General features: G+C 38.2%; 5 protein-coding genes and 1 long non-coding RNA gene across 9 annotated transcripts in view; 1 reads left to right on the forward strand and 5 right to left on the reverse strand.

Annotated features, from left to right (window-relative positions):
• Positions 1-4,422: 4,422 nt before the first annotated feature.
• On the reverse strand, positions 4,423-7,480 carry LOC125066154 (putative uncharacterized protein DDB_G0282133). Its single transcript, XM_047674096.1, has 2 exons — positions 7,165-7,480; positions 4,423-6,964 (listed from the first exon to the last, which is right to left on the reverse strand). The coding sequence occupies exon 2, from the start codon at positions 6,958-6,960 to the stop codon at positions 5,077-5,079; it is 1,884 nt and encodes a 627-aa protein (XP_047530052.1). The 5' UTR covers positions 6,961-6,964; positions 7,165-7,480; the 3' UTR covers positions 4,423-5,076.
• Positions 7,481-7,735: 255 nt separating this feature from the next.
• LOC125066153 (protein lethal(2)denticleless) lies at positions 7,736-11,803 on the forward strand. Its single transcript, XM_047674095.1, has 4 exons — positions 7,736-7,864; positions 7,957-8,153; positions 8,749-8,860; positions 9,079-11,803. Exons 1-4 carry the CDS (start codon positions 7,822-7,824, stop codon positions 10,689-10,691), a joined length of 1,965 nt encoding a protein of 654 aa, XP_047530051.1. The 5' UTR covers positions 7,736-7,821; the 3' UTR covers positions 10,692-11,803.
• Positions 11,804-11,847: 44 nt separating this feature from the next.
• LOC125066155 lies at positions 11,848-59,433 on the reverse strand. 3 transcript variants are annotated; one of them, XM_047674098.1, is made up of 8 exons: positions 58,862-59,432; positions 58,501-58,558; positions 40,763-40,813; positions 30,194-30,300; positions 22,710-22,886; positions 22,235-22,432; positions 13,950-14,061; positions 11,848-13,701 (listed from the first exon to the last, which is right to left on the reverse strand). In XM_047674098.1, the coding sequence occupies exons 1-7, from the start codon at positions 58,925-58,927 to the stop codon at positions 13,978-13,980; spliced, it is 741 nt and encodes a 246-aa protein (XP_047530054.1). In that variant the 5' UTR covers positions 58,928-59,432; the 3' UTR covers positions 11,848-13,701; positions 13,950-13,977. The 3 variants fall into 3 exon arrangements, with proteins under 3 accessions (XP_047530054.1, XP_047530053.1, XP_047530055.1); XM_047674097.1 differs by having other exon boundaries at positions 11,848-13,747; XM_047674099.1 differs by lacking the exon at positions 11,848-13,701 and having other exon boundaries at positions 14,043-14,087; positions 58,862-59,433.
• A 4,185-nt stretch (positions 59,434-63,618) lies between these two features.
• LOC125066156 lies at positions 63,619-65,221 on the reverse strand. The gene is made up of 2 exons (XR_007119661.1): positions 65,098-65,221; positions 63,619-65,010 (listed from the first exon to the last, which is right to left on the reverse strand). It is a non-coding gene; the product is annotated as an uncharacterized LOC125066156 (long non-coding RNA).
• Position 65,222: 1 nt separating this feature from the next.
• LOC125066454 lies at positions 65,223-69,239 on the reverse strand (the record flags this gene model as incomplete). Its single annotated transcript, XM_047674526.1, has 4 exons — positions 68,543-69,239; positions 67,827-68,005; positions 67,447-67,528; positions 65,223-65,936 (listed from the first exon to the last, which is right to left on the reverse strand). Coding segments are annotated over exons 1-4 (1,281 nt in total), but the record flags the coding sequence as incomplete, so codon positions are not given.
• A 1,908-nt stretch (positions 69,240-71,147) lies between these two features.
• LOC125066291 (transmembrane protein 147) overlaps positions 71,148-72,089 on the reverse strand; it is a 1,754-nt gene continuing 812 nt past the window's right edge. The window contains exons 4-5 of one of the 2 annotated variants that reach the window (XR_007119665.1): positions 71,462-71,871; positions 71,148-71,377 (exon numbers count right to left, since the gene is read on the reverse strand). Coding sequence is in view for 1 of the 2 variants with exons in the window: in XM_047674323.1 (XP_047530279.1) it covers positions 71,524-71,871 (348 nt within the window). In the remaining variant the exon portion in view is untranslated. Of the gene's footprint in view, positions 71,872-72,089 lie in introns of both variants that reach the window. The other variant, XM_047674323.1, reaches the window with a different exon arrangement.

The following is a 72,089-nucleotide window of genomic DNA, read 5'->3' on the forward strand; positions in this document are numbered from 1 at the left end:
AGCGAAACTTTAAATTATTCATAATTTAATTAATTAAAAAGATGAACTCGTTAATATCGTGTCAGTTATTATGTGTGTGCGTGTATGTTTTCGATGTCGGTTATTTTTAATGAAGGAAATTTAGAAAATTATCGCACAGTGAAATGCTAATACATATCTTTTTATTATTTCAAATTCGTACGCAAATGGAAAATAGACCACCTGATGGCAAGTAAGATGGTATATTCTCTGAGCCTGTAGTTACACTGGGTCACTCACCCTTTTTACCGGACCAATACTATTATAAAACTAAATAGAAATACGACGTTTTTAGTAGGTATAGACTATATAAATCTTTAATTTAGCCTTAGAATATAGAGAGCAGTATTAGAGAGCAGTACCCAGACGGGCTTGCACAAAGCCCGATTGGAAAATTTAATTTTCTATCTCCGTGTAAATGGAGCGAAATTAACATATTATCATTAAACAATTTATATACTAAATTTAAATTGTCAATGTTATAAGCTAAATATAACCGACAACATAAATATTTCCAAAACATTTAAAACAACATCTCGGTTTACGCGTCACTGACACACGTATCAATTCTGCTTTTTTACGCTAACGAGAATCAAACCCATAACAGTTGTACAAATAGGCATATCGCGTTACATCGACCACGTACCGTACGGACTTAAATGAAACATTTCGAGAGATTTAAAAACATGTAACAAGGAGCGCGATATTTACATTTAGGTATATCACCTATAAAACTTTAAACCATGCAACACTATTAATAGCCTGGTATGAACATTAAGAAAAAATTGAAATCATACTTTCTAAGTCAGTTATAACTAATTTATAAAGTATTAATTATAAATTATGTATGTATTATTTATTTAAAAGTATTAAAAATGTTTAATTAATGTTAATGTTCTGTAGATAGATTTTATTAGAGTTTATTACAAACCTAAATTTAGGTTTTCTAACGCTAGTAAATATATAATAATTTTATAATGAATTTCATTTCGTTTGTAATTTTAATTAAAAAAATAAATGTGCTGTAAGCTTCACACTTCGGTGTAAGTTTTACATTTGTATCAAAATCAAAATATACTTTATTCGAGTAAGCTTTTACAAGCTCTTTTGTATCGTCATTTAACAGACTATATTAAGTGAAGCTACCACCGAGTCGGATAAAATTATATGTGTATGTATGTATGTTCATTTTGTAAGTAGAAGTTATCTACTCTGCTTTCATTTATCACATTATTACGCCATAACATACAACAAACAATTATATGTTATCTGAACATTATGCTTTACATTACGTTAAGAGATTGTTAGTTTTCGTACTCGTTTGCAATATATTAGAAAACATAAAAACTAGTTTATACAGTTTTCGTTACATTTACGTCACGTGACGTGAACAGTTCAAATGTTTCTTTTCGTTTTTGAAAAAAAACGAAGACAAAACACAGTACGTACAGATTAGTGCGATGTAGAGCCGTATAAAGTTACGCTGTCGAGACGGCGCGGCGGTCTACTGAGAGATATCCGTAATGGAAATTACAGCTTACATTATGTTTTAACTTATACGAAAACTGCCCAAACTTTTATATGTTATCTTGTAGCTTTACAAACCACTTCTATAATATTGCCTATTTTGACAAAACTTAGTGGTAGCACAATTATAAATTTGAGTGTCATGACATTGTTGTCACCAAAAGTGGAAGAAGATTTACCCACGTTCTAAATTTAAATTTAAAAAAAAACATGTTCTCTTATATTAAAATGTCAAGTTTTAGCAATATATGTGTAGTGCTTTCCGGTGTTTGCAATTCTGTAATCTTTTTCACAAGTATTTGCCTGCCATTTATATTCTAAATTAGCGAGTTTTGTAATTTAACGCTTGTAAAATTCAAACGTTAAATTTTACTATAATTTAAATAAATTATTCTTTCTGTCTCGACTAACGAAAAATTTTCTACTCAATCGACTACTGAACGATATAAATTATTGTCGTTTTAGTGAAAAATTATTCGTATAACTTAGAGTTTCGAAACGGTATTTTTCCAAATTTCTAATACAAAAAACAGCCACTTGACAGTTCGACGGGTTCCCACGACCCAGGGATTGATTTGCAGAACCACCTTGGAGGTGTCCATGCGGAATGATCGGATCGACTCGATGACATCTTATTGTGAACATTTCAAAGCACAGCTATAGGTGTGCAAATGGACGTGAGGTGCTAATTTTATTGTTGTAGTTCGAATGGATTTTTGTACAGAGACCACTTCACATTTCTTTTGAATAGCTACAAGTTATTTAAATATGATTATTATTTCAAGTGTTTATCCCAAGGTTGACTTTTATTACAGATTTGGTGGGAAGAGCTTAGTTTTTTTTATGTTACAGATAGGCGGACGGGTAAATGGGCCACCTGATGGTAAGTGCCACTGCCCATAGACATCGGTGCCGTAAGAAATATTCATCATTCCTTACATCGCCAATGAGCCATCAAACTTGGGAACTTAAGATGGTATGTCCCTTGTAACTTTTGTTGTACATAGTTACACTGGCTCACTCACCTTTCAAACCGGAACACAGCAATATAAAGCATTATTCTTTGACGGTATATCTGATGAGTGGTTCTGCCTACCAAGACTGACTTGCATAAAGCCCAACCACCAAGTAAATACCTAGTGAGTAGTGACCACCAACATAGAACATATTCTATCGCAAAACAGTAATAGTTACTATATGTGTTCTAGTTTTAAAGGGAAGTGAACCAAAACAATTCCAGGCACAGGGGGCGTAATTTCTGTGTTCTAAGGTTATTGACGATGTAAAGAATGGTTATTATTTTTTAGTGCAAAAGTCTATGGGTCTTATTATGTAGCCCTACCTATTATAAATAAAAATAAAAAAGACTAAAAATTGCAATCGAGATTAATATGATAAGTATAAGAAACATACCTAAATAAAATATTGAATATTTAATGTTAAGTTAAATATATTATTTATAGTTTATATATATAATATTTTTTTACCTACTGAACATATCCGAATGAGACTATGATCAAACAACATGGTCCATAGTTTCGAGAATTCCATTGATCCCTCCATTTTTTTTTGTATTGGCAATACAACGACGCTGGGTAACAGATAGTATTCATTTTAAAAGAAATGAAATTAAACTAATGTCACTAAAAAAATATTACTCAAATATTAATTGAAACATTATAAAAAAAAATTAACGACATCTATTGTCTGATAGATTAGTACGTTATTGTCACCGCGACGCCATCTTACGTTGAATAGGACAACATTTCAGAATACAACGTTTCTTTGTTAGTTTCATACTTTTCACCTAGATGTCACTTTTACACAAATTACACTTACAAATTATTAAACATTTTGTTTCGACAAAAATAGATATCTTTTTAAATATATATTCATATTATAAAAATGAAAATGACACTGTTTGTCTGTTACTCTTTCATGAATGTGATTTTAATGAAATTTGGTATGAAGTAAACTTTAACACCAACGGAGGATATTAGCTACTTTTTTACATCAAACACCTGACAACGAACCCTTACAACGCGCGAGAAACCGGGGACGACAACTTAATATTAATTTAATATATTATACGTGATGATCCAGTAGACGGGACACGTGGGTAAAATGCGAACTTTATTCGATCAGTCACAGAACTGTATCCGAGTGCTTCATTTATATGTATAATTCAACCAACCTATTGCTTTGACGTAATCTAGCTACAATCAGAAACGTTTTACTTTAAAGCATACCCTGTGATATCCAGGCCCTATTGACTACCTCAAACCTCTCTTCCGCTTTTTATTCCTGACTCGTGAAAGCTCGAACTTACTACCGCACTGGCTAGTTCATTTTTATTTTCAAGACAATGTTGAAGCAGCAACTCAAAAATAAATAATGTAGAATGTATAGGAATTTTGTAAACATGTAATTAAATATATCGTTTTAGACATCAGATTTTTTAGTTTTTCAATATAATAATTAAACTTTATTTTGTATCGTGTTCTATTCATATTAACTGATCAAACATCTGATCACCTCATTATCCTCAATGGCTCAATGGCTCATCAGCCTTCCTGCGAAGAATAACACTTAGTTATCTTAGTTTAAATTTAGACATGTATAAAAAATTTATTAAATATATTTTATTAATAACTATTAACAACGATGGAAGAAATCATTAAGGTTCCATTTTAATTACGAAACCTGGGTAACACGTTAACACTGTCAATATGTTAATTAAATTAATTGTATCAGAAAACATCTAAATATCGTCAGTCGCTTGCATTCAAGGAAAATAAAATAATTCATTTATTGTATATTTCGTAGAGGAATGAACATGTACACATAAAGTACAATCTTAAAAAACAGTAAATGTATTTATTACACAAAAATTTAATACAAAGTAAACAATAGAGTGCAGTATAGTTACTCTAAATTAAAATCTTAACTAACACATAACAAAGTCATAGTCATGGAAAACAAAGAGACATCCCATTAAATTATATTTCATAAATGGCACTTTATAATACAAATTTGATACACAAATTTTATTCGTGTCACATTCAGCATGTAGTATACATTCATATCGTCCTCTAAATACAATAAATTAACAGAGCGGCTAGTACCTAGTAACACATTTCTGCCACCGAGTCCATGTAGCACTCGTCAATTGCCAGACACCAGACGGAGCACCTTGCAATCTCAAGCAAGCTTACTTTAATTTAAATACAATATTAACATCTCTTGTCTGTGTTATTACATATGCCACTGCAAATATTTTATTTATTTGACAAATGCAGTACTCACAAATATTGCAAATATGCAAATTTATTATCTATCTCTAATAAAAAAAATTATCATTATCTATGTAAAATGTGCATTAATGGGGGCACTTTGAGGGCATCTCAACTGCCAAGGGATCAAATATTTAATAAGACGAGTGGCACACGCCAAAAACAGCTACTAGATGAAAATTCCAATATTGATATACTTGCTCAAAGCTATTAAGTTATTTATTATGTTGGTTAAATGCTAACAGAAGAATTTCCGTTGTTTTAAAGGCTCACTGTCACTGTCACTGTCTGAGAAACAAGCCGCGAAACCACTTCTATCTCTTAAGGAGTCCCTCCGCAATGATAAGCTAGTTTTGTCCGTTAATTTTTTTACACGCCCAATACGTCTCGGTGTTGATGACTGTAAAGCGGAACCATGTGCATTGTCTTCATTTTTTTTATCACTTTTGTCACTGACCGAGTTTTTACACAATTCTTGTCCACTTTTGTCCCTACACCTCCTGTTGCGGAGACATCTCACCGAGGAATTGTTCACATTCTTACTCCTTTTAGTGGGAGTAGCCATGTTTATCGCGACACTTGAACTAACTGGTTCACTTGAATTGTTTAACTGTAGCATAGAGCAGCCAGACTCTTCAAGACCCAATGGTCTTCCTATTTTTCTTCCACTCCTTGTCCTAGACGTAATTCTATCCTGAGAATTTTCTTTCTTATTAGAATTATGTAATCTATTACTTCTACGACCGTTATGCCTTGTTCCTAGAGAGTTTAGTGTGGTGCTGTTTATCTGAGTGCAGTTTTGTTCCGAGTCTCCTGGCAAATTATTCCTCTTTCGCCGAGGGTACCTAGATGTGCCACTACTTTTAGACTGAAACGAGACATTAAGGTTATTCTTACCCCCTTGCTTATCAATTTTGTTGTTAGATGCACTTCCCTTAGTGTCCATGAACTTTAAGAGTGAAGTACTCTTATTTACTCTGCTAGATTTGTCATTATTTTTCACAGATACAAGATTTATCACATTCTGTGATGAATCTGTGCTACAATTCTGAACTGTTGTGTCAGGGAGCTGTGTGTTCATAGATTTATTTACACAGACCAACATCTTCTCACTCTCAGAAGTTACATTTGGTTTTGCATCCTTTATAAGGTTTCTACTATTTCTGCTTCTTAGCTTCCTTGGTGTTTTCGAGGAGTGAATCTTAGTAGATCTAATATAATTAGCAGTAAACCCAGACACATCACTCAAATCTTCAAACTGGCCATTAAGTCCAGCTGCACTTTTGTCTTTATCTGTTGTTAGTTTGCCTTTATTATCTGTTTGTTCAACACAATGTGATACCTGCAATTCTCCTTTCTCACTTTGTTCCTGTTTTTCTTCTTTTACACCATTATTAGCATTTGAATTGAAAATTTCAAATGAATTGTTATGATTCTGTTGAGCCTTTCTGAGGCTTCTTCTCAAGTTAGTGGCTTTAGGTGTCGAAGTTATGAGTTTGTTTTTCTTTTGTGACGTAGTTTGACAATTTCTTTGCAATTTAATTCTTTTAGTTGTGTTCTGTTGCGGTGAATTTTTAATATTAAAATCAATATTTGAAGCAATTGCCTCTGATTTACAACTGCTTGGTGCAGTCTTTTGTTTTTCACCTTTAGGTGTTTCAAAGTACACATGTTGCTGCTTTTCTGTGGACACTGAATCATCATCCAGTAATTTTAATTTTCTTTTCTTTGTTTTCGGTGAAGGCACCTCCTCACAAGCACTCTGAACACTTGCAGGTTTTGTTTTGGAACAGTGAGGTTGATCAATTTGTTTCTTGACAACATTATCATAGTTATATAGGCAAGGAGCTCGTTTTGTGTAGACCCAATAAGATATCTCATCCATATTGTTCATAAAGGGATGGTCTGCTGGCTGAACGTTGGCGGTGGAAAGGGGTTGCTCTGGCGGGCAATACGGCACCAGATTGACGCGCATTGAGTGTGAATGATTCGCGTCAGACAGTGAAGGGGCGATCGCCAGCTGCAAGATATTCTCTTGATCAATTCGGCACTTTCGCTTGACTCCACGGCCGCAAGTCGCTGCCGGTAATGTACGCTGTCGCCCATTTTCATCACATTCCATGCACCTGAAGATGTAAACATTCACTTTTAATAAAAAAACAGCTTTTATTTCATATATTTTTGGTTCATTATTATTGTTAGGTAATTATTTACGCAAATAATGGTTTAGTGAAATGTAACTTTAAAATCTGTCAACCTAATGCAACATTATGACGCCGTATCGATGCGAAATGGAAACGATATCAAATTTAATATGTTTACTTACTGTTAATACAACTGGCCGACAAAATATATATTTTATCCCTTTCTCACGTCACCACAAAGTAGGAAAATTATATTTTGAGTAAGTCAACGTACGTTTTTTAAACGATTCAACTAAAAGTAAATGGGTCAGGTAGAAGTCTCTATAAGTATCTATTTACTTGAAACCTTTTAATGAAAAACATTCACGTCAATCTAAAACACCAAACTCTTTAAAAAAACCTTTTACTCATTAGAAATTATCTAATATTTCACAAGTAATAAAAATAAAAAAAGAAACATTATTACAGCATTAATTCGCAGCAAAGCAAGATTCACAATTTCACAGATTACCACTTACTTTTGTAAAAATGTTTTGTTCCTACAGATAAAAACATAACAAAAAAAAAAACAGTTGTTTTAATCATTGATATGACTAACTATTATATCTTTTAATTGTGTGAAATATTTTTTGATACATTATATTTATTTGAACTTTGTTTTTAAAAACATTCGATTTATAATTTTAATGTAACAACATGCAAATATAGTAAAATTTAGATTTTATCTGTTTTATTTTAAGTCTGTATCATGCAATGTCACTGTCACTTAAACGAAATTTGCGGGTAAAAATTCGTTTAAGATCCAATTTCATATTGTGATGTTACTTTAGTTAAGAAAAATGAACGACGTTCAAAATATTATTGACCGTCAACTTGGGATTTGTAAGTTCTGCATGTAATTAATGTTTACACTATTCATTTTTTGTAACTTTTTTATTGACTTTCTAAATAACGAGTGCGCGCGTTTTTTCTAGATTCTCGCTTCAACTATGATAATGTTTTAAAGAGGCTATCGGTACAAAACGAGGAATCATTTTACGGACTACAAACCGCCAGTTCGGCAGCTAACTTTGACCAAGATCCTCCGATTTTTGCATGTCGTTTTTCTGAAGCTCCAGGCTACGAACACATCCTTGCACTCGCTAACGAGGATGGCCGCGTTGCTATTCAGGTAAATATTGTCATTGTAGTCCTGTGTTGTGTTGCCCAAAGCCTTATTACTTACAGATAATGGATTGGAATAACCAATTAATCATTCAAAAGCCATTTGTAAGATACTTACTGTCTCATATAGAAGGTCTTACTCTGAGTAAAGTATTTTAGTAATATACTTTTAGCTAAGAACATTACACTTAATTGAAAACTAATTGAAACATTGAAGATGTGAAATTTGTTGGAAATGTTGGGCACAGACTAACAAAGAAAAATCCTTTTAACATCCATAATAATAGTTAGGACATGACATTTACTTGTGGGAAAATGACTTTACAATATGAATGAATAGGTGGTATTAGGTTAATGTTGAACTTATAAGTCTGTGCAGGTCTCTCTCACCAATTATTTCCTCATCAGTTATATTGCTGAGTTTCTATGTAAAAGTTGTGTGTGTAAAAGACACAGGGTACATAACTATGTAGTACCCTGTGTCTTGGATTGCAGATGCTCAAAATTACATCACATACATTTAGAGATACAGGGTCTCCTTGCGTATTGTAAACCCAAAATATATTAATATTATTAAACAATGCTTAAATTACCCTTTCTAGGACACCAGAACACAGAAAACTGCAAGCACATTGGAAGGCTTCCAGTGCCACAACAATGCCGTCTTTGACCTGGCATGGATGCCACAGAACATGAAGTTTGTCACCGTGTCAGGTGAGTCATGTTGTGGCGAGCGATCCACATAGATCTGTTTAAAATTGGAATGCTGTTTTGTTTAAACTCAATGTGTAAGAGGTATCACTCAGGATAAATCAATAAATTGCAAACTTCAATACTCATATAATTTTTATATAGATAAATCGCATTGAATATAGAACAACAAAAACATAAACACAAAACGTGACCGAAATAAAAGCGGGCCACCCCGGCAGGCGACCACACGGCGTGCCTGTGGGACGTGGCGGAGGCGGCGCCGCGGCGCGTGCTGGTGTTCTCCAACCACACGCGCTCCGTGAAGACGGCGGCCTTCCGGCCCACGGAGCCCAGCGTGTTCGCCACGGGCGCGCGCGACGGCCGCGTGCTGGTGTGGGACGCGCGCGCCGCCGCGCCCGCGCTCGTGCTGCGCCCCGACGTGTGCCTGGCGGGCTGCCACGCCTTCGCGCCGCGCGCCTCGCCCCGCGCGCGCCGCCCCCGCGCCGACCCGCGCCGCGCGCTCAGCATCACGGGCCTGGCCTTCCGCGACGACCTCACGCTCGTGTCGTGCGGCGAGTGCGACGGCAACATCAAGGTGTGGGACATGCGCAAGAACTACGGCGTCTACAAGCGCGAGCCGCTGCCGAAGCACTCGATCCCCTACTGCGGCAGCTCCGCGAGGAACGGCTACACGAACCTGATCATCGACGACGCCCGCGTGCGCCTCTACGCGAGCTGCATGGACGACGTCATCTACTGCTTCAACGTGTCGACGTTCGGCTCGCTGCCCGAGCAGCGGTACGTCGGCCACGAGAACAGCACGTTCTACATCAAGACCGGCCTCAGCCCCGACGGCGCGTACCTCGTCAGCGGCAGCAGCGACAAGAACGCGTACGTGTGGAACGTCAAGTACTCGCAGCCGGTGGTGCGGCTGAGCGGGCACCGCGCCGAGGTGACGTGCGCGGCGTGGTGCCAGCGCGGCGACACCAAGATCGTGACGTGCAGCGACGACGCGCGCCACAAGATCTGGCGCGTGGGGCCCGAGGCGCCCGCCGACGAGGCGGCCGGCCGCGCCGAGCTCACCCCGCGCGCCGACGGCGGCCCGCAGTGGGGCGCGCGCGACCGCACGCCGCACGCGCTGCGCCGCCGCGGAGCCTCGCCCGCCTCGCCCGCGCCGCCCGCGCCGCCCGCCAAGCGCGCGCGCGCCGGGCCCAAGCGCTGCCTGGCCGAGCTGCTGGGCGCGCGCGACGCCGACGCGGCCGACGCCAAGCGCCCGCGCATCGAAGCCGCGCCCGACGGGGACGCGCGCAAGCGGCCGGCCGCGCCGGAGCCGGAGCCGGAGCCGGAGCCGGTCAAGCGGCGCCGCTCGGAGCCGGAGCGCGACGCCGACGACTGGCCGTACTTCGCGGCGAAGGCGGGCACGTCGTTCGTGACGCCGCCCCGGAGCTACGAGAGGAAGGGCGGCAAGGTGCTGTCCCCGCGGAGCCCCCCCTCGCCGCGCCCGCCGGCCCGCTCGCCCGACGGGGACTCCCGCGGGGCGGTCAAGATCATCACCTTCACGACGCCGACCAAGAATTTGCCCAATTTCGTTTTGAACGGGGAGGCGCCCCACCTGAGGCTGATGTCGCCGGTTAAGAAGAAACCGGAGACGACCGACTGGCTCACGCTCATGGTCCGCGAGAGGAGAGGCAAGACGTCGGAACCCAACGAGAGGCTGAACGTCGCGGCTCCGTCCAGTCCGAAGGAGAATGTCCCCGCGCGTAGGAACTCGGTCACAGACAGAATTACGAAATCCAATAATAAAAATAGAACTTTACTCAAATATTTCAGTGTCGCCAAAAAAGAAAAATAATAACCAGTGCGAGTGGGTTCTCGACACATTGCCGCGGTCCGTCGTGTCGCTCCTATAAATGTTATAATTATGGAAAACTAGCTCTTAGATATGACACATCACTGTGACACTACACTGATATTTGTCATTTTTTTTATTTTTTGCGACTGACCCAGAGATCACACGAAGACTTGAGATCGTCATCCTCGTCTTGAGCATAACTAGCGCTCGGGTGAAGCATCTTTTATTAAATATAAATGAGACGGTCCCGTCGGCCGCCGCGTCGAGTCGGGCCGCCCTTTGAGTTCTTAGATTGTCTGTGATTTTGCAAATTTGTTTTAAAAAAGTCACCTAGCAATCGAATCTTAGCTATTAGGTTCATCTAGTATTCGGGTCTCGGGGCGAAATGAAACAATGTACAAGTGGTGTAAACAAAATAATTATAATCGATCGCCTCATGGGTCTCGTGCGCCTCTCGGCCTGCAGATATCGAAGGCCTCGGCATCGAGCTTCGGTCGGACAGATGTTATTTGGTTTTTTCTGTCGAGTGAAGTTCAGTAGCAGCCCATAGTTGCCAGTGTGCCCACTCCCGTGCAGCCGTTGCTCCTTCGCCTGGACTGCGGTCGTGTCTGGTCACTGGCACTGGGGTGAGCGAGTGTTTTCACGAACACTTGCACCTACATACCTATTAGTTGAACCTCAGGAGGGCATAGTACTACATAAAAATTAATGCTTTTATTTCTTTTATATGCTTTAAACTTTTATGTTTTTTTATGTATGTAAGAATGAACTCGTTTATTTTTTAAAACCTTGTCAAATGTCACTGTAATGTCATCTCAATACATATGACGGTTCCAAATGTAATAATAGTTAGATCTTTTAGGTATACTATAATAATAATTATATGTAAGTTTTAAAGTATGATTCCTCAAGTGCTACATGCATAGACTGATATATTATTTTAAATTGTATGACTTGTAAAAACATTGAATGTGTAATGTTTTATCTCGCAACGATCGTCGTAACAGTAAGTTGATTAGTCATTTAATTACTTTCTCTATGTCATGAGATCGTGTTTATTGTTAGCGTATTGTGATACTACGACCTTTTTAAGTAAAGGAACATGAAATTTTTGAAATCTTTTATTTCCATCGAACACAGGGTAATAAAACAACGATTAAGATGTGCCATTGCTCACTCTTTATTACGCTTGTTAATTCAGTATATAAAAACATAATATAAATTATCTTGTAAATATCACCACTGATTGTTGCAACAGACAGACTGCGAGCGAGCGCTCCGCGGAACACGTCCGGAGGACACATTTGAATTTCTCGAAATCTAGTTCCAATTTACAAGCGAAACTCCGTAAAAATCGTTTAATTTCTCCTCTTCAAAAAATATTTGAGAAAGTTATTATTCGCAAAAATAAACTCGACGCCTCCGCGACGTGTTCGGGCGCGGAGCGGCGCGCCCGACGAATACGAGGACGCGCCGCCCGGCGCCGGCCGGCGAGCCGTGCCGGCTGCCGGCTGCCGGGCGGCGCAGTTCACGGGTCGGGGAACGACATGGACGAGTCAGTAACGAAACTTTAGCAGAAATTAAAATAACACAGTAAGAATTGTTAACAGAAGAGCGGGCGCCGGGCGCCTCCGCCATACAATTTGTTATACCTACTACATCTAGGACTGCACTTAAACCCTACGTAACTTAACACTATGTACATACGATCTTTATCCAAGCGATTTTTAAAAAAAGTCTTAGTACTTTTATCGTATTAATTTGAAAATTTGTTAAATGTCTTTATCGTTAAATTCACTGTATCCACTCGCACCACATTTTTATAATATTTTTTTTTCATTTTCGTTTATAACACAACAAGAGTAACAGAATTAGCCCAGCTAAATAAACTACTAACATAAGTTACAACTAGGTACAACCGATGTATCGTACGAGCCGAGCGCGCCGAGCGCCGAGGCGGTGACGTCACGTCCGCCGGCCGACGTATCGCACGCAAGGCGGCGCTTCGAGTTCGTATCAATTGACATTTTTAAAATGATAAAAATATTTTGATAATCTATTAAGGAATCACGTGCGGCTCGACCGATAGTCGGGTGGAGTGATTCTCTCGGACTGGGTCGAGCCGCTCAGTCGTAATTCGAGATCAAAAGCCGAGGCGATTCTAATGATACGTCACCTCTTATAATCCGTTTCACGCGATGCGGGTCTCGCCTGCCACGATTATACGTAGTGACATTCCACGCGCACAGAATTACGAAGTAAAGTCTAAGTAACGTACACGTTAAATATTTGAATTTATACGCGTATCTAACGCCGCGCGTCTACACTAGAAACATTTTATATTCTCACGAGTAATATTATCGACCGGCCGGTAGAAAACGATTCCCATCGAAGAAACCCGCACCTCGTGAAAGCCTAAAACTTTGTCACAAATACGGCAACATCGGACCGTCACGGCGACAGTTTAAATGATAATCCGTGTGTAACTAACGATGGCCTCGATTTAATACAATTGGACTCGCGTGCGCCGCGATCCCGTCGCACGAGGCCGCACGAGGTCGCACGGGGTCGCACGAGGTCGCACAAGAGGTCTCTAAACGTAGCGTCCGACTACTGATACAAACATCCGAAACCGATCAAGAGTGGCAATAATTTAAACACAGTATTCAAAACGAGTAAATATTTCCAAAAACTACATTGGGTCGGCAACGCGGGGCGGCCGCGCTTCGATACAATAGTATTAGTAAGTTTGTACTTTGATCATTATTTGAGTGCAACGTAAGGAACTCCAACACCGGAGCGTCGTTGCGCTCGGCCGACTCCGATCCGGATCCGGCGAGTCCGACGTCCGTCCGGCCCCGCAGCTCGGGGGCGGGCCGCGACGGAGATGGGTATCGGAATCGTTTTCTTATTGCGCTAAGTGGGTAGTGGTAGTGTAGAGTAAATACGGTCAGCGATGCTCGGCTTCAGCGGACGCGTCGCGCGGGGCGGGGGCGGGGCCACTCTCCTCCTGCGCAGCACACACACACACATTACGTCAACCCGGAGCACTGGACCTGCGTTGTGAATTAATCAATCAGTTTCATGTACCATGGCGACTTATCGTCAGGCGTCCCATTTGTTCGCCTTACTTCATGTCAGTTATCATTAATTAATGACAAAAAAAAAAACTAAACCAGTCATGGCTCCGTTTTGGTGCCACAAAAAATATGTTTTTGATCGAAGGTAATCATATCAACAAACGGTATGCACTCTTACCCGCGGCTCGTGTTCAGGGCGGCCGCCATCACCAGCAGAACACGGACAGCTCCCCGCCGTGCGCGCCGCCCACCGCGCGCCACGACCGCACGCCTCCGCCGCCCACCTTCAGCTGCAAAGCCAAGCGGGACGTCTGTACTATAGGGACCGCGGATACATGTATTCTAAATAATAAATCTCTCGAAATGTCACTGTCATCTGTCACATCCAGCATCAACAAAAAAATGGACTACACTCGGTTACACTGTTGTTGTTTCCGAATCTCGATATGTAGCAGATGGATTATTAAATATTAAATAATTTAAAGTTATCGAGGGAGTAGCGATGCGGCGAGGACTAGTTTCTATTACCATAGTGAGCCACGGAGCTCGGCGCGATTAGTGTTCCTAATTATATCAATCATACGATCGTGAATATAATTAATTATATTGGCACCGAGCACGATCGACGGGTCGTTTAGAGGATACAAAAAATTAATCAATAAAATAAAACAATAACGTAGACACGATAGTGAGGTGCCAATTAAAGAGTACGATTATGGCGAAAGACGTAATGTGCTGTACGTGTGTGTAGTTGTGGCACAACACGCTGAGAATATTAAGTAGCGTCGGATACGCACACATCGCAGGTCAATACTGAACGTGTTGGATGCAATTAGCGGTGGCGATGGGGATGGCGATGATGCAACACTCGTTCACTGCAGCGACCATGATTCCTTTTATGTCAGCAACCGATATCTGACATGAATAAAGTGTATCGAATAGTATCTGAGCATAACTACAGCTTCACATGCTCGTGCTACACTTACGCTACCGTTGCGTATCGAACACACCGTAGAACGATCTAGATGTACTTCCACAAACGAGTCACCGTAAACTCGCTGGAAATCTTACGATCGGCATTTTCCGCAAGTCAATTACCGTATAAAAACTTGGACCGTATGCGGGTAGAAAAACAGATTCAATATCAATAATGCATCGAAAACGCTCATGTCCATACCGGGCGAGATAAAAAGTGCGTTTTCATTCCACGTCGGGCTATGTAGGGGGAAGCGGTCTGCGCGCGCAAGGCCCGCCGCCATTGACGAGCGCTCAATGGCGCGGCGCGTCGCCCCATTGAGACTCACTCCAGGGCTGACCCGAGGACGTGACTATTAATAGTGTATTTTGTGTATACTTGGGAGAGTTCAGGACTCTCAGTCTATAAAGTTGAATGGATTCTTACCGTTTATTTACTTGTAAGAATGTTAAATTTGTTCGGCTATTAATATACTTTAGCAGACTTCAAAAAGGAGGAGGTTCACAATTCGCCTGTATGTTTTTTTCAAAAAAAATCGCCGTTCTATTGTACTCTGGTTTACGTATGTGATTCAGATTAATAAAACAATTTCTTACTATTTACGCTCATTCAAGCTAAAATAACTTATCAAGCCAGAGTTAAATAATCGAGTAGCTCGCGCGAAATAAATGATAACCGTATATCATCAGTAATATGCGGAATCGGGATTGGTGGTGATTACAACACTTGTTGAATGGAACCGCTGCGCCGCAACTGATACGAATTTCGTTAATCGATGACAAATATTCATGACTATCATCACTTTTGTTTAATTCTCAACTAAATGAATCCAGGCCGAATCGATGTCAGGCGTCTGTACTGTGTCTAATCTTCCGACCGTATGCAGTGAAGCTTGCGAAAGTAGACGCAAGTTAGTGTACAAGTGTTGAATGTAGTTATTCCGAGTAGCCCTGTAGCAATTTATCAATTTTCTGCGTGACCATGGAGGTACGACTATCGCATACTTCGTGTCTACTTTATTTTTTAATATCAGTATTCGCGATTTCTGTTAACACAGTGTTTGAATATGTATGAGAGTCTGATACCGAGTTAAAATACTGGCAATGTTTATTAATTATATTAAAATAATAAAATTGTATATTATACGAGCTTCGCTTTTGCCAATGCATTGCATTTTAAATAAAGTTATTATGTTCTTTGCGCCGTAACTACGCTGACTTACTCGTTATAAAATTTGAAACAAAGCGTTTTAACTTCGGGGCAAGTAGTGGTTAGTGGAGGCTGGTAAATACCCAGCCGTACACTTAGACCTGACCGCAGTTAGTGTACTACCCACCACTAATTATACTTCCGCCAGCCAGACTATATTCAAATTTCTTGTATATTACGTAGCGAGGAGGCTGGGAATACTTTATAATCGAATAATCTCTACGTGTTAATCAGTTAATTATTTCAGAGTAAAACGAGCAATCATTAAAAATTTATTTTTGAATATCAGAATGTTATCAATTAAAGTACTCATACGTGAACTTTTAATTCGGTGTTTTAAAAGATAAATTAAATATAAAGCCGGTCCGGAACGTACCGACATAGATTCCCTGGAGAAGTGCTGCCAATAAACTAATAAAATTAGTAATAATAATTAGTGTCAATCGTTCTTTTTTTCTTTTTAGTAACATTAGTCCCACTTCAGCTAATATTAAGCCTTCCATTGCATACAACTCGCTGGCCACGCAAATGCTCCTGCACTATTTACATGAGATAATGAGATTGAGATGTTTTTGAGTGAACCCGCCCGAGGCCACAGCTCGCCGCGGTCAGAGACCCCGAGATAAGAGCCGATAGCGACGTGAAACCTCCACGGCTGCGCTTTTTGATTTGGATAATAAAAATATATAATAGATATAACTATGTTCCTGAATACATTCCTATCTTACTCACTACGAATACCAATAATAACGACCTGTACTCAAGTCCAGTACTAGTCTCGACTTAATACGATTAAAATTATTGGTTAATATCACAACGGGACAGTTTTTTAAAAATGCGATTTTTCAAATATTATGTGAGACAGGATTTATTTTTCGCCCAGATTATATCGGAATTGAGATTCAACGGTGAAATGCTGCCAGCGTTCTCGCCACCATTCCACGTGATTTTTATGTGTTTAGTATTTATTTTGAATTTACAACTTTATATATAATTAAATAAATATAATATAAATAAATATTGAACAACATCACACACATTACTCTGATCCTAATGTAAGTAGCTAAAGCACTTGTGTTATGGAAGATCAGAAGTAACGACGGTACCACAAACACCCAGACCCAAGACAACATAGAAAACTAATTAACTTTTTCTACATCGACTCGGCTGGGAATCGAACCCGAGACCTCGGAGTGGCGTACCCATGAAAACCGGTGAACACACCACTCGACCACGGAGGTCGTCAATTAAGGCCCTAATGTAAATAATTGTTATGTAAATACATACACAATCTGTATCAAACCGACCGATCTATCCGCCTAAGCCGCTCTAGGTACATCTCTTTTTATTCGTTTGCTCAAACATCTTGTAAGATGTCTATAACTAAAGTATTGGGCCAATTTGCAAAGTATAATTGATTTGTTTTTAAACATTGATACCGATTTGAGAACGATTACTTATCTGTGACTAATTTGTTTATGTAAAATCATAGTTTATCTCTGCATTTTTTCCAAACATAAAATTGTACTGTAGCTTATCTATAAAAGGCAGATATAATATGACATCGCAAACATTACTTGTAGATACTCCTTGTCTCGTATAGCTTTGTCAGCGTTCGCTTTACGCCCAGCCGAGATTTTTCTCTCGCACTATGTTGATAATGATGACATAATAAGCTGTATCACAAAAAATATATACAACATATATACATTCATATGTTATTTAATATATTTGAAGTAACCAACGCCTAGGAATGCAGTTTCTACGAGAAGAAACCCTATATATAAAAACAGTGTCGTTTGTATTATTTAAGTAAATATAATCATGGGAATTAACATATTTTTGCTAATTCATAAAATGTAAGCAGACGAACAAATGGGCCTCATGTTGTGTAAACTTCGTCCATACACACAGCCGACAGCGGGGCAGGCGAATCATTAACATTATGTCAAGTCCAGCCATGAGATGAATTATTACACACGAAATGGTGCTTACCACGTAAAAATTCACGATTTTACCACCGGACCACCTCGGCTCAGTGATACCAAATACGTTTAATTTTACTCAATCGAGGCTATCAACATATACATATTAATCTTATATTTTTATATTACAATATTGATATAATAGCATTTTATAAATAAATTATTGTTATTAAATCAAATCGTTTTTAAATCATACCACAAGGAAACAATGCTTGTTGCGAAGTATATACGAGCAATTAACAAGTTTTCGCGTTTAGGGCGCAATTATTCTTATAAATGCAAATTGCAACAATCAAAGAGCAATTACCCGATGCATTTTTAAGTTACATCAATCTGATCATTATTGCCCTTAAAGCTGAGTGTACATTGAGCGAGATAATACTTACTTAAAATTCATATATTTTTTTTAAATTTAAACTATTTCGTTTATGGTTTGCAGACTTATCTGTGGACATTTTGAAGATTTGTGAATTTCTTCGATAAAAATACCCGGTGCGATAATATACTTTCATTCATTATGATGACATATTAGGCTTTATCTTGCAAAAAGAATTGTGCTTGCAGTGATATAAGTGAATCTTTATTAATATATCGAACTATTTCTCTCTGCGTCATATCATTTTTCTCTCTCATGTACCTAAACTTGACGTTTCCAAAATTCTATTCTCGTGCACATATCTCGATATTTTATTCTCTCGATTAAGACCGAAACGAATAAGAAGTTTCCCTTCAAAAATATACAACGTTGAAACATACAATGTAGCCTATCTCTTTATATAGCAAAATACATACAAGTCTAGCTATTGACTTTGGAATATTGTAATGGGTATTGGTCTAACATTGGCTCCAATTATATTGCACACAATTTCGAAACTCAACAGTCTAAATAAACTTTCCGTTCTCATGTTTTGGGCAATATGAATAGTACCATGTACCATGTTGGTGGGAAATTATTTGTAGTCAATAGTTTTAGATGAACGCGATTGAGAAATAGTTACTGTTAGCCGCCGGTCTAGTGTTATATGGGGACGTTCGAAATAAATAATGAAATAATAAAAGGATGTAAAATTAAAGTGGATTAAGGACTTAAACAGAGTCGTTTTATTGTAAATAGACATATATTATTATATTTAATTGTCCTAATCTGAGAATTCACGAATCCCACTTGATGTAATCTTCACAGATTTTTTCAAAGCTTTTGGTAAGGTTGATTACAATTTTGTTTCGTAAGTTATCGAAGCTTGGCATATCGGGAAACCTGTTACCGGGAAACATATATGTATTTTCAGACATATTTAAGAAATCGTTCCGCTATAATAGTTGCTAATACTTTTCCTCCTCTGCATTTGTTATTAAATCTAGAGTATCTCGGGGGTCTCATTGGGACCAATTAGATATTAACAATTATAACAAGCTAACTAGATGTACGACTTCTACAGAATGATTTGAACCGTCTAATTGAGCGGTGTAAAAAAAATCAGATGTCACAAAACAATGTTAATATATCCAATTCACAGAGAACAATTTACCTATGAACACTAAATGAATATACATTAAAAGACCATCGCCGGCCGTAAAAGTTTGTTGAGGGCGAATATAGGAGCAACGAATAACTCTTTCAAGATGTTAGGCTTCGTAACCAGAAATTGCAATGATTTCCGCGATCCTCCTACGAAAGTGGTAATTTGAAAACTCTGGTCAGCTCTCTTTAATTTGGAACCAACGTAATAACCTTGAAAAGATTCAAAAACATTTTTATGTCCCTTTGACAAATTAATAAAATGAGTACCGAGCTACAATGATCCAGTGAAACATTATGTTGTACAAACAACACTTCGGATCTCGCTGGACATGTCATGTTTACATGGAATAAATACAAGAATTGACTGTCCATCTTTGTCAACATAAAAATCTATGTCTTAACAGGGATAGGGTATTTGTGATGTGCGGGTCTCATTTTACACTTATAAGTCAAACTTAGATCTTCATTCCAATAAATATAATATTGAGACAAATTTATTATCAAGTAAATTTGCAAATTTATGTGTCTGATATTAAATTATTCGAGAGGTTCTTATTCTTATGCTTGTAACTTGTACCAAGCCGTTGTATTATTGAATTGTTTATTAATTTGTATTTGTACTGTTAGTTCTTCTAATAGTTAGTACTAACTGTGAGTGCCTTATGTTTAATATTGGAATTTATTTTATTTTGAATTTGATGTGTGTTAAATTTGGAGCGCTCTTGGCAATTTTTTATTTTGCTAGCATTGTCTCATGTCTGTGATCATGAAAAAAATAAACTTTATTGATTATAGTACGCTTAATGTAAACTCGTTTACCTTATGCTCGGTACACATGTAATGAAGCTAGCAGAACGGGTAAATACTAAGTTTCTTGTTGGTTCTTTTTGGCAATGTCCACAGTTCCGACCAATGGTGGCGTTAAATTTGAACGAATCTTGTAAAATTATTATTCAAAAGTCCTCGTAAGTATTAAACGAATAAAGTACATTTTGCTTTTAATAGGTAGGTAATAGGTAATATGTTTTACCGTACTAGTCTTTAAGTCTGATCGAATTAGTTTAGCGATTGTGTAAAACAGAATTGACATAATTTAAGACTTCCGAAATGAAATGGGTTATATGCAACCGAGACAAACATTAGCGTAATACGACATAGCATAATATTAGACATCGGTTTTGTAAACAGTGTAACTATTTCCTAAGCCACCAGACGCAGAGTCGGGTTGCGCGGAATATTATTGATATTATCCTGTTTCCTGCATTAGCGGTTCTTCAAATCTGATAAGCAAGCAATTATATTTGAAATAACGACTCATTTATTTATATTTATCGTTATTTGACTCGATATACATTTGGTTGTCTATATAACTAAAAAGTATTGCAAGATTATATCGTGCGGTAATTAAGTAACAATTTTGCTTATTCAGTTTCATTTTTATATTATTAAATAACAAAAATCTTTAACATAACTATAGGTACTATACTATGTATAAAATGTTTATTTTCTTGTTATGGTAATTAACAAATATATATTAATAAGCCGTAATGTTTATATAAGTCGAAATATTAATATTTTTATGTACTTATATATTTTGACTAAGTTCGTGATTTTACAGTGTGTGATTAAATGAACATAAAGTGTAACACGACCGCGCTTCACTCCTTCACTTCCTGCCTGCCTGCCTGCCTGCCTGCCTGCCTGCTTGCTTTCCTGCCTGCCTGCTCAATCCGCGGTGCCCAAGGGTTACGAAAATCGAGTTCAATCATCTATACCGATTAGAGGACAATTGACTGAGCGAGGTTTAACCATTTTATCCTTAAGCCTTTCAGTGTGAGAATTAAATTAAGCTTTGAAAACAACGACGGTTTCACATTTAATACCTCTTTGTTGTTTGTTGATATATCTCGATAACTATATAAAATGACGCAAATAATAAATTTCTAAGTTGGGATTTATACGCGCCGGGCGTCCTGTGTACCTACACACACTGGTACTCCCTGCAGAAGCCAATGTCGGCAGGCGTGGGAACACGTTGCATATGCTAGCTCATTATGCGGCATCATGCACTGCACTTGTATAGGCCCGACGTCCGCCCTCCGCCCTCCCCGTACACCCATAACACAGACGTGAATCGGGAATTTATTATACGCTTATTTTTGTATTTAATTAGAAATAAATATTACGATATGACCGAAAAAATATTTCAATTAGTGACAACGGGAGGTTTACCATTTTAGTATATACAGTTTAGTTTAAAAAAAAATGACGGCAAGACATCAGCATTCAAAATAATAAAAACTACTGTAATTGTTTTGAACACTGATATCCATAATTAAGTTTGAAATACTTAATCTGTTGGTGGTATTTAGGCACTTGCAGGTACTGCCAGTAAAATAAATTGATAACATTTTATTTAAACTTTTAAAATAGAAAATGAATAGTTATTAAAATTTTATTGGCAAAAAAATAAATAAAATGCGTGCGTGAATCGTACTCGTATTAATCATGCCAACGCCACACGTGTTCGATCGCAATCGGAGGATTCCGAGGCTGCATAATGTGTTTGAATTATCTCTCATAATGAATCGGCTCAAGAGTCAAATGTTACCTCCGCCTCGCGGGCGCCGGCTATATTTCTATATTTACCAGGATAAAACGATCTCCGGTGCCATTTGGGATCTCACTAACGATATACTATAATATCCATATCCGTCGTGTTCGATGATCGCTTTTAGTCCAAACTATCTACTGCAGGAGCTGCACCATACCTGCTGCATCTTATCGAAGTCTAGCGCGGGGCGGTGCCGGCGCGGCGGCGGCAGCGGCAGGCGGCGCCGGCGCGGCGACACGGGCGCGCGGCCGACGCACGCGCAGCCGTCGCCCGCCACGCTCGCGCCGCCCACTGCGCGCCTCGGCTTCAGCGCCTCCAGCGGCGGCGACGTGCGGAACCGCACTGGGGTCTCCACCTGCAATATTGATTACCGCATTCGTTGTGACCGCATGGCACGGTACATGACAGTGGCAGCCCGCAAGTGTCCCACTGAGTGTGCCGGGCGAAGACATCGTCTAATCGGTTTCAAGTGCATATTGGAAATAAGTCGCCATGGTTATGGATTTTATTTATCAGACACACAGTTTTATGAGAGCGTCGAAACAGAGCGCCAATGTGCTTGTGATCTCATATGTCTACGGGGAGTGCACGGTCAGTGCATGCGATGAAGTAATGGAAGTTAGATGGCGAACCTTTGTGTCGTCGTCGTCCGAGGAAGGCGCCCTCGCAGCGAGCTCGTCGTCGAGGTAGGGTTCCGCCGGCCAGCGACGCTTCTCTGGTGCTGTGCGTGCCGGTGATGAGGCGCCCCTCCGCCGGCCTTCGCCTCTCGCCGCCACAGTGGACGAACCCGCAGGGCTTCCATTGATGACCTGCACCAGTCTCCTATCACTTCTTATTCGTGCCTCGGTCGTGCTTACTGAGTCGTATGCCAGCGAGATTATGCGATCACCTGACGCTTTAAGTAGTTGCTCGTGTCAGAAACGAGTCATCGGGTGGATCAGCGTTTGCATTGGAATGTAATGAAACATTAAGCCATGCAATTAAAGTAATGAAATAAAGATGGGTTCGCTACGTTCGGTCGGCGCGATCATTTGAGGGTTATTTAAATGCAAGACTGGGCACACGAGAACGAATAATCTAGAGAGCAGACCAAAGCGAAGCTCTCGTAACGGGATGCGGTCCGACAACAAAAAATGGTCCCTCGAGTCGATGCAATGCCGTCGTGAATGAAGGAGAGTTGTTTCGCTAGCTAGGGGGACGCGGGTCGGAGGGTAGGGGGAGGGGGAGGGGGCACGGCAGAAAGGAAAGAAAAGCGCGGTAGTTAAAGGCGGGCGCTCGGCCCGCGACGTCTTCGCTGAATATTTCAGCATGTAATTGCAGAACTCGCAATTCTCGTCCATCAAAGCGTCGCGTCATTACACGGTTGAATTAATGGCCGGAGTTGTCCCCCTCCACGCCACACACCCTCCCATGAAGAAAAAAAACAGCTGGCAATGGCTGGCGAAAACGACGGCCTAATGCTGCGGCCGGCCGCTCATTTATTATGGATGCGAAAGTCCATGCGAAAAAAACCACACAGCCTTTGCAGCGACTCGCTCTCACAGCCGAGGGCTGGATGGGGTTTAATGGAATCGCATAAATTACTAGGCGATTATGGGCGCGCTTAACTGCTGATAAAGCTGATCAAACCTTTTTCGATCTCGTGTTTTAACGGTTATGATGACGTTTAGTAGCTATCGCGCCCTTTTACTGGCGTGTCATAAGCGTTTTATGGATCACGAGTATTTCCTTTTAGAGTTTCTAAAGTATATATCGATAAACGACGCCGAGATAAATATATAATTATGTTATTGAAGCCCAGCTAACGCTAAGCACGGAGTCTCTACGCGCTGTATAAACCGTTGTATATGTTTAACGATCGCGTATTGACGTAGTGAAATTAAGAGCGAGTCGAGTAAAACTTCAGTAATTTGCAGCGGAGTCGCTCGGCTCGTACGCTATAGATCAGGGGATAGCTGTAGGCGGCGAAGCGTCGCGACGCGGCGCGTCTCGGCCGCCCGAATATCACGGTTCAGTGGAACACAAAGAGATCATCCGACTACACTAATCTCGCTGCAAATTTTAGTTAGCTAAAAATTACCCGTGCCTATATACGTTGCCGGCTTAAATTGAATGAGTTTGAGAGCTCTTTGATGCGCTAAATAAAATGACTAACGCTAAATTGCTGGAATAGACGAGATGAACTCGGCATTCGTTTCTGTCAACGGTAACATCACTCTTATTATTTGTACAGGTTATTTATTCTACATTATAAAACTCATTTCCATTATTTGTATCGATAGAAAGATTTATATTAAAATCATATAAAAAGAAATAAAATATGGACAAGTTAAGGCGAGGTTTACATAAATATAGTAAAAAGCCATTGGTACACATGAAGCGCCGCGAGATGCCTCCGAAAGGATGGGGAATGCAACTGAGGCACAGCGAGACCGAGTGCCGCATTACATCACACGATCCACTACTTTCATAAGGAACCTATTGTCCGTTTACTCCTTACAATTAAAACATGGCACAAACAAAAGAATTTCTAATTTCCAGCCAAGCGCAAGATAAACAAATGCTATGTAGGAGGCAGACGAAAAAGGGAAAACCTTCACTGTTTTGTCTCATTCCAACAAAACGAATGAAATAGCTCGGAATGAAGATGAAGAACGGTAAAGCAAGGAAGCCCGCTATTTGAAGTATACATCTGTATCGCTTCATACCAGCAGAGAGGAAAACGTTTTGAGGCCGGCTCAATATTACTTAGATATGTGCCTAACAACTCAGCTTAAAACAGCGCTTTTTTTATATCCGTCTAGTATTTAGACTAATCTTGTACAAGTAGGAAGGTTGCAAATTGTTAAACTTCTTCACCAACGATGCAATTTTTATGTTAGTCGATGTTGTAGAACTCCAGATACAGCCTCAACAAAAGTCACAGAGCCGTGTGCTATCAAGCTGTTTGTGATAACATCGAACAATATTACTAACACAGAGGCCAAGGTCATTTTTTTTATTTTGCTTGTTTTGTTCATTGGTGCTAATTCTCTAGAACCAGTTTTTCGCCGGTATTTATTAATCAAGGTTATATTTTACTTTTACGAAAGTACTAATACTATCTATCTTATTTCGATCTCTGTACGCATAATAACTACTCGGATCGACATTTTGTATATTATCTTAAAGAATAAATAATATAATTCTTTAAACGGGAAGAATTTACGGGCGGTGTAGGCGGTGTACCCACCAACGTAGATACACACAGGCGCACAAGTGCCTAGAGTAACTGTCAGACAGGTACAAAGCGAGTAGCGACGCGCGACGTCTCGTTGCGTGCGCGGCAGCTCTCTTGAAATGTAGTAACAATGGGTAGGAAGACGCTCACACCCACCCACACACGCACAACACGACAGACGTTACTCCTGCGACTTAGTGTAAGGTGTTATACCTATTTAAGTACTTCGTGATCACAAAAACTAACGCACATACAAAAGTATACAAACACGTATTACATTCATACAAATTTTATTATTAGTCAAACATTATATACGAATACGTTACATCAATTGTAGGCCCTATCGCCACTGCATGTACATATTTGAGAAAAAGTAGGACTCCCATAATGGTGTGATTACATTTGAACTTACTCGTATCAGTCCTTAGGAGCGGGGACGACGTCAGCCTAAAGCGATCGAAATGTTGACTTAAATTCCGCTAGGCGGTCCACACACCGCTGAGCTACTGACTCTTAAAATGCCTTATATATAAATTAGAATCTACTGAGTTGTCTTGTCTGTGTTCAGTATATATAACGAACATGTCTAAGCGTCATATTTAATTTAAACGATAATCTTGTTAAGCGTACATTTCGTTCTGATTTTATTTGATTATTTTGTACTTAATATTATAATTAACCATTAATAAGTAACACTGTTTAATACGCTAAGGTTACTGTTTGTCATAGGTGCTCTCAAAATTGATATTCACAAAAAAGAACTACTCTTTATGCGAGTATGAACATTGCGATACCGAGACATGACAGAAGTGCACAGTACACGAGGTCAAAGCCTACAGGGTCGATTAGAGCCTATTGAGAATTTCACGCGTGTCACGTGACAGAGTAGACTCATTACACCCTCATCATTCATTCACTCCTTCGTTTGCCATCCCCTGCCATCGGATCCCATATATTCGGGGTCAGAGCGGTGCTTTTTCCTCCATTCATGTCCTCTATCTAGTTCTCGGTTAATTCTTTACTGATATCTTCTTTTCGTGAAGCTCTTACGTAACATTTAGATTTTATTCACCTGATGTCACAAATACCAATCATCACTTAGATCGCCAATGAACCACCAACCCTGGAAACCAAGATGTTTGTCCCTCGTGGCTGTAGTTACATTGGCTCGCTTGCCCTTCAAACCGTTAACACAAACCGTTTTGCTGTTAACACAAAGTATATTTGCGGTTGTATTAGGATATTCATCCCTCAAAGTGAAAATATTTATAGATGAGGAAACGTTCATCAAAAATAATTGTTTCATTCGTTAATTGACAAACTAGATTTACAGCTCGGACTTCGGGTCAAATGGGCGTATTTGTTTCAACGATGCGAGTCATGTTTTGTGAGCTACAACGTTTTCTTAAATTTACGAACAAAATAATTTTGAAGATAAAACATGATTGATTTTATTTCTTCCAGGGGACCGAGAATGCTGTAGCCTATAGTACTATACTTTATGTACAGAAATAAGCAAAAAATGAATGGAACATATATCTGTTACTTTTTCAAAAGTAATAATTTAGTAACCAGTAAGTTAGCTGCTTTGTGCGGCTTCATAATTGCATCAAAAGTAAATGAATTCAAACGAAAACTATTTCTATTTCGTAACAAAAACTATTTGTACACCGTCGCCCGTCGTGGGGAGTCGCAGTTCAAGAAATAGCTGCTCAGTCGTCGGCGTGTGAACAGTTCATACGTATAAGGTTTTTGTTCGTCTACTAATTTTTGCTACCCGCAGCCGGAGGGCGTTCACCTCTCGTGATATTTTAATCTCTTTACGTAACATGGGTAAACATTTTTTGTTCTCAAATTGTTCGGCAACTTAATACTAATTACGTTCCTTAATTTTTTTTTTCCATTTTCAGTACTTTCTGATAATTTTTTGTTAAGACATTTATTATGTAATTAAATTTCTATTTTGTAACGTAATAATATTCAAATTGTAACGCTGTAATTTATTTGGTAGGGTTTTATGCAAGCCGGCCTGGGTAAGTACATATTCTTCAGATGTTCCACCAAACAACAATAGTATTGGTGTATTCCGGTTTGAAAAATGATTAGAGAGAGAGCCTGTGTGCCAGTGAGTAACTACAGGCACAAGGGACATAACATCTTAACTCCCTAACTTGGTGGCGCATTGGAGATTTAACCATTCCTGGTTAATATTTTTTACAGCCCCAGTCTTTATGGGTGGTGATGGGCACATACTATTAGGAGGCCCATTAGCCCATCTGCCTACAATATAAAAAAAGATAATAGTTTTAATTCATTCGTGCATTGCACATTATTTGGTCTCTGGTCAACTGAACACAAGCTTTATGGTTAATTGAGACGGTGAAGTTACTAATAACTTGAACAAAGCTTTCAGCATCATTTCATCAGCATCTTTTTAAAAGTAAACGGTAAATGAAAAGAAGACTATTAACTTCATTGCACCTTTTTGTTCATAACATCATTTGTTCATAACATATGGTCAAGTTGCAGGAATCAGTCAAAGCACGGGGCTGTTTCCTAACATGGTTTCCAGGGGGTTGATTACAGTGCAGCCCTTCGAATTGCCTCTGTCGTTCAGGAAGTGTATAGTACGGATGCCAAGTCTCCGCATAATAGTTCCCTTGACGTGGAAAGGGGTGGGTCGGAGGAAGGGGAAGGGGCGGGGAGAGGAAGAGGCGACGGTGTAATTTAGTTGCGGTGTGTCGTTGAGAATTAATGCGCCGTGTGACTCGTGAGGAATCGGCCAGTTGTCAGCGTGAGATATAACCAACTTAGCTCCGTCGGTCCGCAATTCTGTTCCGATGACAGATATGCATATTTTAAAGATTTTGCTATGAATCGTGGGAGGTGCCGCTTGCACCCCCCTACCTTACCTTCATGGTAATCGAAACAAAATGTGAATAATCAATAGAGTACACGAATATTAGCATCTCTACGAGTTAACGGGCTCGGTATCAATGTTGGTAGAAAATCGTTTCTCCGATTAGAAACATGAAATATTCAACGCTTTGATCTTCGCACAGCAGGCCTCGCCTTATCATCAGTAAAGCGATTCCACGAATTTTACAAATTTAATGTCGTAGTAGAACAACCGTGGATTTATTATGGTACGAGGACCGTCGGTCGGTTTGTCTGCAAAAGTGGTGAGCATAACGAGCGCGGCGCGGGTGGTCGGCGAGTCGGCCAATTACCGCATCAGCAATTCTCTGTCGGCAACAATTGTCTTGCCGGCGGTGCAACCCCTCCTATGTATATCGATCATATTGACAGGCCCCGCGACACGACCGATACAGCGCGAAACACACTACGGGTAGTCTTAACGGAATTCATTATTGCATCGTACGGGGCTAATTATATTATCTGTCACAATGAGTATGTTTTATTAAATTAATACACAATAACTTTATGCACGAATATGTTCCGTGTTTCATACCGAAATACGATGTACGTCCTTTACATATTCAGTCATATTACTTCGTTTGAGTCGAAGTATTTTATATGCTTATCTCAGGTCACAAATATTACATGGAAAAAACAAACCAATGGAGTGGAGTTGTGTGTGTGTGAGGCAATCTTCCTTATTTATCCAACACACGTTCCATAGAAGTTAAGAGGATATTCAAAGATAATTTTGTTTACATAATAATGTCCTTAATTCAGCTAATAATAAATGTCTATTTACAAGAACTTCATGGCATCAATTTCGAAATTACGTAATACATAATTGTTCGGATATTTGCTTACGGATGGCAGATTTGTCGAGGAAACAAAAATCAGAAGTGCAAACATATTGTATTAAAACCTATAGTGACTTTCTAAGTCGGTTGTATGTGACGTTTAGGAACTATGCCACCGGGTCGTTACTCGTGCTAAAACGATTGATTACTTATATACAATAACGATTCGTTTAATATGGGAACCGAGCTAAAACAATTTCTTTTGTTAATAATTTAAATATTAAATTAATAAGAAGCATATTTGTACAGGCAAAAAGGTCTGGTCGACATAAACAAATATATACTGATGAGATTGTAATAATTTGCTTAGAACTGATATTTTTAGCAGGCGAAGGATCGTTAGGGACTTTTGATAGTTCATTTGTAATAGTATGTCTTTATAGTTTTATCGATTTACAGCTCTGTGCGAATTATTGTATTTTAATACGCCATATTGACCGGGACGCCGGCGACACGCTATAAATTTATTACTATTAACTAACCCGTTGAAATTTTCTTATCGTAGATGTGTTGTAAGGTGTTGCTACACTACAGGCGCAGGTAACGTTCGGACATGAGATATAGCGAAAACGGAGCCGTCCTTATCGAGGCACGCATAAATTAATTACAACCATAAATAATTTATTAATAAGTATTACCGAAATAATGTGCTGTCGTACACATTTGCTGCAACGTTCGTAACCCGGGGGACTTCGCTTTTCTGGCGCCAATTCAACTAACACATTGTCACTTTATCACAAACGAATCAAAATGGAATCATTGACGTTCAGCCGTTTTACTGATCTACTAACGCGACGTCAGTTGCGGTTCGGTCAAACTCGGATCGGATTATAATCGGAATCGTATATAACCATTATAAGTCAGTCGAATTGACCCCAGGAGACAAAATAACAACACTGTACACTGTAAGATCATTCTGTGAGTATTTAAATAACGTGGAGTTGATTTACTAGAACAATAGCACAAAATGTTGGACATAACAACGCAAGGCAAACCGTCTGCAACGTTTTCAGTAACTGAGGCCGTGATTTAGCAATACTTATTACACAAATAAGAGCGTAACAACTTTGATATGATGTTATTGATGTAAATGATTATATTTGGAATATTTGGTAATCACCTCTAGTTCTTCCTCCGAAGAATGGTGATCGTATAGCTGGTCGGGCTCCGGCGCAGCGAGCGGTCGTGGCGGAACAGGCGCGCAGGCGCATGCTTCACCACCCATACCTAACAAAAAAAACACCATATTTAAGTTGAACATAAATTATTTCATAAAAAAAAATCGACTTTATAAATATACCTACATGTGAGAACTTTTCAATTATATTTACATCGAAAATAAATATGTCCTAAACGATTTAGAAAACATAGTTTTCCAATTTTCGTAATCAACTTTTTCTTTTAATGGATTTTGACTCTTGAATAATATTTAACAATATTCATTATTAATCATAAAACATTAAAAGCAATTTAATATCGACGGAGAGATCGAATAACGAACAATCAACAAGTAAATAATATTATTATTCCACAAGAGTAGAAAATTAGAGGATACGGATATAGAATTTTTTTATTTACCCTCCTATACTTAATATAACAAATAAAAAATAAAATCATTCGATTCGGTTCACAAGCGGTGAAGCTCGCGAGGAAGACACAGAAATCATAAGGAAAACCACTTTCGAAAACTTCTAATAATAATATACTCAGTTTAATTTAATTCAATTCCAGTCACTTTGACAATGTTAGGGTTGACGATTTAACTATTATATTCTTACTATCTTATAGCGAGCCGCGCATTTCAAATGCACTGCGTTTGGTCACCATTTCCTTATTATGTTACGTCAAACTGATTCCTCGACAAAACACAACAAACGACTCAACCGCGTCGTACCTATCGCTTACATTCAGGCCAGTGACTGCAGAATCCCCATCTAAAAGGTTTTATAATAACATAAAGGCGATAGTACGCAGCCTACGTCTGCCATCGCCTGTGACCCAAAAACGCATGACAATGTAAGAAAAGTACGAAATTAGCGATGCAGTGTACTAACAGGCAGGAATAGGAGAGTGGGTGGGAGAGGTGTCTCGGGGCGGAGGGGGTGGACTTGAACTTGTGTCGGCTGGAGCCCGCAGACTACCCGGCGCGGCGCGCGGCGCGGGCCTCTAACACCTTGCTAACCGACATCCCGCCATGACGCAACGTGTAACTTTAGATAATTCGTCTCGAGTTTAGCGGGAAGTATTCTGGTCCGAGTAGCGCTTCAGGCGTACAAGACATGTAAGACAAAATACAAAAATTGGCTTAACGGTAGAAACGGTGTAATAGCAACGAGTGGAGCGATGCACCCGTTCACAACAATACGCTAGTCGATGTTGCCTATCAGGGCTCGAAATTACAGCAAAAACTCAGTCTTTGTACAAAAATGGCATTAGAAAAATAATTATTCGAATTTTTTAAATTATAATTTCATTTTGTAACGACGTTGTTCTTATATTAAACGTATCATATGATTACTGATGATGTATACTAAAGTGTTTGGACTTCAGGTTATTTGCAACTCTTCTGAAGTTTTAAAGAAGAAATCCGAAACCAATTATTTTCAAAATTGTATTTATTAACAACATCGATAGGCATCGATTTTAGGTATATATGGTTATCCATATATAAATTGTAGCATGGCGGCAGTTTTAAACGACATAAAGCGAATATTTAAAATACAAATCTCAAAAACGTAAAATTTCGTATTTCATAATACACTAACGAATAAAATGCATCCTTTTAAACTATCACATTATCTTAATTCGAGTGAATTTATGAAATGCCGGCTCGGTACCTTAATTTGTAAAAAGCAGGTCAACTTCAATTTAAAGGGTTCTATCATAGCGAGCGAACCTTTTAATTCTGCGCTGTTATTAAGTGAGATTATCATTATTGCGAAAATTCCCTTCTTGGCACGAAATTCTATTTTAAAACGGTCGTGATTCATAAGTTGAAAAGTTTTTAGGCAGCGCTAAGAACACCATCCATCGTGAACGTAATAAAGATAAGTAATTGACTTCCAGACTACAAACATTTAGTGATATATTTAAACTGATCTGGACGGCGGCTTCGCGAAACTGAGGGCTTGTCGATTACACGCGTGACGCGTGTCGTGTTATATGAAATAACAAAGCTATGCACAAAATGAAACACCGAGTATTATATAATTCATTTTAGGATTGCTTTCAAAATTATTAAGATAAATTTGACGTAATAATTTTGAAAGCAATCCTAATATCTGCTTTTTTTTGAAAAGTTCTCAAAATATTGATCTGATCTACACTACTGTTTTAACTGATCAAGACTTTTTATTTAGACTAAGCAAGAGCCGAGGCCGCGCTGTGGTTACAACGGGTGAATTTTAACATTCGATCGCAGGTTCAATACCACTACCACAGGATTTCATTTGTGTTTATAATATTCATGTTATAATAAATTCCAATGCATTGGAGACAAACATGCTTTTAGATTAGTTAAGGGTAACTTTATCTGATTCTGAGTCTTGCCACATTCCATCAACGAGTGATATAGATCTCCAAAACTTCCACACTTATCACAATTAAGAGAATCAAATTTTTTTTCATAACAAACCTAAAACTTTTTGATGGAATATGTCCGGCCCTAAGACGATGAGCTGTAATAATATATAACTTGTTTATTTTTAATCTGGCAAACCAAGGTAAGTGATATTTATGTATTAAATGTTTAAACTTATGAAAGATAATAAATAAACGTTAACGCTTAAACACAATAAAATATTTTCATATTGGCTAGACTTTTTTTTTTTAATTTAAAACTTATATAATTATTCATTTTAATACGTCAAACAACAAACACGTTTAATAAAAACAATAATTAAACTAATATAACTACACTTTGAAAAACCGGAACGAAATTCATGAATAATTGTACCATTACAACGTTTTTCATTTGTTTTAAGAACTATCATGTTACGTTACGTAATACAGCTAAAAAAAAAACAAAAACATTTATTGAAACGCCCCGTCATTGAAAAGTCAAAAACATTTTTTAAATATGTGCAATGGCAAAAGATAGACCAAGGTGTAAATTCAAGGTTTTTGAATTGATTTAAAATAAAAATAAAGTTTTGAAACTGAAATATTGTTTATAAAAATAAGGCGCAGGTCCTCAAAAATATTTTAACATCGATTGGATATTTCCAAATAGGTAACGATTAAATATTAATAAAAAAATATTTCGTTACATCCATACAGGTATTCGGTGGTAGGTGGTGGTACAGGACTTCGTGCAAGCCCGTCTGAGTAGGTACCACCCACTCATGAGATATTCTACTGCCAAGCAGCACAGCTTAGTGTTGTTGTGTTCCGGTTTGAAGGGTGAGTGAGTAAGTGGAACTACATGCACAAGGGAGACAACCGCTTAGATTCCAAGGTTCGCGGCGCATTGATGTAAGGAATAGTTAATATTTCTTACTGCGCTAACGACTGGGTGGCGGTGACCACTTACCACCAGGTGGCCTATTTGCCCGTCCTTTTACCTATTACATAAAAAGGTCAAGCTAAAAGCGTGTTGAAATAACGAGTTACCCGCCGATATTAATGAGGGTATAGTATAATAGATATTGTAAATAGTTTATATTTTTGGAATATTGCAATATAAAACATAAATAAAATGGATGCCCTCCAAATCACCTCCCCACGGTAAAAGTAGCCACGACACGCCGCCCTCGTCTCGTCAAACAAATTAAAGGAACGGGATCGAACCGCAAGTCGCTAATCGGAGAGTTAAAAATAACTTAAAAAATCGTTAGAGTGAGATTATTTCCATCGCGGTGAGCTGGACACTTTTAAATTTCAAACAGGCGGACATTAAGCAGTCTATAGCAGAGACGGTGTTACATTCAATAACTTTTTATTGAGAATTAAAATGTACTTAGGACTAATATTGTGTATATGGATCGTGTCCTTGTGCGGCGTAGGACCGCTCTCAGTTACATAAATATCGCAACGTAATTCACGCAATCAATGAAGGATCCCAGCCTCCACAAAAACCGGCCACTATCGGCTGAATATTGAATCAGCGCGCACTATGGCAGCAATAAATCACTTCGCTCAATGCTCTCCGTTTCTGACGCTACATTATTCTGTCCTGGCGTTTCGCTTGATGTTGTTTTCAGCGGTCCTATTTCCTCGCTTATTGGACGATTCAATAATTTACCTTTATATCATTCAAAACGAACACTACTTATTAAACCATTACGTGTTACTCAAATGTAATTAAAGATCCTATTCAATATCAGTCTATCCGAAAAGGATTTTTATCGATTATAAAGCAAGTTTAGTTGTGAAAATGTTCGTTTAGGTCACTCACAGTAAATAGCGTCGAAGTTTCACCGACTCGTCAAAAAGAGAAAAAGTTAGATAGACTGGTCTTTGGATAGAAAATGCATCTAAAAATTGTATCATAGAACTAGATTAAAACAGGAAAGCACAAAACCGACTCGACTGCGAGTGAAACCGGGCTGAACGAGAGAGCTACATTACAAATATGTCTATATTGGGATTGGACGATATTCTCCCCGTATATAGGAATTTTAACGGCGAACATTGCATTTGTGCGCCCATAGCACCAAACAAAAAGTCAATTGAGTATCAAAGTGTCAAATTAGACTCAGACAAGAAGTTTTTTAAAGATATATCGAAAGTCAAAGTATGTCCTATAACAGTGTTCCTTGTGAATAATTGAAAGGTCTGTATTCTCGCTTGACGTACTGTTCGCGCTCAGATCTTATCTCGTGGCCGCAAATGACGGAAACCGAAACGCTCTTTATGTGGACGGAATAGGGGTGTTTATGGTGTAGAAATATTTCAGTGGGTGTTATCGTGGTGCAGCGGAGATCAAGATTCATTGCGTCGTTGACGGGAGCGAGTCACGAAACGTCGAACCACCGTGCGGTAGCCATGCATCTGCGGTTTCACGGACATGTTTATGGACCTTTATGTGGGTTTCCGGTCTCTTGTGTTTGCTTGCAATGATTTAATGTTATTAATGCGTCTGCGGGATATCTGGTTATTTGATTTAAAAGTGTTTTTTTTTCGACTTTGACGCAACAAAAAATGTAAATGTAAGTTTCTACCTAACAAGAACGAGATGGAGGCCATGAGAAACATTAGCACATTTACATAATGTAAATAAATAGAGTTAGTTCAATCAGATTACTATTCTCATAAATATTTAAACGTCAGGTACCTAACTTATTTACATTACTCGTATCCGGTGCGACCAAATACATTTATGTACCTACATATTATGTGAAGCCCTTTATTTGTAAGAAAGGCTTGTCTATGATTGCGTGGCAATTTACATTGATGTAATGTTACAAGTTTATTTTTTGTCAAAGAGACTTATTTCATCATTTTTATAGGTTGCTTTCCTTTCAGAATACAAATGATTGTGGTACTATTTAAAGAAATAAATGCTATCCCATATTAAGTTAATGCCACAAATGTGTGTAGATGGGAACCGAATGATACGGACAGATTTTATCAATTCTAATAGAAGGCGCATGAAGGAACCATGAAATCGGTGATTTTACTAAAGGTAAGCTGTGAAACGGTAACTATTTAAATATTAAGGTCCATGCAAGTCCAACATACTCATAGCTGGATGGGCACCGCAATGCAAATGTGGGCACAGCGTCGACTTGACTGCTCGACGTGACCAGGCGCGGGGAGGGCGCGGCGGCAGTGCGTGGGCCGAGTGCCGAGTGCTACACACACAGACAACGCACTCTGAACAGTAACACACCCAATCTACTCAAACTCAAGGTCAGCGGCCGAGCTCCTGACTGTCGTGAAAATTTCTTGTCTTCAAAGCACAACTTCCCGAACGCCTCTATCAAAGCAATTGAACGCGATTGTGTTTTTGTGTTTGTGTTCGTATTCAATTTCATGTTCCACTCCCATGTAAGTGAGAGATTAACATAATATAGCTTACTAATAAATTTGTCTAAAAATAATATCGCTTCAGAATCAGATAATTCGAGTAAGTAAGTAGTAAGTTCTTTCAAACTTCAGTTTGAAATAAGTAAATTCGAGTTGTATTATATAGAAATGTTGCATTTTAACTTTGACCATAGAGCTAGCTACAGCTACGGCTAGATCAGAGACAGGTGGAAGATGTTTGAATGAACACAAATCGCTGCGAAGACGCGGAACTGTGATCTTATCCGTTATTGTGATCTTGTTACAGATAAATGTGTCGCTTTACCCAAGAACACTGTTATAATGTTCGACATAAACACTTACTATACACGGACGAAAACGGGACACAAGCTAGCGACTTGTAAAGAAATAACTAAAGTTTAAATATGATCAAAAATGATTGCTCCATCTGGCGCAGTTTGGAGATTTATGAGGCGAGACATAGCAAAGTTCATAATCGAAATAGCACCGATGCAGCGCTCGGAATGGTACCGGGAGCTATGCTAATAATTGCCAATAAGCATGCCAACGGTTATAACTTCACCACTGCCGGCACAAGTTTCTCTTTGAGCAAGTTTTCAAGGTTACCATAGACGCAGACCACGTATACCCATCCTCTACGTGCAGATACATATTTTATCCATATATGCCAACATATTAAAGATACATTGGGCTGCGGCGATATTACAATAGACACGGCCAATCTCGCTTCAGCTCGTAATCACGATTGTATGCGTGTGTTTAATACAACTTTAATATGGTCATTCTTGATCGTAGCTCAACACTTAGGAGCTCTCATGAATTATAAAATGAAAGGATTGATCTAGGTATCTACGCTGCGGGTATAAATAAATAAATAATAAATAAAATTATTCGGTTATTTTCGACGCATCTCGATAGACGGTTCTTGATACATGATTAAGATCCCACTTGTTATTATGTCATTGTTTATTTTTGGATTATACTTATTGATTGAATATAGTTTCATCCACATATATTTTAAGATACTATAAATAAATTGTTTGTTCGCATATTTTTACGGAATTGTGTGATCTTTTATCATTATTCATTACCATTGGTTGAGACTTAAGATATTAAGAATTAAAAAAACATCTCAGACCTATTTAATAAAATAACATAAAATTAAAATGAAGGAAAAAATTATGCATTGCTCGGTTCAAATCTATTCTCATAATTAGTAAGACTCAGACTCACAGGACTACGGTTTCACCTGAATTAAAACTTTCTAATCTTTCCTAAATTAGAATCTTAATAATGTACAAAGGTTAGTCAGTGTCCCTGTAACAGGTATGCAAAATATTAACCAGCCAATGGGTGATACGTGATCGTTGTTGAAATTCAAAGCACTACATAAGTTGCAAGACCTGCGGCGTAAACGGTGATCTTAGAGGTCATATGGCAATGATACTTCCCATTACACACGCTGCAGTAACCATGTCACACTCCGAATCAATTTTAGATTACATTCAGGCGGTCGATCGATGGCTCATTTACAGATTAAGTACCAAATAAAAGAAGTAATAAGTTACCGTCATCGTTATTTATATTTAAACCGGTATTAGCGCTCGTCGGAAATAAATCACGCGACAGGTATTCCACTGCGCGAAACTGATACGAAACATTTGCGATCAATGTGTTGTAAATAAATATCTTTAAATTAATGCGTTTGAATATGTTGCAACACTAAGCTCTATTAGAATTTACGGCGAATACTCTTATGTTATAGCCTCCTTAGTCACTTGAAGTTTACGAAGACGAATGTGGACACAAGAATCTTAATTGTTTTATTCAAAAATAGTACGAAATTTTGTGTTAATTCTCAATTAATTTAGTCCAAACAGCTCCTTCCTCCAGTCCCAGTACTTCCCAGGGTAGCAACACTACTGGCTGCAAATAAATTATAATTATTATTACCTTCTCTAATTATTTTATGTCGATACTCCTAAATTACGCTCCTAGCGACCTTTACGGAAATTTACTGAAAAACTTTTGTAATAATAAAAAAATTAAAATGACCTAACGCTTTGTTCCTCAGTAAAGATTAATATTAAGTTGCCTAAGATCACGACGTTATCATTATTAATTTTCAACTAGACTCTTAAAGATCTACTTTACGTATACGAGAGCGCGCAGACGAGGGTGCTGGGTGGCCGCGACCACCCCGGGATACAATTAATTAATTTTATATAAATTACACTTCAGTGAGCGTTTATAATAATTTAACAAAAGATGTTTTACCTTTATTTATAAAAAAAAGATTCTGATAAAAAACTAGCTACACCCATTGTATCAATCAAAACTTTATTCAAGTAGGCTTTTACAGGCGCTTTTGGGGCGGCATTTTACAAACTATATTAAGTAAGGCCACCGGTTCGGAATGGAGATTCTATCGAGAAGAAACTCAGTAATTACTCTTTTTCAACATTTTAAATACAAAGTTATGTTAGTTAAATACAATTATATATACATCAGTATATAAAACGTTTAGTTCCTGTCCTTGACATCTATACAGGACTCAATAATTTAAATGTGTAATATTTAATTTTTAAGTTAAGTTTAAATTGTAAAAGTCTACTTGAAGTATTTTGATTGATCCTATCTCGTGCATAGTATGTCTCAAAATGAATCATTCGTTGCTTTACGTATATAGTAGTTATTGATATACGCTAATGGAACTTTTCCCGGTTTTCACCTCTTAATAAATTCCGAAGCCTGTATAAAATTGTTTGTTGAGACAACAATAAGCGTTGATAATTAAAAACCTGCTTCGGAGATTGTGTGGCTGCGTCGCTGACGCGCATTGTATCGGCTTTGGAAAGGTGTTAACAACTGGCGGTGTTTGCGCACGAAGGCCCGAGAACATTAAGAGCTGTACGAGTAAGGAGATCATACCAACGAACGTTTGTTCATTCCTTTTACGACACTCATTCGTGTGAGGTTTGTTTTGAGCCTCACTTCCAACGTTTCCTGAGCCTAGTAATCGTTTATTTACGGATAATGTTTTCCCTTGATGGGCAGTTCATTTTAATACGTACGATAATAAGCGAGTGCCGGTAGACTGGTGGGCGCATGTATAATTGCGGCATAACGTTGAGCTCGCCTTGGCTTCGGCTGAGCAAGGCCAAGGTCGTTCAAGCGTACCACGCCCCCCGTCCCGGTGCCTGCCCCGCACCGCACACCTCACGCGCCCCGTGCTGCATGCGCACGCGATTTTTTGCGCAGTGATGTAATCAGAAATTCGGCGCGCGCACAACATGGCCGCCGGCCGTCACGCACAGATGAATAAATATTTTTTACCATTATTTTTTGTACTGCAGCATTTGATAATCAAAAAAATATGTACAACCATAGTCATTATCACGGATTAAGAGCCTTCTGTTCGATATCATCAGGTCAATAAAATCAACAATTTATCAGGTAATTGTGAAACGAACTTAACATGTGTGTCAAATAAACGTGTCGTTTATTTTGATGTTTCGTCAACATAGTTTTTACTTAAATTTATATAAAAAAAAAACAATCAATTAATATTCATAATTCGAAACGTTGGGCGGTCTATGAGATTTTTTATCCGTTGTACTTGATCTAGGTATTTAAGCTAATATTTTACATTGTGAGTACAAAGAGAAGAGTCGGTCTGATGCCCAGATCCACCGCAGTCGAGACTCGAAGCGCGGCCGCAGACCGCAGCCGGCCACTTCCCAAGCGAACATTACACGAACAATTAAATTGGAATGTCGCTCGACATACAAGTTCCGATACAACGATGTACATTATTTCTTGCCGATATTACTCAACTTGTAATGACATTCCTTTTTTATTACGAGTTAAAAAATGCCGTCGATGACTTTATTTGGGACCGTATGCTCAATTGTTTCACATCTGACTATCGAATCTGTCATCGTTTGGCGACGCGATCCGCCCTGCTACTATTTCTGTATGAATGGCACCACTACAAGCATCCGCGTACACACGACGGGCACACATCCTGGACATCGTGCCAAAAAATCCTGTGTAGAGGTATTCGTGGTGCCAAAAGGAATATTTTATTTTGAACTGTTAAATAAACATCAAAACCATCGAATTAAAACTGAGAATATATGTAAAAAACTTTAATGTTATTTATGTTTAGTAAAGAAATTATTTGGAATCTTAAGCCTAACAATTTATTTTTAACGCTCCTGGGTTTATAACGAATGGCTACGTGGAAAGGAAATGAGTGCAATTTGGAATGATAAACTAACATCAAGGAAGCAGCTTAGTATCTTAGATTTACGTCTCGAACAAAAACGTTTCGACAAACAGATGCGTCTTAAACGATATCCACGCCCACATCTCCCAGCTCCCACGCGAGCTCGCGGTTCCGTATACGTGCCGTACTACGTGCTCATCTACGCTACACTATGTAGTAGCTGTAGTAGCCAGCTAGCCAACTTGCCAATCAGCCAACGTTCGCCGAACGCTGCCAAAAACAACAATTGCAATATTGGGGACAGAATTATCTTCTTAACACATAAGATGGAGAATTTTAAGAATATGTTGCAACGACGACTAGTATGAAAGTACGAATCACCACACAAGTTATATATATCGCATTTTAAATACCAAATGTATTTTGTCTGACAATTAATGGGTTTCTCAGTGAAAAATCTAAACTTACTGATGTCGGTGACGTCATTCCATTTCATGATGACGTCAGCACAGTATTCACCTGAAAGCAAAAAGGTTTGATAAACTGCACATCCAACTGACTTTAATGATGAGTGTTATTCCCATCAGCATATTTTGATAAATTATGTACATTACTTATAGTAATAGTTTTACTTCACTGTTGAGACTGGCTGCCGTGGCCGGAATGGGTCAGAAGGCATCATCACCAACCTAATCCTATCAGTATAGATATATTTCCTGACGAAGGCGCGCCCCACCGCGTTAAATTACTATCGGCGTGCATTAGTATCAGAGAGTGACGCTCATTCTTACATGATGTCTTACTAAGAGACGACTAAGAGTAAAGATAACAAAAAGTACAAATACAATTATATTTGTTAAGTTTATTTTATTAAAACACCGACAATTTAACGTGGAAGGGCGCGCTCTCATAAGGGAATAGATCTAGAACCCCAAAGAGCTTCAATCGCCATCGAATAACATACAACTTCTAGGTTTTTATAATCTAGAAGTTTTAAGTAAGGTTTCCATGATCATGTGATCATGTCTTGCTACACTTGTTTATATTTTTAACGGAAACCAAAATATAGTAAAAATTTAAATGTAGACATGTTTTATGATGAACGCTTTTGTAACAAAAGTTAAGGTGACATTAGTTTTGCGATTCGTCCATTAATGTTTAGTCGGGATATTTTTATGCTTAAGTATCAATGCATTTTTTTTTTTAAATAGGTAGGCGAACGGCCAAGTTGATCATCTGAGGTTAAGTAGTGAATTCCAGCTATACCATTTACTTGCATCGCCAAAGCGCCAGCATCGTTAGGAGCTAAGATGTATTCCATGTTCCTGTAGATACATTGGCTCACTGAATCTTCAAACCGGAACACAACAATATTGAACACATAAATACTGCTGTTTGGCGATAGAATATAAGATAAGTGAGTACTACCCTATGGAGCTTGCACGAAGCCCTAATTAGCTAAATTACATGCGCACTCAAGAACTTTTTAGCTAAAATTAACAAAGCGCACACCCCGATTTGATAAGACATAATAATTGAGCTAAATTCACTCTTATTACAAACATGTATTTGGTGGTAGCAAAGCGGTAGCGGTATTTGTCATTTAATGTTTTTATATCTATATAACATCCGAATTGTTTGATTTATTTTGAGTTTGAGGAAGGTAAGGGTTATCACTTGACAGTATTGCATTCAAACGAGTATCAAACTAAATAGTTAAGCTTTATGAACTGTTTCTAATTGTATAAAATATTTTTAGGATGACGGTGAATTGTATTCGCGCTAAAACGAAGCGCGTCGCTGGAATAACATAATCCATTGCTAAAGATTCGAGCAGATACGGGTGGCGCTAACTTTCATCGCATTCATTTTACTATACTACGTCGTTTATCTCGTCAACTTTATCATTATATATTGTTATTCTAATTTCTGGTATCTTAGATAAAAAAGTAAACTAATTCATGACAAATTGTTTTCAATCGTCTTATCCTTGTCACTCTTATCACGATAGTCGTGTTACGATACAGTTGATTAACATTTGGCTGAATGCTTGAAAGCAGATAGAATTACAGGCGCCTGATGCCTGTGAAGCGACGAACTAAGCGCTCAATTTTCTGAAATATCTCTGAAATGTACTTCATAATAATTATGAAAAACTCTATTCCCATTATGTATCAAGTTGAACAATAACGAAAGAAAATTTAAAACAGGCCGGAATCGAGACGTAAAATCTTTTCTATAACACGACTCTTCCATTACGATATTAACACATAATGTTGTTCTCGTGAGAGTTTGAATATTGACAATGACTTCTTTAATCGTAATGAGATGTTATTGAAAAGAATTGGAACTGAAAAAGTGTTATACGTTGAACGCAGTGGTCGGTATGTTAACTGCCGATGCACACGCAAATACACGACGCCACCCCCCCCCCCCCTCGGCCCGCTCCCGTCGACCCCCTCGCCGCTCCTCACGCAGCGGCCGTGATGACTTCAATTAAGCATAGCGCCGCGAGTCGCGACTCTCAATACCTTTAAAAATTGTAATTCGTGACCTATTTATATACGGCTATTCGCTATCTCGATGACTTAAGGACCCTGTGAAAGTGTCCCTCATCGGGTTTTGGAAGCGAGTCAAATAGAAACGTCGCCCTTTATTAAATCTAGTTATTAGAGATTAGGCGATGTGAAAGGTGGCAATAATTACGCAGTAAATAAGGTTGAGGCGAGAAGAGGCGATACGGGCGTCGGCCTAGTTTCTACTGAATGAATTATTCTAATTGGCACGGGAGAGAGGAGAGCGGGGCGAGACGGCCCTCTGGTTGAGACTTCTGTTCAGTTGGTTGTTGACTCTTATCAAATCGATGATAACTAATAAGGTCACTTAAAAATTCTCAATAAAATTATTCAAATTTTTGGTATCTTGTGCGGCAGCTCCTGTCGCCTATTGACTAAAACCCGACAAATATTCGCATTTAGACGAACGTCGCTTTCTGTAATTCGAAACGAAACGTATCTAATATTACTTATAATTTAAATAAAATTATTAGATGGTAATTGTAACTTTGTTTATAGAGACACGATCTCTCTTCGAGTACATCGGCTACAGACACGGATAGTAAAATTATAATAATAGAATAATAAATAACGAAGGTGTTTGAGTTTGTTCGCGGTGGCTCGACACGCGACGCGCCTTGCAACGTGTCACACTATCTCGCTATCGTAGTGATTGTATTGTTATCGCTCCGTGAACTATAACAGTTTCAATTCAAAGGTTGTTGCCATCTGCTCTTGCTGCGTTCAGCTTGCGTCGGGCGACGCCGACGTGCGATACGGCGCCCGTTAATATTATTAAAGCTGGCTTCAAAATCGACCTCGAGAGGAATTCATTTATTTCAAGTTTCAGGAAAAGAAATATCATAATATTATATATGGGTTATAAAAACATGCTTCTACATACATGTTTATAATATCGACAGAGAGCGCACAGCTCGCAAATAAACAATTAATTATACTGACCATAACAAGTGTAATCTCTATAGATTACTAATAAATAAACGACAATCGTATGTAGACAAGAATATGAATATCTATTAGAGATATAGTTTTTCTTTAATTGTATATTAAAACTAAATATATACATTAAACTAAAACTATTAAATATATATAAAGTAAATATCTTTATGTCCTATATATTAATTCAAAATAATTGAATTATGAAATAGCTTGAATAACTGTAAGATTATAACTGATTATTATTGTCAAATACAAATCGATAAATTAACAACAAATTCTAATTGCCGGTATTTAGATAAGTATGTTGCGGAAGTTCTAGTTTGATTTTGATAATTCTGTTAGATTTCGAGAGCAGTAGGGAGCGAGCCGGCAACGTGCGGGCGTCAGCGGCGCGGGGGGGCGGCGTGCGGTAACCTTCGCGACCCGCTTTCGGCGAGGGTGAACGCCCGCGCTCCTCGCCCTCGCCTAGACTAGCTCTGAGCTATGGCCTATGCCTAGCTTATGAGCTGGCCTCGCGTAATCGTCTCGAACTGACGGTGCTCGTGTTTATGTTTACTTTTAGATTATTTTAATAGAACAGTCATCGGATCGCCAACGGAACTGGCGATATATTGCTCTGTTAAATGATCGTGACAGACATCCACAATCTGAAATGCGACTTGGAGCCCGTCAGTCCGGGCGCATAATGCTTTACTTCCTGACGCTAACAACGCTAAACTACATTCTAAGAGCTTGAGACGTTCGTTCAACAGTTCATTATAATTATACAGACATTTGCGAAATATTGCAGCAAAACTTATTTATGAATTGACTTGACTATACTGAACAGAGAAAACTGATTTGAAATGTTTTCTAACGAAGACCCTAACTGGCCTAACTGTTATGAAAAATACATGATTGAAATGAATGAAATAATGATGGAATTTGAAAGCCGCTAAATATGTACTTTAAGATATAGATACCGCCAGTGAACCGTCTTGTTCACGTTTACGTTGTGCGTAACATGAATATTGTAAAATTTCACTTTGTACAAAATCTTCCAAAGTCGTACATGACGGCTGACGTCACGCCGCGGCCAACGCCGCAGTCCGCGGAGCGACAACGACTTATCGAAACATGCAAATCGATCGAGAATTCGAGATAAATCATATTCCCCGGGGGACGCTAAACGCGTGCTGTAGCTATCGTGATGCAATTTAAGCTATTGGAGGTAAGTCGTGACGGAGAAATTGTCGACAATCTCCCCGGGGAGACCGTAGCGAATATGTCGTGGCATTCGATTATGTCGCCATTTTCAATTCATTCGTTCTTGACACATGTTGCAGCTCGCATCGACAAAATTGTAATATTGCGAAAAACATGTTCGTTTAAAAAATATTAGCGTTTGAAAAAATGTACTGGTACTTGAAATAAAGTTAGCGGTAAAACGTCATTAATCCATGATAAATTGTATTAAAAAATAAATAATAGTAATAACTTAACTCGGCACTAATTTAATGTAATTATACCATATATAATTTATATGTAATTTACTAATGTAATGTGGTTGTAGGACTTTGAGCAGCTCGTCTGGGTAGGCTCCTCATAGATATTGTACCGTCAAGCAGCAATAATTTTTGTGTTGTTGTGTTCCGGTTTGAAGGATGTGGGCCAGGGTAACTAGTAGCACAAGGGGCAAAACATCTTCTACTTTAAGGTTCGAGGCGCATTGGCTATTTTATTATGTCTATGGGCGGCCTATATCCCCGTTCTGTTTCATAAAAAAAGTACCTAGAATGTTTTTTTTTCTCTTAAAAAGTTTAGTAAGATTTTTTAATATTTTTGTAATTATTTATATTGTCTTGTTATTAGATTTTAATGATACACGGAGCGTTTCCTGTAAGTGACTTTGCATTTTAGATTTGTATTTTTTTAAATTCCTTTATGTGTAATTGTGAAATGTTAAGATGTTTAAGAAAACATTCTTTAAAAATAATACACTTAATATGAATACAACTTATGGGTCATTTCGAAATCAATAAAGATTATGAGACTCTTGAAAATAAATAATATTAAATTTAATGTTGAGCTTAAAAATTAGCCTATCTTTTAATTCCTATCGAACTGTTATCAAGTGCTTATACGTTCATTGATATATTTGTAGTCATTTAAATTCACATACATACAGGAAACTAGATATAATTAATTATTCAGTCGCCGAATATTTAATAACTTTCATAAATTTATAGTTCTATTTTCATTGTTATATTGTGTCAGCCGTGCGCAAGCGACAGTTCAAATTACTCGAGCCGGTCCACTGTCGGCTAGTCTACAGGCAATAACTTTGACAGGGCTTAAAATTGAAATATCAATAATATCGTTGGTTTAACAATAGCCGATTATCTATGGCACACTTTGACACTTTGCGGTATTAGGCAAGACGCAGATAACGATGTGGGTCAATAACCTCGCGATCAGAATGCGATAACCAGCTGTTGTGCTTTTTTGTCGTTTTTCTGTACGTTAAGAGTCGTCAAAAATATAAACCGGTAGCATACTGACCTTAACGACTTTGAAAAAAAAAGTGTTACTGTGAGATATTTTTTAGGAAATATTTAAGAAATAATATATACCACAACAATAAACAATAAAACAAATTCTTGACGAACCGATCAGATATATTGGACATGAATTTTTTATAGACGAATGGTAGCTTTACTAAGTCAGTGCGCGAGGGCGCAATATTATCTCAGTATCTATCGTTTGTAAAAATATTTTGATATCACGTACAGGAAGTTACGTTATATTTAAAATACATAATTCAGAAACTCTAACTAGCCATTAAGTATATCACGATTTAATAAATAAAACACAATTTTTTATCGCAAAAAAAAAATATCTGGCATAAATATTACATAAAACAGTTGATGTAAATAAAAAAACCCTGCTGAGTTTCTTTCGCCGGTTCACTTCGGGTTGGAAATGTCAAAAATCAAATAAAGTTTAATATTTGTAAATTGATTAGAGATTTTGAATTTATATTTGAGGAATTTGGTTTTCTACAATTTTAAAACCAAAATTATAATTTAATATTTTTGTATTCCTGGATTCAAACAAAACCGGATTGGTCAATTACGTATAGTCGAATCATACGTAGAACGCTAATTAATAGTACTATAATGAGCAAGATAATGACAGCGTGGCACACAGTGATCGATCAGTTGACCAGAACGAGCGACACGACTTAGCGGTTAGAGGTGCGCGAGCGCAGGACTCATAAAAACGACGCTGAAATAAAACAGGCTCCGTCGACCGGTCGGACGCGCCCGCTCTCGTGACATAAGTTATAACAGCAAACGAGAAATGTTGACGGAAATCACGTAGCCATTGTCAGCGATGCTGCTCTTTTTTACTACACACATATCTCCTTAATTCAACGTCGCAAGAACTTTTGCAACAGGCTTTAATGTAGAACGTGAATGGGTCTAAAGGCTCCTGGAAATTGTCCGCAATGGAATTGATAAACGTCTCGAATCTTTATTTAACTTATAAATATATAAATGATTCAAACATGAAGTCGCCGGTTTTTTAAAATGAATAATAAGATTTAAAATAAAAACTCACCCAAATCGATTTAATTTTCACGCAATGTGGTTATCAGTTAGGTTTGATTACAATTCAGTCGAGCCAGCTGACTAATGCGAGGGAGGAGGGGGAGGCAACTGATACACCCGCGCTATTGGTTGCAGGATCGTAATCTTGCACGAATGAGCTGCGCATGCGGCTCTATTTTGCCATAAACGCCAGCCACGTTTTACAATATTTTCTTACATTATTTTTAGGTTAAAAATTATCAACTACTAAGTTAGAAATGTAATAATTGCCAGGATAACTATTAAATAGCTACAAATATAAGAACGAATTGCTCAAAATATAAGCACCAAAATATATTTTTTTTTTTCAAACCTAAGAATTAAATTAAATTAAATTAATTAACTAGAATTATTAAACAAAAGAAACGCAGAATGATCTGTACGCAGTTAATCTTTGAAAATATCAAGTAAAAATCAAGTACACACTTGTGAAATCAGTAGAGCGACGACAATCAACCTAGTCGTTTAGCGGAATGCGTAGCCAACGTTAAAATAAACACCACGTGCGGACACTGTTTCGGGCCTGCTTGCTGATCTTTACTTTACCAACCTCGTTCGATTACAAACTAAATTTATCTCAAGAGTTTTGCAATACAAACATTGAAAATTATCTTTTTTTACTACGCGTGGGAGTGCTGCTCCATACCTTAACAACAGAAATATGTCAAATTGAGGTGTTTTAATGCGCAGTGTTGACGTTCGTTACAAAACATAATTCCCGGATACCTCACGTCTGTGTAATCATTGTTACTACTGGATAGTAAGCCGATAGTTTTTGCGGCTGACTTCAGAGAATCGCGAGCATGTGTCTCTTTCTGACTAATCTTCGGTCGGTGTATTCGAGTGCGGGAGTGGTTTTTGCGGCGACCGTCGCCTGTCGCGCCATGTTGGGAAGCGAGGGCAGGGGGCCCATTCACTGTGCAATTGCCAATTGATGGGATGAAATGCAATTCACAGACGCTAGGGCTGTCTAAACCCAATCGAACAAAAATTGTTTTTATCATTTGCTGTTAAATAAAAACACAATAACGAAATATATTCGAGCCTCCTGCAGAATATGAATATCTCTCAAACGATAAATAAGCGTATGACACATTAACGAGGAATTTATTAGAATCGAGTAGACAGCCTTTATCTGCTAACCTCGCTCGTGTGCTTCGGGGAATCGGCTCTAATTAATTTATCCACTTTTGGCAAGATGTTTAATTCATTTCACTTGCGATGGACGACGACGTCGAACAGTCATTGTTGTATTTATTTTTACTAAGTCTTCGTGTCTTTAAAATATTTAAATCTTAAAATGTGGCGAGAAAATAAATGAACATAATCGTATGACAGAAATGGAACCTAATTGTGATTGTAAACGTAATTAAAGGAGTCACTTATTTCAATCGGGTAAATTTCATTAAAGTTTTACATATTTATATATCCGCAATGAATTTAATTTTAATATAAGCGATTAATTCCTACAAAACATATTACTCTGTAAATGAGTACTTATCTATTTTAGCACAGATTTGAATCTCTCGATGAGACCATCTTGATTAAGTAAAGATATAGTAAAAATACTTTGTTACACAATATTCAAGGCTGACACTGTGGAAGGACAAAAGTCAATTTACGCTGTATATCGTGTTTTATAGGACTCGTAACTCTCAACTGATCGCGAAACTAAATTCCATTTAAGTTAAGTTGTTCTTTAACGTTGGGTTTACCGTTCGCTGTTACGGTGAAATAGATTACACGAAATCTAAGTTTACTTCAATACGCTTATAAAAAGGCGAAAGTAAAACACAAACCACTAAGTAAGAGATGGGCCGAGTATGGATCGAAGCGAATATGTAATTCGGTCGAACATTCGGTGAAAATTATGAATTCGGCCGAAGTTCGGTTCAATTTAGCCGCGCTTTCTCTTGAGCACAGGTTGATTCACAAGTAAACCTTAACTTACAATGTAATACACTGTTAATTATATTCTTCTTCTTCTCTGATATATGATATCATATAAAGGGTTATTAGTAATGACAGTACTTTTTTCTTGCACCCAATGTTCGGTATTTGCATCGAATGTTCGGCGGCCAAAATCTAAATGTAAAACGAATTTCGGCCCATCAATACTGTGTTTTTTTTATTCACCAAATTCTATATTTAATATGTTTATTGAAAAATCTACCACCGGTGCGATAAAATAACATTTATTTAGTAGGTAAAATCCTTTTTTTTTTTAGATATATATTTTCCTATTAACGGATCCTTGTTCTTTTTTCTGATAAGATGAAACGTCACAATTCACGAAATTTCGACATGACCGGAGAGATCAGGCACTGGACCAACGGCATCGTGTGCGTTTCGAGGCACGGAAATGTACGTAGATCGATTTCCTAACAAGTTGCTGCTGGGAACCTTCATATCCGAATATGCTAGTGAAACAGTGTAAGAAACAGTTTTTTTTTATGTATGTAATAGGTAGGTGAATCAGCAAATGGGACTCCTAATGTTTATTGGTCACCACCGCCCATAGACATTCACGCTGTTTGAAATATTAACCATCCCATATTTCGCCAACGAGCCACCAACCTTGGGAACTAAGATGTTACGACCCTTGTGCCTGTAGTTACACTGGCTCACTCACCCTTCAAACCGGAATACAACAACACCAAGTATTGCTGCTTGGCGACAGAACATCTGATGAGTGGTGGTTCCTACGTAAGGATTGGTAACGTAAATCTGAGAGAGTAGGAATACAAACTTGAGCAACTTATAGTGACAATTGCAAAGACTCCACACCACAAAACATAAAAAAAACCACCGTGTAATATAAAAGTAACGCGTCATTTTCTTTATTGCTACTTTTTCAATGGAGCTCGTGAAATAGCGACAATAGGATTGTATTAGTCACCAGCGCATTACACTAACGAACCTAAGCTTTAAACTACAGGAATACTAAGTAAAACTCCGTGTTTCAATAAATCATGACTTGTATAATTATAATGTGCTCCTTTGTAATACAGTCGAGCGATAACATGTTAACTAGAATTAATGCTTTTTTTATTCGTATTCGTTAATATAACGGTTCGAAGGACAGGACTCGACATGTCTCGACCTGCTTTGCAACAGATGATGCAATCAAAACGTTCAATTAATTTAATACATTAATAGCGTAGCCCTATTCGGCGGTAGCAAACATCTATAAAATCATCTTTATAATATCTCCTACATGTGTAACGTAGAAATAAGTAATGTTATAAATTAAATATTTCTCTATCTGAGCTAAACTTAACAATTCTTCGAGATCGAGGGATTGACGTCAATTTGACAAAAATAGCCTCATGTGTGTGTGTATTATATGAACTGACAAACTCGTAGTATTTGCCTACTCTTGTTAACTGAAGCATTACTTTGAAACATTAGTAATCGGAGTAATTACTCTTTAATGTTTAGTAACTTTGTTGTTTTGATATTTGACGAGAACTATGTATCAATCAATCCACCACGTATTAGTAAATCCATAAGTGGGAACATTTCTCGAGCAGTTATAAACCCTTGCATTCAAAAAAAAAAAAAATGCATATATTATTTAGTGTTAGATGTGAACGTTACGTTTAATATTGAAACAGGAAAACGATAAAGAGTACAATATTGAAAGATTGCAAATTTTATTATAAATTATTTATGACGTTAAACGTCAACGTAAGTATACATTTATTATATATTTTTATCTTTTTTATTATTTAATGAATCAAAAAATGAACTCTTGCTGTAAGATATAAGTATTTAAAATGAATATAAAACTATTTTACATTATTAATAATTCCATAAAATTTTGTTTAGACGTCAAATGACAATAATCCCTGTTAGTGTGAGTTCTACCAGCTCTAAGTACGAGTAGCATTAGCATTAGCAGCCCGTAAATGTCCCACTGCTGGGATAAAGGCCTCCTCTCCCTTTGAGGAGAAGGTTTGGAGCATATTCCACCACGCTGCTCCAATGCGGGTTGGCGGAATACACATGTGGCAGAATTTCGTTGAAATTAGACACATGCAGGTTTCCTCACGATGTTTTCCTTCACCGCCGAGCACGAGATGAATTATAAACACAAATTAAGCACATGAAAATTCAGTGGTGCCTGCCTGGGTTTGAACCCGAAATCATCGGTTAAGATGCACGCGTTCTAGCCACTGGTGGTCTAAGTACGAGTAATTAATCGCAATAATCTTATACATAATTAAAGATGACAAGTACATTTTAACTGCAGTGACTCCCTACATTTTAAGCTTTAGGTAAATTGAAATCTAAGGCGGTAAGGAGTTTACGTCGCGTATATTAATGATAGAAAATTAATATTTGTTGAAGCTTTGTGCGCGGCGCCGGCGTCTGGTCTCGTACCATGATGGAAGATATCGCCTTTGTACGACTGGCGACGTTATTCATGGCACAACTACTTTACAGCGTGTCAAATATTGTCTTTAGTTTGTGTGACAGCCGGGCCTCGCACTACGGCGCGGCGCCGCCATTCCTCCACAGTCCGCACCTCTGATGGATTCACAATGCTTTTTATAAACGAAACATATATATAACGGTACTTTAGCAATTTCATTTCACGTCTAGTAAATGTTTTAACGGACAGGTTGACACAACAAAGCCACCTGATTCGAAGCAACGAAACTTATAAAATAGAGAAAATGTTGCTCTAGTGTTGATAAGCCAATTCAACAATTTCCGCCATTACGAGTAAAGTGCTGTACTACTATGTATGGCAACTGTATAATAATCACTATTTGCATTAGTCGAGGTCCTAATAATCTTTAATGTACGTAGCGCTGACAATAACCGCCTGTTATGTGTCAAACCACATCAATCACACGAACACTTCCTGACGTAGCCAGCCTCGCCCGCAAAGATGTTGGCTGATTCAAGATAATAAGTTATTCGTGATATTCGTGAACTTCTAATGATAATGGCCGAAGCAGAAAGTCAAATTTAACTCTTTAGTTTGATCACTTCCCGCTACTTTACACTGAATTGTATATTAGTTTCACTTTCATATACATATATACTGATCGAATATGATTTGGGAATAACACGTATATTCGCAAGCGTGCTTAACATGATATATGTATCTTTATACAATTCATACTGTAAGTTTTGTTTTGTATAACATTAAGTAATAAATAATAATTCTTTAAGTATTGAGCTCACTCCTTGTCTGTGTTATTATCACGATTTTATTACCTATGTGACGATTTAAGACGATTTGTATAGAGATCGATATAATTCGTGGAAAATTTAGTCATCGAAGCGTAGTGCACAAAATGTCCCTTAGAATACATCGTGTCATAAGCGCATGAGTAAGCTTGCCAGCTGCGCCTGCGGCGCAGACAGCGCGACGACACCTATTGATAAGTACATGTTACATGGCTTTCTTGAACAATCAATAGCCGTCGATACTCGAATAATGCGGTATACTGACTATGTGGCGTCGGCGGCCGTCGCCGCGGCCACGTATGACCGTGGCGCGCCGCGTAGGTAGTGAGATTCGAGAACACCGGCCGTGCATGATTTAACCTAGACCTTGACTTTAGTTTGACTTTGATGATAATGTAATCGCTTCGAGAGTGAGACCGCGTGGAAATTACATTTTTACAATGAAATGTTATTTACATGACCTGTATGTTTACGATTGAAGAGAGAAATACATTCGTTACTATCAGATTGCATTTATACCGCCTCGTACTTAACTATTGCCTACCGTTGGTTACTTTTAATAGTTACACGATTTTGTTTGAATGAAAATATTTGTCAACGTGTGGACGTGAACGCAATAACCGGAGGATTGATATTGCATTTCACATTCGACGATGCATTATAAGACTTATTATTGGAAAGCCGTTATTCTCAAATCGACGGACCATGTTTTTTTTTCACACGTGTGTCCTTGGAATGTTATAATTAATATCGTTAATCTCGCATATCACTTCTCATTTGAAGATCGGTGTTCTGCATTGAATTTTTTTATGATATACGACGAGTTTTTTTACGGAATAGCTCTACATTAGTCGAATCGATAATAGCTCTGATGCTTGATAAAACATAGTGAGACAAAATATTGAACGTTTTATTTATATACATAGTAAAACGTAAACGATAATAAATGCAATTTGTATCATAAGTTACAAATAAAACAGGAAAAAACGTTACCGTAATGACAACGGCGCTGCCTTGATATACTTGGGTCTACAAAACATTTGAAATCATATGTATATGCTAACATGATATATGTATAGCATGTAATATTGATTGTGTCAATTCCAAAGTATTAAAGCGCTCAGATTTGTTGAAACGGCGTTTTTAGATAACGGCTACGTGTATATTATATTGATTTTGCCAGCTACGTCGGAATTGAAGTTACAGATGGGTTTTTAGGAAAGGTGTCAGAATCCGATGTGTGGGAAGTAAACAGATAAGCTAGAAGCATCATCCGTCTCGCGCTGCGGCTCGGTAGCCGACTGCCATGCCGAGCACAACCACACATTTGAAACAGTATAACAGACATGCGTCGACGACTCTAGAAATTTCCTTCTGCATGCTAATTCGGAAATTAACGACCATTGAAGCCCTGCATAACACGCAAGATTATAAAATGTATTTATTACAATGATTACGTCACTTTGAGTCGAGCTTTTTGTGTATTTTCTTAAATAAATAATAAAATACACAATAGTTGTCTAATGTATTTGCACAGGTGTGTCAGAGCTCGGTGCGGCTCTCGGTGTCGAGACGCGAGCCAAACCTCTATCGATTCTCTTCAAAGCGGACTGTTTGCATAGAAAAGTTGTCACTCATTCTTACCGATGAGCGATAACATGTCCATGTCTAAGGTTTTCATGACGATTGTGCGACCAGAGTAACGTGGAAAACACGACCTTGAACACATCATTATGAGTTGCTATCTATTGGATTTAAATTGAACTCTCAATATTACTTTATGAATATGAAAGGCGGAAGGGATTATTTAATATCAAACACATATATTACGTATGAAATTAATATCAAACAAACAGCGCGTCCATGGATTACTATATGTTGCTCCGTGGAAATGTCAATATCACATGCTGATATAAATTTCAAATATTTTTTTAAGGTCTTTATTTAGGCTTCGTGTTTCGCGTCCAATTTATACGGCGCCGCAGCCTCACCGACGCCGCGCCGAAATTCCACGATAAACAAATAAAAACCGAGTACGTGTCGCGTTCGTGTTTCATCGATACTGCTGTTACTCCACTACTTGTGGTACACTGAAGCTCGAGCAGCGGTTTGAGGTGACGTTTATATTATTTCATACTCAATCGTCTCTATTATTAACCCTCTGTGATATCTTAATTATTTAATAATAGAGTGTACTTGCCCTCCCGCCGATTGAAACAAGATTTTCTTTACATTGATACTTAAATAATAATAATTAACACTCTGTCAGTTTAATGGTAACCTCGAGATGTCATTCGGTAATGGTGTACACAACATTGTACAAGATTCATTATTAGTTTATTGCTTGTTAAGTACAGGGGCGACATAGTACTGGTTATATTGCTCTATTGCATCCCCGATTCGCTATTCATTGCGGGGCTCTCGGTTCACATGGCGCGGCGGTGCGGCTGCGGCGGCATGTACACGTAGCATTAACGTGTAACGTATGGCACGCAGCTGTCTGCGAACTTGAGACCATGATAATCATATAAAATTTAAATATGAGAAGCTGCAACAATTTGAAATTTCACTATGAAACATTCAATGAAAATCAAATTAAAAAATCCAAATTAAAGTAAATAAAGACTTTTATGCTGAACAGCGTGTACTTTTATTGAAAAAAAAAAACCTAGTTCAAGCTAAATATAATCCGCTTTCTTACTCAAATATCTTGTTGAAAATTAAAAAAAATATTTGAGGAGGAAGTCGTTCGCGTAATTGTATCATCCTTTCTCACGCAACACGTATCAGATATCACGAGATATATTTAAAGCACATAAACGAAGTTCTGGAGAAGTCGCAGAACGTTACTGGTGTGTTCTGTGATTTATCTGTAGCGTCTGCCTGTAAGACACGAGACGATTTTATACACACTAAAGTATCGCAGCGTAGAAGAGAAGCTCGTAATCGCATTGCTTCATACGTCAGTCAAAGAATTCAACAAGTCTATACATCGGATACCTTCGGAGTATGTATTCAGTACAGGCACTCGACGAAGGTACACATGTAGAAAGGTGCATATGATACATCTTTGATGTTTAAACACGTTTAGAGCTTATATAATTATAACAGGGGAAAATATATATGATAGTATAAATAAATCACTTAGTAATTTAGGTTTAAACGCCAATACATTCAAAATGTAACCTCGGAGTACCAAATACGATACGAACATAGATAGTATCTTTGAATACCGTAAATATTATTATAAAAAATGGCTTATAAGTTTTAGTCGTGTCGAGGAGGCGTGGATGAAGTCGGAGTTCGACTTAATTTGAATTCGTATCTCCTCTAAACCTTGCAGAAATCCTCGGTTGATGTTTATAAATAATATGCAAATAGAAAAACCGAGACACGACTCTCGATTTTAAACTGCTCGATAGGAATGCCATAGTTTATTACGTTGGCGTAAGAACTGCATTAAAAAACTGTTATGGCTAACTATAAACTTGGAGCTCGAGACACCCACGCGGATATTTTTAACTATGTAGGGGTACAAAATGGTTGCATCAGTATATATTTAATTATGACATTTTAATAACAACTCTGAGACAATATATTCTAAAATTATAAATGCGAAAGTAACTCTGCCTGCCAGTCTTTTCTTTTTCCCGGCCAAACTAAGCCGATTTGATGAAATTTGGTATGAATTAAGATTACTTTTTACTTAGACTCTAAGATTACTTTTTACGCCTAATAGCAGACGACCGACCAAGTAGTGTTTTATAAAAGCGAGAAGTAAATATGTCCTTTTGACTGACAACTTAAAGGAGACCAGCAAAACGCATTACGCAAGTGGAAGCTCACAAAAGTTGCACTCTTTATTCCCTTAATATTCCGGATATCCCTCTATAATCCGAGGGGAAATTATCAGCGCTGGGCCAACTGTGCTATTTGCTGTCGGAAGCACAGGAGTGTAACGCGAACTACTTAGGAAGTAGTGTCACATGGAAACCCAATAAAGTTAATTCGTCCAACCTGGGATGAACAAAGGTACTCAGCATCTACAGCCTTATAAGTAAACTAATAGATCATAGTTTGAGCATAAAGATTAACTACTAACACCAAGTATCGAGCTGAAATGGGCCACCTGACAGTAAGTGGCAATCGTCACTAAGTAGTGTAAATTATTCCTCACAGCCATCGGTACCATGGGTGATACTCGACGCGATATAACCGTGTTGAACGTCAGTCTCTCCTCTGGACCACCTCGGCCATGTATTACATATTAAGTACAATTTAATTGTTATTAATAAAAATATGTCACGATTGATATAAAAAACTATTACATATCAATGCAAATCACGGACTCCTTTCATAAATAACTTAAAAAAAATTGTTAATTTCCCCATAACTTTTCAGTTTTATCACTCAATTATTTAAACGCGTAATTATTGCTTTAAACAACCATATTAACGGAGCCGACGGCTGAAGTAAATGTTAGGGATATAACAATTAGTACAAAATAATAAAATTCTGTGTGTAAATCTTCTTGATCTATAGGCCAGGCCAGTAGTATATAGTATGTAGTGAGAGTAGGGAATATGTTACACGATAATAATATAAACACGCAGATTTACTATATACGTGCCTATGTGAATTTAACTCACCAAATGTAATGGTTGGGCGATTATGTTCTTCAAAATTCAGTGGTCATCCGAGCAAGCGGGTTCCAACCCACAATCATCGACTAAGATTAAGGTGTAGAACATCCAACAAAATGTATATATTCAATTAACCGAAAACTCGTAAGATATTTTGCAAAAATACCGAAATGTATTTATTTGCAAGGTACATATAATAAAATGTACCCATACTTTATCGCACGGCTATACATCATACCTATACTACATTTAATAAATAGGTACTGAGGTGTAAATTGTTCGCGTCGCCAAATAAATTGATCTACTCATTACATCACGTTCAAATTTCACTTCAGCTCGATAATTTCGTCGCTAATGAGACGAGATTTGCGCAAACGAAAATCAATATAGGTAAGTAGCGATTTATTTTCAATGTAAAAAATAAAAATATATTTTCACAAGTACGAGCAACTCAATAAGAGTAGATATATACATACGCTGTTATAGTTGTTTTATGTAAACGAGTGAATGAAATATTTACATAAATAAACAATTTATTGAAATTCTTAGTGTATTTCTAGCATTTAGTTTAAATTCACGACATAAAAAGTTAAAATGATATTAAATGCGCCAATTTCCGGTTACGAGCTGTCGAAAATTTTAATTAATTATGCCATAGAATACCTATTATATGTTACATACTTAGATATTTATTTTGTATAAGTTCAAGGTCGCGCGTCAAGGTCATACTAGAGAAAACAAAGAACTAGTTCGATATAAATTACCGAATTAAATCATATTACGTACGATTATATTATACTAAGTTTAGCTTTCTGTTGTTAGTCAATTGTAGAAAATCGTATAAACACGACACACTCAGGCCAATTTAAACGTCGGCTGCCTATGAGTTTGTAGTCCGCTCACTAAACCAGTATGCTAATAAGAATCCAATAATAATGTCAGTAACAATTGTAAACTATGCAACCTTGTTTTGTTACTCTTTTTTATTTTGCATAATTTTATTTATTTACAACGCTCGCCGAGCTAAACAGCTCGTCGAACAGGTCACGCGCGATAAGGGTGCGCTAGTATTCATAGAAAGCAATATTGTATGAATATTCATTTCGCGGGGGATATCTTGAACAAATCTACAATCGACAGTGGCCAGTGACAGTCGTCACTAGCCAGCCAGCACACAACGAGTCGGACAGGCGAGAAGAGTTGGGACTCACCGGTGTCGGCACGCTCTGCCTCGTCGTCCGACTCGGTGCCGGAGTCCCGCTCCTCCACCTGCGAATGAAAACAATTCCTCAAACACTAGATCAATCGCTCGGTCGGCCATCACAAACACCGCCACCGAAACGCCGCTTTTTAAGACTTTTCGTACCGAGTATCCATTACTTTCTTTCACCGGTCGGTTCCGACATTAATAAAGTATGAGATCGTAGTGCATTTAGACTAAACGAGAACGTGTCGCGCGGTGTAGAAGCCGGCGATCGTTCCGCTCCTTTGTTCTCGCGAGCGAGGCGGCCATTTTCTGGTGGCGGTGTGACCTTCACGGCGCAAAGCCGGCTGGGACGTGCCGACACCCACCTTCTCGGAAACGTTCTCCTCATTCAACGAATGCGTTCGTAGCTTATGAGTCAGGAATTTGAGCATTATTGAGCCTCGGCTCGCCCTGATCGTCCTCCACGGCACTCACTCGCGCTGCGACCCCGGCGGCCGCTCACCGGTCTCGCGATACAATTTCGACACGAACTGTTGCGATCTAGACGCCGTCACGCCTATGGCGAACGTTCCAAAAACATTTTAAACCTCAATAACATATCCGCATATCACAGCCACAGCGAACACCCGACCGCCTTCCTCGAACGCCGGACTACTACTAGTTTAGTTAGAGTAGCCTTGCGTACGACGCAGTCAGCTGAAGTGGGTACGGCTCATTAATACCGAAAGGGCCTAAGATCGAACGCGTTAAATACTCTTGTCTCGGATAATATTTGTCACGGGGGATGTGTAAATTAGCCCGAATAGTTTTTTAAAACACCTCTTATGTCAAAAACTAACTCAAATATTGCGTAAATCGTTTTCAAGTGCCACTCGAAATGATCTCGCCCGGCAACCCATTGATGACAAAGAACCGGAACACGCAGAGATCGGACGCGATTGGACAAAACATTACAGAATAGGATCGAAATTTAATGCAATATCTTTCGTCCCTCTCTGACTACTCGAGGCGGGAGGCTCGTCTCGAACAATCGGTGGAGTGTTGTAGCGGAGAAAGAGATAGCGATAGCGACACAGGTTCAAGTTATATAACACCGACTTGATAATATATTGCTGATAAAAAGTTGCGGATGTGAGAAGTGTATGGATATGCCGATAACTCATGTCTTAGTTTTTTATTTTTATTTTGATGTAACAAAATTAACAAACTTATTGGATAATAGATTATTTAAAACAGTTTTATCATAAACTGAAAAATATAATAGTAAAACATCGAACATTTGTAAAATCATTTGATTTCAATATTGCTATTGTTATTTTAATAATTTTACGTTAATGTAGAAGGTGTATATTATTATTAAATACGTTTGGCTTATCTATAAGAATCTTTTTAGACTACATTTACATCAGTTGGCATAATGAATAGCGGCCATATCTGTTCCCTACCTGCGTGCGTGTTCCGAATGTAGCCGAGCAATCCGTCTCTCTCGCACACAACGCTCGAGCTGGCATTAGGCGGCAAATTTAAATAATGTATCAGACATTCGTTCAAGGGAAGGCAATAAGTACAACTTGAGATTTTTGAAATATATTTAATAACAAACGTATATCGCAACAATAATTGATATTTGAGACATGTTAAGCCGTTGTGACGCCGGCATACGTTTCTGTTCACATTTTAGGGTCGTAATGTTTATTTTTTTGTTAAAGCTACAAGTTTCAACTTTTTAGTCTCCATAGCGTTGATCAAGTCATTTGACATTTTAAATAGAAGCTCTATCACAGTCTTAAATCCCGTATCTCGACAAAATATTAATTATTATAGTAATATACAATAAACAAAATTATAACATGATTAGCATAATTACAACAAAAATGACTCCGGAATTTCATTACAAAATGCAAAAACCTATAGATAATATCGCTAAGATTAGTGTAGTTTCACAGAGGTTAAATTCAATTTTATTAATTTGAGGTATATTATGAGTAATTGTACATAATTTATATAAAAACCGATAATTTAGTTACTTTGCATACAGACAAAAAAAAACACATGGAAAACTGCGAAATATTGCACACTGGATACTGTCTAATTGTTGTGTCAATAAAGAAATTTGATTTGGTTCTGAAATTATTACGTAGGACGTTTTGATCTTATACAAGGTTTGGGATTTAGCTTCTAATTGAACTGAGTAAGTATACAAAAATAATCCCGTAATATTAGACAAGTTGAAACTGATTCCTATTCAAAGACTTCCACGAAAGTCAGGTGTGTACTGTTCATCGATTAGCTTACTGTCTACTTACAAAATATATTATCATTTTACAAAAATAGACTATAATTGCTGTGATGTTAAAACTTTGGCTTAAAGTAATTCATAACAAGTGTTAGTTTATTTACAAATACAGTCAACGAATACATAATTACTACCTATATAGTATTCTCTACGTCAAATGAGATTTTAAACAACTTTAAGTTTAGAGATTAATGTTGTAATACAGTGAATTCAAAAATCGGGGAATTCCCGATGAAACATTCAATCTTCAATTATGCTCCTATTATAATATATATATATGTCCTACAACTCCGATCACTTCTTCTAAATTTTAGTTAATGACGAATAAATACTTTTAGCGTTCGAACGTTTAAGTTTACTGTTTCATTTTGTTCAAAGTATTTTGTACACATTAAGAAAATACGTTCACACTTCACAAATTGAAATAAGACGTCATTTTCGCTCGTCAACTAACTATCGCGAGAATATGAATAAAATCTTACGATATAATAATTTAGTTCCAAAACATTTCGCAATCGCCGCGTCGCGAGCTGGAGATAACTCCCGTGTAAACAAATTCGTTGTTGACCCTGTACTTATCGCGACGCGATAAATTCGTTAAATGCATAAAAAATATTTAAAGTATTATATTTCAGTTCAGTTTTTATTCGTTACTCAGCTCGCCCGCTGACCTACATCGTTTAATATTAAGAAAAAATATTTTTATATAAAAATTTAACGATATAGAAATGGAAGACATTCGTTTCCTGCCTCAACCGGCACACTTCATAATTATTAATTAGTTCTTTAATTGTGTGACGTATCATTTTCAAAGAGCTAATCTCACTAAAGCATTGAGGTTTGTCTGGTTTTACTTTTGCAGAATAAAAACTGAGGAACGATTAAAGTCCCTTTTTTATATTTATATGTACTGATACGTACTGGCTGTTTTCCGGTCTGTAGACAACAGTCATAATATGATACAGTACGCGAGTATCGAAGTATTTTATCTTATTTTGAAAATTAAATAAACGAATATATATAGAGATGCAATACATTTTTACGGGTAAATAAAAGCAAGTACCCCTAATGTATGCATATATGTAATTGTATTACAACTGTTCTAATATACACAAAGATACGTTCTCGCATCGCTTAAATCTCTATTTTTTTAATAATATCCATATATGTGTTAAATTGGGATAAAATTTAAATTAAAATTAAAAAAAAAAACTTGTTTTTATTTATTTATCACACTTGAGGCTGGCCCGTAAGAGCAAAGAAAATCATCCAAGCTGAAGCCAATACAACCGCACACGAGAAGCAAACTATTTAAAATATATATTTGAAATATTAAAAGGGTCGGCCGGCACCAATTAGCTTTGAGATCCCACTCGGCGTAGGGCACTGCGCACAAGCATTACACGCCCCACCGCCGAACGGCAGTTCCTGTTCGCACACGTATAGTAAGGCGGCGCTGCTACATGAAATGGAACAAACAAGTGTTTTCAGAAGAATAGCACGTCTAATGTTTTCCAAAGTCTCCTCAGCCGTTCATTTCACGGACGGCGCTTCGAATCTGCGGCGAGTAAGCAGTACGCACCGAACGTTCGTAACATTCGACGTCAACATTGCAAATGCTATAATGTAACGTACATTACGAATTGCGACATTAAGATGATATAAATACGCCGTTCGAAGATTTCTGCTCGTACTTTCACATTTCGTCCACGCTTACGTATCATTTTATATATAATTTAAACTCGACGACCGCTCCGGTACAGCAGCGTTGGAGTTTTCGCGAAATGTTATCGTGCCATATGTGGGAGGTATAACAAAACGACGTAACCGTTTACTCTATAAAATTCACACAAACATGCACCACAAAAATATTATAATCAGAGCCGTTATGCGGTTACGGGTGTGTCGTATAGAAAGGTAGCGACAAGCTGCGCAACCGCTACCGTCGTCTGGAATCGGAGCGACTCAAATGGTCAGATGTGTACGTTTCGAAAACTAAAACCAAAATAACAACACGAGAAGCGACACACGACTTGTCTACAAAGTAAAGCTGCCATTGCATACGTGAAAGATATACACAAATTCAGCATCATACAAGAATTTCCACGACAAGTCGGCACCCCCTTTGAGCTATTATTGAGCTAACTCGTATTCCTTCAAAAATAACGACATCGTCCCTCTCGGAGTCGGCCAGTCTCGCCCCGCAGTGTCACAGTGACCCCCGACACCCGTAACGGCATAAACTTGATATAGATCAGCGATACAGTTAAATATGAGATTTATAAATAAATGTAGAACCTATTTGTGAGGACATTGAAAATATCGCTAAGGCTTTGTCTATGGTCCGACCGTAGGATTTCAATTGAAGTCAAAAGTCAGAAGACAGGTAACGACTTCAACACGCCGACGGCTCCTCTGTGTACTATGTATGTATCAGTCGTAATACTATACAAAAGCGAAATAATAGTAATATTGACGTATTACTATCCTCTGCTTTACGTTTTATCGAGTGCGGGTGCAGCTATTCGCCGCCCGCCGGCTATGCGCTGTTTGATTGCCTTACGAGTTCACTTTGAAATGGATGATAAAAAAATTTAAAGCTGCATAATCGTATCTGTCTTATGTATTGACTTCTTGCATACTTATTTACCAAACACGATAATTATCATGCGCCATACGGTTACATACTACGCGCGTGTTCGCTGCAAATGAATAAATTAAAAATAATACTTTTATAAGTAGGTGGATGATTATATCTTAATTTTTTTTTACATCTACTCAAATATTAATAAAGTCATATAAAGTTAACATGATGACAATTGTTTTATTTTTATTCAATAAACACAATAAATAGAAACCTTCGACAAAAAATGAAATTTAAGCATACAAGATTTTTTTTATTCGACGTCAGAAATTAATAATCGATACTGAATATCAGTCAGAGCCAATAATCGAAACGATATCCGAAACGTCACGTTGCCGCAACCACTAGTGCCGCCCGTCAAACCGTAAACTAGTTGGACAGGGTATAAAAGTTTACGTACACATTTAATATGACATAATTAATGTGTAAAAAAATAGTAAAAATCGATAGTTTGTTCAAAATCATTCATTGATTGAATCATTAATTCAATAATTTACTCTGACTACTCAATCTCTCGTCGTGTAAACTCGAGGTCAAAATTGTAACCTTTTGCCTGCGGACGGAGCGGAGCTGTCGACCCTGCGCTCCGCAGAAATCTAATATTATTATGAAGAAGTCCATTTCCATTATCGAAATTACGTTATGACATTAGACATAGGACAAAAGTTGGTTATTCAACTATATTTTGGATCATGTATGTCCATGTATATATGTCTCTACGAACAGTCACCTGGACTCAACCTGTGGGATCGAGGTTTCTTTGTTCAGCGCACTTATGTACGGACGACTAACCGACGATCGTACCGTATTTAACTACCGAATTACACGCGTATAAGCATTCCTAAAATGGATGCGGCGACTATGATGTTTGTTCGATACAAACATATCGCAAAAGACAAAATAAAACGAAGCAAAAACGAAGCGACAAACTAAATGAAATGTATCAAGTGAATCACTTCAGTCTTATGACTATTTTCCAGAACAGCAACTTACGGACTGTTACTTTTTACATTTATTGCATCGATACATATTATATTATCAGCCGGAGAGCGGAGGCCACATATCCTATATTTTATTTTATAAGTACAATTCATATAAGCACCGCGCCCTCTCTAAACTTTGACGACTAATTTTATTGGTATTTTGGTGTCATGAGTTACAGATGAGTTAGATATTCTACTTCATCTTTGCGTCAAATTCAAGGAAAAACATATGTGAACCGAGAGGAGTCAGTCAGTTAACGACCAACATTAACATTACGACTTTACCGAGAACGTCGGTCCCGTCACAGGTCACATCGCTAAAGGAAATCGAAACACAACTTCCACGAGGGCGGGACGTGTCGCGAGCTGGCTGACGCTCAGCACACTTGGAACAGCTCCGACACGCAGTCCGGCTGCTCGCGCACGAAGCGCAGCAGCTCGGCCGCCGCCGCCGCCAGCTCCGCCAGCGCCTCCGCGCCCCCCGCGCCCGCCCCGCTCACGTCGCGCAGCAGCAGCTCGGCGCCGGCCGGCAGCACGTAGCGCCGCAACCGCGTCAGGTGCGGCAGCACGTCGGCCTCCAGCCCCGCCACCCTGCAACCGCCGCGCCGTCAGTCCCGCCGGGACGCGACGAGTACGCCGGGAGCGCCGGGGGCGCCCCGCGGGAGAGGCGACACTCACTCGACCACGAAGTACTTCCGGTAGGGCAGGCCCGCGTGGCCCGTCTCGGCCAGGCGGCGCAGCGCCAGCGCCAGCAGCCCGTCGGCCGAGTGCGGCGCGGCGGGGCGGGCGCGGCCCGGCGCGGCGGCGGCGGCGGCGGCGGCGTCCGGCGACTGCAGCAGCACGACGCGCGCGTTGTCGGCCGCCAGCTGGCGCTGCAGCCAGTCGGCGGGCGCGCGGGCGGAGGCGCGCACGGCGTCGGGCTCGTACAGGTCCACCACGGCGCAGCCCGCCTCGCGCAGCAGGCGCCGCAGCGCGCCCGCCACGCGCGCCAGCGCCGCGCAGTCGCGCGCGTACAGCAGCAGCACGCGCGCGCGCTCGTCCGCCTCGTTGTTGTTGATGGGCTTCGTCGCCTCCGCCTCCGTCCTGCCAGCGGGGCGACCGACGTGAGCGTCTCGCTCGCGGCCCGCCGGCCGGCCCCGGGGCGGCCGGCCGACGACCCGCCCGGGTGCGCCGTACCTGTCGAGCCAGTGCTGCAGCACGCGCAGCCGCAGCGCGGCGGCCAGGCGGGCGCGGTGCGCGCGCAGCAGCAGCGCCAGCGCGAGCGCCGCCAGCGCGGCCCCGGCGCACAGCCCCCACAGCGCGGCGCGCGACGGGTCGGCCGGCACGGGCGGCGAGCGCTGGTGGCACACGCGCGAGTCGACGCTGGCCTGCGGGCGGAACAGCGCCAGCGCCGCCGTCCAGGGCGCCCGCTGCTGCAGTCGCACGCTGTAGCAGCCGGGCGGCGCCCGCAGCGCGCAGCGCACCTCGGTGCGGGCGGCGCCGCGCGTGCTGCAGTTGCCGCCGATGTCGACGCACCACTGCGGAGCGCGATCGGCATCGTTAGCTGCCTACGTCTTATTATATTTTTGGTATAGACCGTCTCGGGCACGAAATGTGCGATAGGAACTTAGATTGGCCTTGAGAAGAATGTAAAATGTAATGAAAAAATCTACTTTTTTCACTTGAAATATGAACGTAACATTACTGTTCGATTTGAGTTTAGCTTTTTGACACCATCGTCGTGATCATTTTGTTGTTTACGGATAAAAGGGAATCCCTGATAGAAAGTGATGACATCACAAAGACCCAGTAACGTAACGTCCGCTGTGTATACTGAAGCTTGAAAACATTAACACGCTAGTCGTGTTTATTTAAAACGTAGTAGCCTAACTGCTAATAATGATGCATAAATATTAGAGGAAATTCATAGAGATCAAGTTTGGAGTAGCGCCTTGACAGCGCGAGGAAAGGTCAAACGAGCCCGAAAGCGAGACAGCGTACGTGACGTAAACAAATCGTTTATTTCTCTTATTTTTAATCCAGCAAAAATAATTATACCATATATATATTACACGACTTCAACCATATTTTACAGATAAAATTTGATTACACCGAAAGTAGAGACCGCTAATAGAGATAAGCTTTTTTTGAAAGTGAATGCCTCTTTATTTATTATATTTACTCAAAACCCGTAGTAGTTACATTCGTAGCTGCAGTTAAGTTGTTATGCATCAACGTATGTATCTGATATAACAGTCAGTACAGAAGTGAGATGAGTGACTTCATGAGTTCATTCAATTAACTTGTAACTGAAGTGAATATTATCAAACTAAAAAAAAATACACTTTAGATTGTAGATTTCCACTAACAATAGTACAACATGAATATTTTTTTTTTCAAATCATTTAAAACAGATTTTTTATATATTTATACCTTTAAAATAATACTTTGAAATTAGTAATTGTCAAATAAAATGCCAGTTTCACTTTACACTTAACACCTTAATGTAAAAGTACACAGCCGAGAACCCTGAGTGTATGTAAATAAACAAAAAGTGGCATTATTCACAAAATAGCCATGAACTATTAATGAATTATACCTGTAACGTTTTACGACAGGTTTTTATAACGCGCATTTGCATTAATTTAATCAATCGGCTGCTTATAAAATATCAAGAAATGTGATTGCCGTGTGACAACATTATGACTACTATAATACTACTTATTTTGATGGCTTTCTTATCATTTGTCACTTTAATTAAAGTTTTATAGCCTCATGAATGTTACTGTGTCATCGCATATCTCATTAGTAAGTAATGTATTTTGTAATAGCATACTTTTATCTATATACATAGAAATGGTCTGCCTTGCTTTTATTAAAAGTTACCATGTAAATGATTAATTTTTATGTTTTATAATTTCATATATATCATTGGTAATATAATTTGATAGGCTATAAAAATACTTGGATCAGAGAAATAGAATACTTTTTGTATCAGACTAGCAGGATATTAAATGAAAAGGGTATTTAGTGACATATTTTGTTCACCTGGAAGTCTTCTGTACAAAGCTCCATTGTGTAATCAGCGGCTGGCACATAGCTCAGATACCAGTGCACAATGAGCTCCTCGCTGGAAATTTGAAAAAAATATGAAGTGTCATCAGCATACTTCCTAAGCATAAAGATATTTAGAAAAAAAAATCTTCAAAAATTAGAAATATGTTGTATCAGAATTATAAATATCAACCAAGTAAATTTATTTTATTCATGAGAAAAAGAGTATTTAGTGAGCTTTATGCCATTACTCCTCGTAAGAGCTATTATTCTTTGGAGTGTCTAATTGAGTTTAATGTGACAATTCTATTGCACTGCGGAGTCCTTGTAAGAGCTAAACATGTATTTTGTTTTGATTTACTTTCTATACTTACTCTTTACTCAATGCACTAACCAGAGCCTTGCTCTCAGTGAAATGTTCTTTCGGATATGGGTTAAAAACATAGTGTAGAGAATCATGAGGGCTGGAGCTCTTGGTCCCTCGGTGGAGCACCGTCTTGATGTGATAGCATGTGCCATTGAATATTAAATCCAAGTATGTGGAGAAACATATCTGAAATATTTAAATGAAATGTTAATATATGAAATTTAAGATTTTTCAGGTTAGAAAATTACTTTTAATGCCTTGTATAGCATATTTATAGCCTTATTTAGAAATATTTCAATCTGATAGAGCCATTAGTGATGGGCCCCTTTGAAGGTTTTACCGAATAAATATTTATGAGCTTAAATATTACTGATCCAAATATACAGCGAGTTCTATATGCTATGTATTAAGTTCATGTGTATGAAACCATCAATATTTTGAATGGAATGGAGTCACTGACAGATCTGATGTCCATGCAATGAATGTTGAACTAGTCAGATAATGCATAGTGAAATCTGACATTTTATCTTGTTAAGTTTACAAATAGATTTTAATTGGTTGGTTGCATATGGTTATACTTAATGTGCCTTTTAAAAAAAATAGGAAGACTTGACCTTAAAATATAATATTATTTATATGCAAAATCTCGTATCCAGCACTAAGTTGTATGTCAAATGATTATTTTCTACAAATAAAGATATTGAGGAAAATATGGGCACTTACATTAGTACAATTTAAATTAAGATGTACTCTCTCACTAAAACGAGAGTGTACTGCTCCAGGTGGAATGTCAACACTGTATTTCACGCAACGACTGGGCGGCCGAGTATCATCGTATCGCATGACTAGCTCCCAGGTGGTAACATTTTTATCAGCCATCGTACACCACTCTACCCTGTATCGTCCCTCCACATCATCGTTCATAGCTTCGAAAGTTAAGCCGCTTTGTAAATTATCACTACACTTGGCACTGTATTCAGCCTTGGTTAAATAACAGAGAAGTAAAAACAAAAACAACTTTTTCTTCATATTTATTGCTATCGATCACGGCATAACGAAATCACTTATATAGTTTATAAAACATAGTACATGACGAGCAGGCAATGTGTAAAATTTATAAAACAACTGATCAGAGGGTTATCGATGCGAAAAAGTAACTGGAAATTCTAGTCGTAGATAAAAACCATTTTTCAGTAGCGTCACTGATGTTATAAACAGTTATACTCCTAGAGAGACCCCAGCTCCACGACCCCCACGCTATTCCAGCTTTACATGTTAATTGTATCTTTTATATCCTCCAGAAGCGGACTAGGACCTTAAAGTATATTTGTTTATTCGTCCGTTTCAGCTAAATTTGTACTTGTGACCTTTTGATTAAATTTATTACTATTAACAAGGCATAGGTAAGCTGAAGGCATACCATAAAGTACAGATTACAGACTAATTTGACATTGACAGTTCTATCACAGATTACAGTTGAAGAATTAAATTTTATGCATGGCAATAATTATGTTGCTGTAGTATTAAAATATTTTTCTTAATTTAAAAATTAAGACTTAGAAACAGTTCAATAGCTGAGTTATAAGTAAGACATTTTGTAATTTAGCCTAAGTAAAGTTCTTGCACGAAGTGACTTCCCCTCGCACGTATTATTTTCCTAAGTTGTGACTCAACTACCGAACTAGTCAAATTACTCCGCATCATATTTGATGCGTTTTTTTAATTCTTATTTTGCGGTCTTCCGCAGATGAAACAGACGAGACTTCGTAAACTAGGGATAAATTCAAAGACAATCGTAGATGATAATTTTGTCATGGTGAATAATCCTTAAGACTTATCTAGTTAGTCAAATAAGTTTCAGCCTCCTCAACGAGGTGATGATGAATGGTGAGATGCTCTAGTGTTGCTGTCGGCGCTACATGTTCACGAGAAGCTTGTGAATCATTACCACGTTACAGTTGTCTAGAGTTTTAGTGGTAGTGGCTTAGTGGGCCTATAAACACCCACACACACACACACACTATAAACTCCACTTCAAAATTTAGGGCTGTTAAAGTAGATTGCGCTATGCCTAGGTCTCAAGTGCTGGCTATAAACTTCTGTGGCATTTACAAAAAATGATTATTATTGAATAAAACATAATATTTAAAATTGGGTTTTCTCGATTCATTTGCCTTGCTCGTCCGTTTTTCCCGATGTTATGACTGACCATATAAAAAAAACATTATAAAAAAATCTATAGCTGCGATATGGTTCGCTACTCTCGCACGCGATTGACCTGATTTCCGTACCAGTACTTCCAGATATTAATGAGTTCTGATGGTAATTTAACCCTTAATCAGGCATAGTACGATTTAACGACCTCCTAGGTAATTGAAGTTTTATAGTGATCTTTGTCTTTTTTTTTTTAATTCTTAAAAACTTTATTTGGTTACCAATATCCGTATCTTTCGTATGAAGCAAAAATTTTCTACTAAACATTCCGTTTTGGGAAAAATCATGATTTAAAGAAAGTGGTCATTATATGCCCTATACCCGTCTGGCGGTAGTATGATATGGATACTGTTTCCATTATACAAGAGATGATTTTGAAATAAAAATATAATTGTAAATTATTAGGTTTATTATAACAAAAATAACATTCTACGTTTTTTTAACAAAAATAACATTATACGTTTGTTTAACAAAATATTATAATGGAAACAAATTATAAAAGCTCCTTAACAGGCATAGTGCATAATACTACCACTTTTTTTGTCTTAAATTTTATATTTTTTAAGAAACAGTTCTTAGGTATACATTGTACAGGTAAAAATTAAGAACACACCATAATTAAAAATATGTTTTAATGCCAGTGCACATAGGGCCTGATTAAGGGTTAATATCTTCTAGTTTTTTCCAAAGAATGTCTAAGGAAACCTGGTCAAAAGCCTTTGAAAGGTTAAGGAAAAGTGGATACAAGTTTTCAGTTTGTAACCTTTATAGCTCGAAAGCGGAATTTCTTCATGAATGTAACATACCAGTTCTGAATGGAGACAATGTATAATTAATTAGGTCTGAAATATCAGCAGTCTTATTTTTAAAAATGGGTATCACTACTATTTTTACCATCTTTTCAGACCGTCAATGCCAGGTGATTTGCTTCTAGTGATGACGATAATCAAACTGACATACTCAGCAGTACAACTGATACCCAGGTTTTGTCCAGGCTGAGCATCTAGCCTACTATTTCAAATGTTTGTTAACTGTTCTAGATTATTCAATGAATAGTTAAACAAATGTTAATGTTAAGTTTACAAAACTGAAATTGTTACAATATCACAACAAAATAAAAATCATTATTTATTCAGTACCTTTATTGCAACACTTTTGCCATTCACCAGCCATCTATCACTCCTTCTGGTACCATATGCCAATGAGATTACATGGATATAATATAAGATGGTGCTACTATCTCAAGGAAAACGTTAATACTTTCAAGCTACATAAAATTTTTCATTTGTTCAGTTGTTTTAAAATGTTTTTGTTTGTTAGGGTTTTGACATTAATGAATGCAAACTAAAACAAAGAACATTTTATTTTTAATTATAAATTTAACCTACACTTAAATTAGGTACTTATTTTGCTTAATCTGACACTCACCAAATTGTTTTCAAATATAATAAATACAAAGGTTTGAACTTATACTCATCACAAATTAACAGTTATATTCCTATTTGTTGAGCTAAAACTGCATACATAGCTAAAGCAGTGAGGCCAATTGCAGTGGCGTGTACCGTACGAAGACCCAATAAAGCCCAAGCACTGAGAGAAAAAATACTGCCAATGGCTTCTTCTATTAGACTTTTGTATGGAGATATAGCTAAAAGTGTAACAACTATGGGAAAATGTTTTCGAGGCAGGTCACTGCGGGTCCAGAGCCAAACAAGAGCAGCAGTAGAGGCATGCTGTAACAATGCTACGTTGGACTCAGCACATGAACGCACATATCGCCAGTCAAACTCGGAACCTCTTGCACCAACCCAGAGGAGAATACTGCGGGTCACTAGCACCTGTCAAAATAAATTATCTGACTTTAGAATCTACTTTATATTGTACAAATATACTAAGAATCTTTGAAAACTTGAATTTGCCTATTAATTTTGTGATGTAGTATTTTAAACAACTTATTTGATTATATACAATATTTTTTGTTACTCTTGCTTATTTATGCACATCTTAATTAAGAGTACTATAGTTAATTAGACCTTATAAAATCAGACTTGGTTTA

Source organism: Vanessa atalanta, chromosome 9 (assembly GCF_905147765.1).
Source record: "Vanessa atalanta chromosome 9, ilVanAtal1.2, whole genome shotgun sequence".
Taxonomy (NCBI): Eukaryota; Metazoa; Arthropoda; class Insecta; order Lepidoptera; family Nymphalidae; genus Vanessa; species Vanessa atalanta.

What these genes read in the sequence shown, in the direction of transcription:
- LOC125066155 (XM_047674098.1), bottom strand. Translation starts at nt 58,927, where the DNA reads ATGCTCAAATTCCTGACTCATAAGCTACGAACGCATTCGTTGAATGAG. An exon ending in AGGAGAACGTTTCCGAGAAG is followed by an intron (nt 58,559 to 58,861) that starts GTGGGTGTCGGC and finishes TTTCATTCGCAG; the next exon opens with GTGGAGGAGCGGGACTCCGG. An exon ending in CGGACGACGACGACACAAAG is followed by an intron (nt 22,433 to 22,709) that starts GTTCGCCATCTA and finishes TCAATATTGCAG; the next exon opens with GTGGAGACCCCAGTGCGGTT.
- LOC125066153 (XM_047674095.1), top strand. Translation starts at nt 7,822, where the DNA reads ATGAACGACGTTCAAAATATTATTGACCGTCAACTTGGGATTT. An exon ending in TGACCGTCAACTTGGGATTT is followed by an intron (nt 7,865 to 7,956) that starts GTAAGTTCTGCA and finishes CGTTTTTTCTAG; the next exon opens with ATTCTCGCTTCAACTATGAT. An exon ending in ATGGCCGCGTTGCTATTCAG is followed by an intron (nt 8,154 to 8,748) that starts GTAAATATTGTC and finishes TACCCTTTCTAG; the next exon opens with GACACCAGAACACAGAAAAC.
- LOC125066154 (XM_047674096.1), bottom strand. Translation starts at nt 6,960, where the DNA reads ATGGAATGTGATGAAAATGGGCGACAGCGTACATTACCGGCAGCGACT.